The following is a 72,089-nucleotide window of genomic DNA, read 5'->3' on the forward strand; positions in this document are numbered from 1 at the left end:
CGCACACTTCAATAGCTCGGGTAATTTATACTCTCTTCAGGCTTCGGTGGATTTGTGACATCGTCGACACAACCATCCTAATAATGCAGTTTTATCGTCTCTACTTAGTGAATTTTCATTACCCTGTAATAAAGACTCTCATAATTCCTCGCTATGCGAGTCTTGTCAATTAGGCAAACATGTTTGTCTTCCGTTTAGTTCTTCAAATTCTTATAGCACCTACCTGTTTGAATTACTACATTGTGATATGGACATCACCAATTTCTAGTGTTTCTGGTTTCAAATATTATCTCGATATTCTCGATGATTTTACGCACTTTGTGAAAGTGCATGGAGCCTCCATGTGTGGTTTTGGTAATTAATGACAATCCCTATGGACTAATGTTTGCATTGAGTTATATTTGTAGGAGTTGTCCATAGGCAATTCTTGAACCATATGTTGGCTTCAAGGTTGCAATAAGAAGAAATTGATGAAGGATATCAAGTGTCAAGTATGTCTTGAAGATGAAGATGTAGTGAGCCCTCAAGTTACTTCAAGACATCAACATGATGAAGAATGAAGAAATGTAGTGCAAGTTCAAGATGAGCCAACTCGAAGAGTTCATAAGCTGAAGCTTGCCATGGAGAAATGATGTGCAAGTTCAAGATGAGCCATCTCGAAGAGATCCTTTGCTTGAGTCTTGCCATCCATATGGTGATCATGGATATGTGAAGATGCGCAGAAGAAGAAGCTCTCCCATGGTGGATTATGGGGGAGCAATCCACATGGTGGTCATGGTTATGCGAAGATGCGCCAGAAGAAGCTCTCCCATGGTGGTTTATGGGGGAGCAATCTACAAGACTTCGTCAAGCAAGCACAAGCAAGAAATCGTTCCATCTTGTTGAGGTCAAGATCGTCGTCATCAAGCTCAAGTGGAATGCGCTAGTATAAGGTTTGCTCTTGATAGGGTTTCTTTCTCACCGGTCTCATGAGTGTAGTTGGAGGCCTAGGTTTATGAGTTGAGTTGTCATTGTTACTATCAAGAGGGCTCTCGAGTGAGTAGCTCGATCGTATCGTTCGGAGAGAGCTCAAACCTTTGCATCCTTGCATCATCTTTCTTGGTTGTCATTTGGACCTTATCCATGTATGATGTTTTAGAGCTTGTGCTTATTCTCATGACAAGCTCTAGTTCATCAGCGAGTTTCGCGTAGATCACTTGTTGCGTTTTCAGTTTGGTTCATCATCTTTCTTGGTTGTCATTTGGATCTTATCCATGTGATGATTTAGAGCTTGTGCTTATTCTCATGACAAGCTCTAGTTCATCAGAATGGTTTTGCACGGGCAACTTGTTGCATTTTCGAGATTGGAGGTTTTACCGGTATGTCTTTTAGATAGGTCAAACCTTTCATCATTTTGTTTCTATCCTCCCTTGTTGGACTATGATGGTTTCCTGCATGATCTTGTAGAGCTTGTTCCTAGCTTCCAAACAAGCCCAAGATCATCAACATCGAAGTCCGGATGCTAAAGTTATGCCCGTTTTAGTTTTGGTGTTGCTGCGGTTGCCTGGGCCCGGGTACTTCGGAAATATCGGGCCGGTTGTCCGGGCCGGATATTTCGGAAATATCCGGCCTCGCCATCGACCTAAGGAGACTGGGAATTGCTTTGCTTTCGGTATAGGGGCCGGATTTTTGGCCGGATTTTTGACCGGGTTTGTCCACGAGGCCGGATTGTCCGGGGCGGATGTATCGGCCCCAACCTAGGCGGATTATCCGGCCCTCGATGTCTATGTCTGGCTCGATTTTCTTGGGGGGGTATAAATGCCCCCTTCTTCCTCCTTGGGCTGTTGCTTCTTCCCTCTCTCTCTCCTCCATTGTTGTTCTTGAGAAGCTTTACCCTATCTCTCTATCCCTCCATGATTCTTGCCCCATTTTTAGGGAGAAGAGAGAGAGATCTAGATCCACACTTTGACCAAGCCAAATCATCTCTTTGTGAGTGAATCTTTGGGATCCTAGATCTTTGGAGAATTTTGTGTTCTCCTCTTTGTTCTTCCTCTCTTATTCCCGGCAATAGCTTTTGTAGCTTTGTTGGAGGTTGAGAGAGAAGGACTTGAGCATCTTTGGCCAGTGTTCTTGCCATTGCATTTGGTGCATCGGTTTGAGTTCTCCACGGTGATTCGTGGAGGTGAAAGCATAAGAAGGTTGTTACTCTTGGGTTCTTGGAACCCTAGACGGATTCGAGGCCTTTGTGGCGATTTGTTGGGAGCCTCCAATTAAGTTGTGGATGTGTGCCCCAATCTTTGTGCTGAGGCCCGGTTTAACGCCTCGAAAGGAAATCCCCTTAGTTGGAGCCGAAGTGACCTAGGCCTTTGTGGCGGGTCCACTTGCGGGAGATCCTAGGTGAGCGCCTTCGTGGCGTTCGGTGTGTGGTGTGAGTACTGCCCATCTTGGGGTGAGGCCTTTGTGGCGTTGGTGTGCATCGAGCAACCACACCTCAGAAAGGTGAGCCTCTTGTGGGCGTTCGGGAGCACTAAGCAGCCGCACCTCTCCTATAGGAGATTAGCACTTCCGCAAGAGTGTGAACTCCGGGATAAATCATCGTCTCCCGCGTGCCTCGGTTATCTCTATGCCCGAGCTCTTTGTATGCACTTTTACCTTGTGATAGCCATCGTGCTTGAAGTTATATATATCTTGCTTATCACATACTTGCTTGTGACTGCTTAGCATAAGAGATTGTTGGTGCACATAGGCTGAACCATTGCTTAGAATAAGTTGTTGGGTGCACATGGGTGAGCTTGATAGTATATAGGCTTTGGAGCTTGGCAAAGTGGCAGCCTAGTTTTATTCCGCATTTGTTAAGCCCATCTCGTATAAAAGTTTTTAAATCGCCTATTCACCCCCCTCCCTAGGCGACGTCACGTGTCCTTTCGATTGGTATCGAGAGCAAGGTCTCATCATTCTTAGGCTTCTCCGCCTTGAGAGTAAAGATGTCGGTTAGGGGATTAGCGCCTAATAACTTGTTTTATGTTTGATGGCACAAATTATGATCTATGGAAAATTTATGTGCTTAATGTTTTGCGCGCGTATGTCCCCGGACATGGAGGCGATTTCTTGACATGGGTTTTTTCTCCTCCTAAGGATCCACAAAATTTATCTCTTGAGGAGGAGAAAAACTCTTGTCTCGATGCTCTTAGCTTCCTCATGTGTTTTCCATTGTTGTGAGCAATGTAGTTGCTTCTTCAATCATGCCTTTTGGGAGCGCTCATGAATTATGGACAAAGCTTCAAGATAAATATGATGTGTCCACTATCATTGAGGATGATTGTTTTGCTTCCACTTGGCACGTGATGAGTTCTCATCTTCATCCACTTCACCAAAGTGTTGTAAGACACAGGTAATGATATGGTGAGTGGTGATGAAAATTGCAATATTGATATTGAGCTTACTATTGATGATTCTTCATCTCTATCTCATTGCAATGCTTCATCTTTGGACTTAAACACATCTAGCACTAGAAATGATTTACATGCTTGTGTTGATAGTCCTTGCATATCATGTGTAAGTTGCTTGAAAAAATCTAATGATGATATGCTTGCATTGTCTTGTGACCATGATAAAAATGATTCTATTTCCTCTAGTTGTTGTGTGTCTAACAATGTAGAGGAAACCAAAGATTCTATTGGTCAAGACAAGATCTTGAAAGGAGCCTCAAGTAACTCCTCATCTTTATCTCACGGTCCTCATATATGCCTTATGGCCAAGGGTTCCACGGTACCTCCTACCATGGAACCTAATATGTCTCGTGGTGATAAGAATGAGGATGAATATGAAGAAGAGGATTGGGTTGTCTCTCTACGCGATAAAGGTGAGAGTGTATTCAAGGTTCTTTACAAAGATAAAATTGCTAGCTCTCACTTCTTTGAAATCTTGACTACCGCTATTGAGAGCCAAAAACTTATTTGGATGCATGAGAACACCATTGATAAAGGGTGCTCTTGAGCAGAGTATCTTAGATGATGTAGCATCCTTAAAGAATGACCTTGAAGAAGAACAAGAGACTAGTAGCCTCTCTTGAGGAGCAACTTGAAACCCTTGAGGTGTCTCAAAATGAAATATTTGCTAAACTCACTAAAGAAAGAGACCATGCTAAAGCTAAATTAAAATTGCTTCAAAATGAAAAGTCCAAAGTTGGTGTTGGTCATGATAAACTTGTTAAGGATCTAGATGATCTAGACAAGGCCCACAAGGCCCTGGAGGGCGAACACTCTATCCTCACCAAGTCATATGAGCAACTACAAGCTTCATATTTAAAAGAGCATGCTATGTTACCCTCTCTTCTTAATATGTCTTGTGATGATGCTTGTGCTACTAACTCTACTTCTTGTGAAGCATCTATCTTGAAGGAGAATGTTGAGCTAAGGGCTCAACTTGAGTTGCTAACTAGAAATTATGGGAAATTGGAAGAAAATCATGGAAAGCTTTCTAGCTCCCATGAGGATCTTCTAGCTTCTCATGATAGGCTAAAGATTAGCTCATGAGGCTATCATATCAAAGGAAACACCTTGTGAGCCTCATGTGGATACTAGCACTACTACCCAAAATGCTATATTGCCATGTGCTAGTCCTAGTGAATTCTATCCACTCATAGTATTGCTAAATCTTGTGATGCATTATCTTCCTTGCCTTGTTGCTCTAACAATGAAGGTTCTACTTCCTCTAAGTACTTGTGTTGTTACTAACCATGTAGAGGAAATCAAGAGCTCAAGGCTCAAGTCACTTATTTGAAGAATGACTTGGTAAAGAGTCATGAAGGAAATGCAAACTTGACACGATGTTAAGTGTGCAACAATCCCCCAATGACAAGAGTGGACTTGGATTCAAGTCCAACAACAACAACAAGAAGAAGTGCCAAGTACAAGTCAAAGACCGGCCAAGATTGTTTGCTTCAAGTGCAAAATTGAAGGGCACCATGTTAGATCTTGCCCTTTGAAGAAGAACAAAAGGGAAGCGGCCTCAAGCTCAAACTCATATTCAACCTCAAGTTGAAGAAGTTCCACTTCCCAAGAAGAATCAAGCCAATGCTCCCATTGTGGAGAAATCTAGTGAGAAGAAGGAGAAGAAAGAACTTGCTACATATACCGTGAGAAGGGCCACATCTCCTCCTTTTGCACTATTGGTACCTCATCCAACTCTATCTCCATTGATGATGTTTATTCTCTTCGTAAGGATGAGGGTGGCAATGTGTTTGCCAAATATGTTGGTGCTCAAAGTGAGTGTCAAGAAAAGAACCATTTGGGTTGCCAAGCCTATTGTGACTAACCTCTTAGGACCCAACTTAGTTGGGGACCAACAATCAAAACTTGATCAATAGGTGCTTGTTGGAGGGCATTGGAGACTTGGCTACATCATGAAGAATTAAGGGATCTTCATCATTTATATTATCTCAAGCCAAGTCTTGGTTATCTTGCTTCTATCATATGATCAATGTTCCTGCCTTGTCGTGTAACATGTGCTCAACTCATTTATATTGAAAGTTACTCGCCCCTTTGCAGCTGTGTTAGTTTTGTTCCTAACATGATGTTTGTATATGTTGTGCTTCCTACTTGCTTTTCTTGAGAAATCAAGTCTATGCATGTTGGGTTGCACACCATGTATTTGTGTTTGTGTTGGAGCCTCTTTGCATCTTGTTGTATCTTATATGGCTCTTATGAGCGATTAATGGACAATCCCATTTTGGGGGAGTGATATTCCTTTGGGAATTTCATGATCCTAAACAATGTGTGTACATGAGGAATATCACTTAGAATTGATATTGTGAGATTATCTAGTCAGCTATGTGGTATGTCATCTTCATGAGAAATTCAAATTCTAATGTCCATTAATATCTCTTCTTGGATCTTATTTGCCTCTTGTGAAAATAAATTCCTTATCACATTATGGGGGAGTATTAAGCTTTGTGTGTATATTACAAGCCTAGAAAATGTGAACATTTGAGGTTGTGTCACATAGAATTGATACCGTAAATTATCTCTCTCCTATGTGGCATGTTTGCTCAAACAAGTTCCAACTTGCTTAAATGGCTTCATTGCTAATATATTTGTGGATCTTATTTGTGAAAGTTTTTCTTGGCATGGTTTTCCCAACGTGTCCCTCAATACATTTTTGGAAAACCATGTGCTTCAAGTCATACTATTAATTGATTTGCATGTTGGTATGAATACTATTAATTGCTTTGCATGTTGGTATGAATACTATTAATTGCCTTGCATGTTGGTATGACTAAATGAAGCTATCAAGAAACTATCTTTGCATGATGGTTAACTCTTATCTTTTACCATATGCTTTGTTCGTTGTAAATATGATCTTATGTATACTTACAAACTACCACCGGGAAATATTTCCTAATACCTCTTGTCCTAGGACAATTGGTAATCAATTATGAGGTAGATATTTTATTGATCATATCTACATTGGCTCTTGTATTTATATTGCCTTATTTATTTCCATGAATTTGTTATGCTTTGACTCCCATGTGTCTTCCTTGCATCTTATGGATCTAATTTGTCTATTCAAACTTTCTTAGCATTTTTAGTAGATATAGGTAGCGTGATGATCCTAGTTTGGTGCATTTTGTATCCATATTCTAAATCCTAGATAATGCACTAATCTTGGGGAGCTCTCTAGATTTGTTATAATGCTTAAACTTCTCTTGATCTTTATCAAAAAATTGGTTTTGGGAGACATAAATTTTCTTTTTGGTACTTTGTGCCATCATAAAAAGTGTCGAGGGTTTGTTTTATTTGTTGGAACCTTGCTCTCTTGGGAGTTGGTTATCTCATTCCTTTGTGCTTAGGTTTAATTAGCTTCTTATAATGAGATAAGTCTTTGGAGTCAATCTTGTGTTGATTTGATTCTTTGATATAATTTGGACAACCATTGTCTCTTGGTTTATTTGGTGTTTTTGTCCAAATTGTATCTTCCCTTTGGTTCTTGAAAGTATTGTGCATGCATATTTAATATATGTATATCTTATGGCATGTGTCACTTTCTTTGATCCAATATATAGGAGTAAACTCCATCAAATCCTAATTTGGCTAAGATGTGCATGAAATTCAATTTCATATCTATATGCACATAGAATTGTGGGTTGTCCTATATGTTGTAGTGTGTCTAACTACTTCGGACCCAATTAGTTTGGGGACCATTTTGTACTTACCTTTGTGTTAGGTACAATGGATATGCATTGGATGCTTGTCTCACTCTTGGAAAGAAGTGGTGACTCAATGGTAACTTGAGGCAAGCTAGGATGGTCAACGAACACATATCTACTACATCGACACCAATGCTATCTTGGTAACAAGTATCTTCTCATGCATACTTTTCTTGTATTAACCTTATGGTTGCATCTTGGCATGAATCTCTTGTTTTGCAAATGTTGTGCTTCTTGCAATAGTCTTAATGAAACTTCTTTATTGTGAATGTGAGTAATTTGAGATGAGTGCATTTGTTGGGAAGTATTTTCAAATCATGCTCATGATTCATCCATCCCAACTATGCCTATCTAGCAATTTTATTGCATATCAATTCCTCAAGGCTCTCACATGTGCAATATAGATGAAAGTGCAAATTTAGTTACTTCTTTTGGTATCCTCGTTTGTGATACTTGTTGCCTTTCTCAAATGCATCCCAACTATCTTCTATCCCTTGTTGATATTTTTGATGTATTTTATTTGTTTGTGGTTGAAATTCATGAATGTACAATAAGATAAAGTTGAGCCTTTGGCCATGCTATTAAGAAAAAATTCTTATTGGTATATTGCATGACTTCGTCTTGGATATCATGCTATTTTTCTTGCGTATCTATTTTGTGTGTGCATGTTTCTTTGTGGATAAATATCTTTGTGATATTGCCCACTTAGAGAAACTTATACACATAAGAGATGATACATCTCCTTTTGATATCTTATTTATTTATTGCGTGTTGATTGGTCATGCTAAGCAATATATATCATTGAAGACTATGATGATGCTTTTTGCTCATCCTTGTAATAGTCTTATAATATGCTTTATCATGCCTTTCACATATCATATTGGTTGAGCCTTTTATTATGGTGCCTCTTACTTGTTGCTCAACTATTTGTTTGTTGCAAGTGTTTGGCTTACTTTTCTATCTATGATCTATTACAAATGTTTGTGTTTTAAATGAGGGAGTGAGGATTCCATATTATGCATATTGTATTCAAATGCAACATTTTACTTTATGCATGTACATTGGGGAGCTTCCATCATTTGATTTAGAACACTATCTTGTGGTGATCATTAGAGTTTGATTCACTTGGTATCTTTTGTTTTTGAATGATATTATGGGAGTGATGATTCCATGTTTGTGCACTTTATACTCCAATGCAAATTGTCTAGTTTTGTGCACAAACCTTGGGGAACTTCCTCATATTATTTAGAGCAGATCTTCTTGATCTTATCATAATATCTATCTTTCTTTTGGTATCCTCTTTGTGGTTCATTTGGTTGCTTGCTTCATTTGGTGAACTTCTAGACTTTGTTATCTTTTTGCAACTCTTTGATCCTATCTATAGTGTGGATTCCTTCGAATGTTCGTCATTGGATATGTGCATTTGATTCCACTCAAATTGCAGAAATGCACACGCTATGGAGGAACTCTCACTATATTGGCCTTCTAAATTTTTCACCCATTTCAGCAATTGGTGCCAATGGGGGAGAAGTTTGGAGGGTTTAAGGGAATTTGGTTATGTCTTTGATTTGTGCTTAAGCATGTCACACCCCAACTTTTTCAACCATATTTAGCTGTCCAAAGTGCAAAAATCAGGGGGAACAAAAACTTTTTCTAAAGACTAATTAAGATGGTTTGTCTTGTTCTGCTTGTTATTAAATTGCATTGCTTTGATCTGTAGTAGATGAATTGTCTTGTTGTGTTGAGTTGCAATTGTCTAGAGTTACCTCATAGAATAGCACCTCTAGTGTTAAAACAACTTAACGACTCACTAAATAAAACACATGTGTGGTCTGGAAACTTCTTTTCCTTTCTTTACCAATGCATAAAACCTATGCTTGGTGTTTTCCCCATAAACACCTCAACACACAATTTCTAGTCTCCAGGAAAATAGTGAAGCTATGGTCACTCTTGTATTACCTTAACCTCCTCTGTTTCAATTAATTAAACCTTTTTGACCTAAACCCCCAAAACCACTTTTTGTTTTGTCCTATGACTCAAAATCTTAATTCAAAGGATCTTGTCAAAAACCTCTCCTTTTAAAAGCTGGCTATGATCACCTTAGATCATAAAATCACAAAATGGTTTCTAAAAGTGATTTTTGTTTTAACTCAAAATATTTACCAAATGGCTTACCCTTACCTTATGTGACTTTAAAATCTTGTGAAAGCCATTATTTGTAGTTTTGGTTTCTTAAATTAAAAATGGAATGATCCATATTTCATTTCATCTTCTATGGATCATTCTACTTGCTCTAAGATTCCTTCCTCTTTCCAAGTATTTCGGAGTAACCCTATGTATCCGAGTTTTAAATCAAATCAAGGCCATAGACACCAAATTAAGGCTATTTGATCTACGATCAAATAATACATGGCATTGTCTTTGCCATTAAAATATCTCACATATCTATCAAACAAGATCACAACTCCATCTATGCTTGATTTGGGTAGTTAGTCAACTATCCAACAAGTGGATTTTTCTACCCAAAACCCTCCGACACTTCTTAACAAATCATTTTGGACAACCATCTCTAGCATCACCCCTTGACCTTGGTAGTCATGCATGCCACCCTTTTCTTGCTCTCTTGTGTGGATAAGAGAGGAAGCCAACTTTCCCTTGCATCACCAATCTAGAACCCTTTTTTTTTTCTTTCTCTCTAAGTCTCTTTGGTTTTTGTTAAATAATATCTCAACCCAACTACCTACAATCTTGAGAATAGGATCTATGTCCTATCCTCTCCCCTTTATCACCACCACCCCATCTCTTTTCCTCACTCCTTTATTTTATTTCTTTGAACCTTGGCATGAACACATCCTTGCCTTTGCATGTCACCTTCCCTCTCCACCTACCCCTGCACCCTCTATCATCTTTCACAAACCCTAGGGAGGGCACCACCCCCTCTCTTTATTTCTCTTTCCTTCTCTCTTTTCATGACCGGGCCGAAGTGCTCTGCACTTCCCTCCCTCTTGCGCCCCTCCAAACTTTTGGCCCAAGCCCAAGGACCCCCTGGATTCCTCCCTCTCCCTCCAACAGGCCCAGACACCATCGGCCTACCCCTACCGAAACCCAGCCAACGAAGGGGAAAAATGACGCAGCGATACTCGGGAGCCTCTCCCCGCTCGATCTCCCCTCCCTCTTCCGACGCGCCTGCCCTCTTCGGCTGACGCCAGCCCTTGCGTCACGCTCCAGCACCGCCCCGACGTCACCATGTTTGCCTCCATTGGACTACGGCACCGCGCTGCTCGCCCTCCAGATTGGCCCAAGCCACGCCCATGCACTACCCATCGCTCCCCTCCGGCCTATAAAAGCCTCACCCCCTCCCCCTCCTATCCCTCAAACCATTCTCACTCCATCCACCTCACTCACGGGCTCTCTCCCGAGAGCAACTCGCCAGCTTCCCCGGCTGCCGTTCGACGGAAGACCTCCGTCGCCCGTGGTCACCGCAAGGTGGCGGGAGATGAAAAAGCTCGCCCCGACCCTGTTTCCCTTCCCTCTTCCTTCCTCGACGCTCGCCATGCCCTGCTCGTTCTAACCATCCCCTCTGCGCCGCCCAGGTCAACCGGAGCACGCCGCCGGCCAGCCATGTCCGAAGCGCTGCTGCCGAGCATGGAGACTCGGAGGAGGCGGCCGCGGAGAGGGAAGGGAAGCCGCCGGACGTGTCCCTGGGCGGCCCCACCTCGCCGCCACCCCGCCCTGCCGTCGCCCAGACCCGCCCCGCCGCCGGCCGGCGGCCCCGGGCGCCCGCCCATCGTCTTGTTTCTTCCGCGCGTGCGTGGTCGGGGGGACGAGCCGAGCGTCCGTCGGTCGTGCGTGCATGGGCCACTTGGCCACGTAGCCCATGCGGTGGGCCCCGCACACGGGCCCTCTCCCCTTTTTTCTCTTTCTCTATTTTTTGTTATTTTCTTCACCGCCACACCGGAATTCCCTCCTGGGCCAGCCTCCACGTTTCAAATTTTCAGCGCGGCCCGAGCTTTCCCGCCCTTTATTAGTTTAAAAGTCTTTGTTTAAAATGTGTTAAAACCAGAGATCTTCAAATTTGAATAACTTGAGATCCACATACCCAAATCCAGTGAAACCAATTGCATTAGTTCACAAATTTCATTACCTTTCCAGTGCCACTGACCTTGTATTTTTAGGATTTTTGTACGATTTTTAGTGCATTAAACATGATCACTGGTTATTGTTTAGTATCTCTAATTTCTAAATTTGAACAAATTAACATTTTTGAGTGAATCCAATTGTGTTAGTCTTGTTTTGTTACTTGTCCATCTAGGAAAAATAATTTTCAGTCTCTGTTCATGAATTTTTGCCTCTGTTTATGAATGTAGGTGTGTCACATGCAATGATGTTTTGAAATCCCTTTGAGTTATTCAAAAGCTTTGGCTACCACTTTGTTTAAAAAATAGCCAACCTATGTTTTATTCTTGCCAAACAAAACCTTGAGATTAAACCAGGTTCTATTGTTTTGCTTAAGATTTCAAAATGGTGTGGCATATTGTTTGCTCCCTAGTATTGGGTAGTATTTTTGCAGGCAAATTAAAATAGGAAAATGATTGTGCTTTTCCAAAAAGGTTTGAAAATAAAAGATGGATGCTTTTGAGCCAAAACCAATGCACCTGTCTTTTTTTGTGGTGTTATCTACCAGGGTGTTTTTAGTTTAGGCCGTGGTGATAGCCAAGAGGGGCAATGGTTAAATTTTGATGTTCTCTTGCTTTTATTGAGTGGAATAAATGGGTTTTTCTTAAAATAAAATTCTAAAGTTGAATTATGATCCTTAGTATGTTAGCTCTTGGTAGAGTGCTGCTATTGATCGTTATGTTGAATGTTGTTTAGTTGGTGCAAATGTGTCGATTGTGTTCCTTTTATATTAGACGTATAGATGCGGAACAATTGTGGAGAAGAAGAAGAAGAAGTGGTCTCGGACGAGGATTTATTTATATTGACGGGATTCTTATATTGATGAAGTTGAAGAAGTCCGAGGGACAAATAAGCCAAGGCAAGCCATCTTTTGATCTCTGATATGATGTCTCTTTGGATGTCATCTTGTGCTATCAATAGCATCATGGTTCTATGTGTGATGATCTCCATGTTGTTGTCATCTATGCTTGGATGCAAGCATGGTACCTCTAGTAGTTTTATCTTGTCAAGGTCTTGGTAATTGGTTGGGTGTATGGTGTTATGGCCATTGCTACCCAACTTGTTTTCTATATTTTAGCTTGATCATGTTCCACCTCGGGACAAGAATCATGCTACACCACCTTCTAGTGTAGAAGTATCAATACCATGATCTTGGTGTATTCTCAAATTGTGATGAGTATGCCTAATTCCCTAAATGGTGTTGGTGTTGGTCAATTATCATCCCTATCTATTGATTGGGTTAGCACCACAAAATCTGAAAATATTTTCCCCTCTTTTGTTGTCAACATACATGCTTACCTTAAGCAAGTATGATTATTTTGATTCCACCATATCCTCTACTTATCGGGCATGATGACTACATCACGGCCATATGGTGTCTTAGATCCATCATGAAACTTTAGGTTGGGAACCCCTCAAGGTTTACCTTGTTGTAAAAGTTTTGAGAAAAACCTTGGGTAAGCCGACCTTACCTGAGTGTATAGGTTTATAAAAGAAAGGATCTTGGAAAAGATGGTTGGAAAGAGGAATGTGTGTGACTTGGGGTTCCGAGAAAAACGGCACATGGTTCTCTCAGTATTCGCCTGGAACAATTAACTAGCGCAACCACACTATCCAAAGTGGGCACGGGCTTAGTCCGTAGTTTGTTGAAATTGACTTGAGACACCTTCACAACTCTCTAGGAGGGTCACGATGACCTCGACACCGGGTTGCGGCTACGAAGGAGGCAATACACTGCATTAACTTGCGACCGGACGACATCGAGGGTCTTCGTCATGGCGCCGGAGATACGCTCAAAAGGAGGTATGGCTCGCCGGGGTGCGGGAAGGGGTAAGCCCGCAGTAGGAAGGACTCATGACAAGGGAGACGAGCGAAAGGCTATGACCGATTATCCGAGACTCGCATACTTTAGTATGACGAACCGGGGATGATCTCGGCGGATTTATCGGTTCTTGTGGGGAAAGTGTGCACACTCTGCAGAGTTAAATCTATTCGAATAGCCGCGTCCGCGGTCATGGACGGTTGGGATGGCCGTTGCCGAGCTGTGTCGAGTTTTGGTTTTGAAAAATGATTTCCAAAGGAAATGTGTGTTGGAAGTACCGGAAGGGTACGGGAAAGATATTGTGCCGACCATGTGGAGATGGTCGAGGAAAATGAAACAAAATCGGGTGACCCCTTCCCAGTGTTTCATGTAGAGGAACTCTTCTTTAACAAAGATATAGAGATGTCATAAGACTTCCCTGTATCCCCATCAATTGAGATAGCGGCTATCTCTTCTTCAACAAAGATGTAGAGATGTCATAGGACCATCTATAGTGTCCGCTTCACATTGTGATGCTGGGATGCTATATCCACAAGAGAAACTGATTCTCTTTCACATGCATGCTATATCCACCAGAGAAACTATTCTTCCTCTCTTGTCTTCTTTAGTTAGAATTGTTATCACCTTCTTGATGGTTTGCGAGTACAATTCAAATGTACTCACGGCTTTGTCCCTGGCTATTTACTTGGCCAGACTTGAAGGAGTTCGACAGATGAAGAAGGAGTTGGCGACGTCCATGCGAGCTAGGAACGTCTTCCCGGTCGCGTTGCTCGTAGGATTATGGCGAGATGGCTTGGGCTCTGCAGCTGCTGAAGTGATGATGCTACTGCGATGTTTAGATTAGTGCCTTCGAGGCTATTATGTAAAGTATGGGTCATGTGACCATGTTGTAATTTTCTTTTTCCGCTTTGTAATGGATGGTGTAATTTGATATCAGTTCGGTTATGTGTTCCGACGCAACGATCATGGGATCGTGGCCGTATACATAATGAGGAATTTCGGACGGCTAGTCGAGGTCCCCACGGAGCGCAGGATGCAGAGCCATCCACGAGCGCAGAGCCCTAGTTGGCATGGACGTTACTGAGGAGCAATTAGCTTGGACAAAATTATTTACAAAACAAATTCTTCGTTAGTCGGAAGCATAGCTTCTACTCTCTTGTTCTTCAAAACTTCTAAATTCTTATCTCTCCGCTTTATAGAAGTGTTTGAAAATTCTTACTCTATTGTCTCATCCACTTCAAACCTACATGTTAGGCATGATGTCCCAACTCAGGCCGGAGACTCGAACTCAAAGATACATCAATCCCACGGGAAGACTCATGAATCTCCAACGACGCCTATTGAAGATTGGAGGCCGACTTAGTGTGCACATAAAAGAATGATAATATCATGTCTTTGGTTGTCACCAAAGTATGTCAAAAGATATGACCTTGTTCCTCCGTGGACTTGCACTTTTTGCGGTAGTGCGAGGATCAAGTCCTCGGGATTTTTGACTAGTAATTTTTAGCCAGCCACCGAGAAGATGCCGACTTTGGGAGTACCTACACAGCTACCCCTTCGAAGACCCCACGTCCCCGGGATATTGAAAGCAAGAAGACTACACGGTTTTAGCCTCTACCTCAACCTCGACGACTCAACACCGGGCCGCATCACCACTCCTGCCTTCAGAATCCTTGCTAAAGACGATGTCCAACAAGTGAAGACTGCAAGCATATGTGACCAGCCCAAAACTATAGGATGGATAGGACAAACTCAATCGCTTTGATTGAGCTACCATGCATTAGGAATTTGCGGGTACTTAGAGTACCATGTCCGGTGTGATGATTGCTTGTGGTTCCCTAGTGTGTTGCCTTGAATGTTTTGATCTGTTTTGTTGTGTGTATGATTGTCTTGGTCTTTCGGTTTGAAAACACACCCTAGTGTGATAACTACTTAGAAAGCCTCCCAAGATGTTTCACCCTCTTCTACCTCGCTCGGTAAAACGCTAACTTCTAGTTAATTGGATAAGTTAAACGAAAGGATCTAACTCTAACCCGTTACGAGTTGATTTTCAACGCGTCGGGAAAACTAACAGACCCCTCATCTACGCTTAACTACTCTCCAAGATCAGCCGAAGCATCTCTACTACGTCAAGAAAGCGAGGAGCTCCAACCTTCAAGAATGACCGCACCTCTGCGAGAAGACATAATAACTTGGTCTAACCTTGGAATATAGATTGCGCTTAACCTCGAGGATATATTCTTGAAAACCACCCTCTAACACACCATCTAACAAGCTCGAGAGAACAATAGTCAACGCCAAGCTACATCGCATAGTTCATCACGGTCCTTACCAAATGAAGCTCCTTACGATACTTCAAGACTCAAGACTTTAGGCGTAGTCTACCCGCTAACTTCCTAGCTGGTAGAAGCAGCACTGACTCCAAGCTGAAGGTCGTCTTCGAGCGCCCTCTGTGCGGTTTCATATGGATACCAACCGGGCATTTCTTCAACTTACTAACTCGCCGGCGTCCCATATAGCTTAGTTAACCCCTGCGAGTGCCTCTTGGAAGTGGTGGTGCACGTACGCCTCGAAGATTCTTCAGCAGAACAAGGAAGATCAGTAGCTTCCTCGAAGCCCCGACGGATCGCAAGGGGTGAAGCTCTAAGTTTTCCCGAAACTCGGAGTGAAAGTCTTCCCACTAAAAGTTGGACTAACCCTAACATTTTAAAACTTTCTAACTTACCGTTGGAAATGTAGGATGCACTAACCCCTCTTGAAGCGCGTGGACTACCAGCGCCCTGCGAAGATGTTTTCAACTCAAGACAGGAGAACAATGACTTCTCCAAGGAGCGCCCGACAAAACCCGCGGCCAAATCTTAGAGTTTTCAAAGACCCCCGGTGAACAATTTTAAGGGTGGAAGACTTCGTCTTCCCCCAAAACTTAAAGCTAACTCTAAAAAGTTTTTAACCCTGCTAAGCACCGTTGGAGTACACTAAGTCTCCTAGAAATCATGAACCCCCTGCTAGGATCGTTAAGAAAATGCAGATCTAACACCTACATGGAGTAGTCAACCTCTTCATGAAGCTCGCCATCGGCAGGAATCCATCATGTCTTCCAGAAGATGAAGCAACGACCTTCTCGGCAACATCACATCTACAGAAGAATGGAGTCTAACTTTAGTTAAACTTTACAACCCCCTAGTCCTACGCTTAGTAATCTCGGGACGAGATTATTTTAAGGGTGGAAGAATCTGTCACACCCCAACTTTTTCAACCATATTTAGCTGTCCAAAGTGCAAAAATCAGGGGGAACAAAAACTTTTTCTAAAGACTAATTAAGATGGTTTGTCTTGTTCTGCTTGTTATTAAATTGCATTGCTTTGATCTGTAGTAGATGAATTGTCTTGTTGTGTTGGTTGCAATTGTCTAGAGTTACCTCATAGAATAGCACCTCTAGTGTTAAAACAACTTAACAGCTCACTAAATAAAACACATGTGTGGCCCTGGAAACTTCTTTTCCTTTCTTTACCAATGCATAAAATCTATGCTTGGTGTTTTCCCCATAAACACCTCAACACACAATTTCTAGTCTCCAGGAAAATAGTGAAGCTATGGTCACTCTTGTATTACCTTAACCTCCTCTGTTTCAATTAATTAAGCCTTTTTGACCTAAACCCCCAAAACCACTTTTTGTTTTGTCCTATGACTCAAAATCTTAATTCAAAGGATCTTGTCAAAAACCTCTCCTTTTAAAACTGGCTATGATCACCTTAGATCATAAAATCACAAAATGGTTTCTAAAAGTGATTTTTGTTTTAACCCAAAGTATTTACCAAATGGCTTACCCTTACCTTATGTGACTTTAAAATCTTGTGAAAGCCTTTAATTGTAGTTTTGGTTTCTTAAAATAAAATGAAATGATCCATATTTCATTTCATGGATCATTCTACTGCTCTAAGATTCCTTCCTCTTTCCAAGTATTTCAGGTAAACCTATGTATCTAGTTTTAAATCAAATCAAGGCCATAGACACCAAATTAAGGCTATTTGATCTACGATCAAATAATACATGGCATTGTCTTTGCCATTAAAATATCTCACATATCTATCAAACAAGATCACAACTCCATCTATGCTTGATTTGGGTAGTTAGTCAACTATCCAACAAGTGGATTTTCTACCCAAAACCCTCCAGACACTACTCAACAAATCATTTTGGACAACCATCTCTAGCATCACCCCTTGACCTTGGTAGTCATGCATGCCACCCTTTTCTTGCTCTCTTGTGTGGATAAGAGAGGAAGCCAACTTTCCCTTGCATCACCAATCTAGAACCCTTATTTTTTTCTTCTTTCTCTCTAAGTCTCTTTGGTTTTTGTTAAATAATATCTCAACCCAACTACCTACAATCTTGAGAATAGGATCTATGTCCTATCCTCTCCCCTTTATCACCACCACCCCATCTCTTTTCCTCACTCCTTTATTTTATTTCTTTGAACCTTGGCATGAACACATCCTTGCCTTTGCATGTCACCTTCCCTCTCCACCTACCCCTGCACCCTCTATCATCTTTCACAAACCCTAGGAGGGCACCACCCCCTCTCTTTATTTCTCTCTTTCCTTCTCTCTTTTCATGACCGGGGCCGAAGTGCTCTGCACTTCCCTCCCTCTTGCGCCCCTCCAAACTTTTGGCCCAAGCCCAAGGACCCCCTGGATTCCTCCCTCTCCCTCCAACAGGCCCAGCACCATCAGCCCACCCTGCCACCGAAACCTAGCCAACGAAGGGAAAAATGACGAGCAGCGATACGGGAGCCTCTCCCGCTCGATCTCCTCCCTCTTCCCGCGCGCCTGCCCTCTTCTGGCTGACGCCGGCCCTTGCGTCACGCTCCGAACACCGCCACCGACGTCACCATGTTTGCCTCCATTGGACTACGAGCACCGCGCCGCTCGCCTCCGATTGGCCCAAGCCACCGCCCATGCACTACCCATCGCTCCCCTCCGAGGCTATAAAGCCTCACCCCTCCCCTCCTATCCCTCAAACCATTCTCACTCCATCCACCTCACTCACGGGCTCTCTCCCGAGAGCACGCGCAGCCGTCTCGGCTGCCGTTCGACGGAAGACCTCGTCGCCCGTGGTCCACCGCAAGGTGGCGGGAGATGAAAAAGCTCGCCCGACCCTGTTTTCCCTTCCCTCTTCCTTCCTCGACGCTCGCCATGCCCTGCTCGTTCTAACCATCCCCTCTGCGCCGCCCAGGTCAACCGGAGCACGCCGTCGTCAACCATGTCCGAAGCTGCTGCGAGCATGGAGCCTCGGGAGGAGCTGCTGCAAGAGGAAGGGAAGCCGCCGGACGTGTCCCTGGGCGGCCCCACCTCGCCGCCACCCCGCCCGCCGTCGCCCAGACCCCGCCCACGGCCGCCGCCGGTAAGCCCCTGGAGCGCCCGCCCGTCGTCTTCTGTTTCTTCCGAGCGTGCGTGGTCGAGGGGACGACGACGTCCCGATCGTGTGTGCATGGGCCACTTGGCCACGTAGCCCATGCAGCTGGGCCCCGCCTGGGCCCTCTCCCCTTTTTTCTCTTCTCTATTTTTTTTATTATTTCTTCACCGCCACCTGGAATTCCCTCCTGGGCCGGCCCACGTTTCAAATTTTCGCGCGGCCCAGAGTTTCCCGCCCCTTTTATTAGTTTAAAAGTGCTGTTAAAATGTGTTAAAACCAGAGATCTTCAAATTTGAATAACTTGAGATCCACAGACCCAAATCCAGTGAAACCAATTGCATTAGTTCACAAATTTCATTACCTTTCCAGTGCCACTGACCTTGTATTTTTAGGATTTTTTGTACGATTTTTAATGTATTAAACATGATCACTGGTTATTGTTTAGTATCTCTAATTTCTAAATTTGAAAAATTAACCTTTTTGAGTGAATCCAATTGTGTTAGTCTTGTTTTGTTACTGTCCATCTAGGAAAAATAATTTCAGTCTCTGTTCATGAATTTTTGCCTCTGTTTATGAATGTAGGTGTGTCACATGCAATGATGTATTTAAAATCCCTTTTAATTATTCAAAAGCTTTGCTACCACTTTGTTTAAAAAAAATAGCCAACCTATGTTTTATTCTTGCCAAACAAAACCTTCCGAGATTAAACCAGGTTCTATTGTTTTGCTTAAGATTTCAAAATGGTGTGGCATATTGTTTGCTCCCTAGTATTGGGTAGTATTTTTGCAAGCAAAATAAAATAGGAAAAATGATTTGTGCCTTTCCAAAAATGTTTGGAAATAAAAGATGGATGCTTTTGAGCCAAAACTGGATCACTTGTCTCCTTGGTGGTATTATATACCGGGGGATAGTTAATTTATGCCATGGTGATACCCAAAGAGGCAATTGCTCATTTGGTGAGCTCTCATGCCTTTATTAGGTGAATAAATTGAGTTTTCTAAATTAAAACTCTTAAGTTGTTTTGTAGTATCTATAAGTCCTTAGTATGTTAGCCCTTGGTTGAGTTGTTAGTTTCTGATTGTTGCATGTTTGTTTAGTTGGTTCAATATGGTGATTGTGTTCCCTTTTATTTTCCGACGTTAGATGCGAACAATTTGCTGAGAAGAAGAAGAAGTGGAATCGGACGAGGATTTTATTTATATTGACGGGATTCTTATATTGATGAAGTTGAAGAAGTCCAGGGACAAATAAGCCAGGCAAGCCATCTTTTGATCTCGATATGATGTCTCTTTGGATGTCATCTTGTGCTATCAATAGCATCATGGTTCTATGTGTGATGATCTCCATGTTGTTGTCATCTATGCTTGGATGCAAGCATGGTACCTCTAGTAGTTTTATCTTGTCAAGGTCTTGGTAATTGGTTGGGTGTATGGTGTTATGGCCATTGCTACCCAACTTGTTTTCTATATTTTAGCTTGATCATGTTCCACCCTAGGACAAGAATCATGCTACACCACCTTCTAGTGTAGAAGTATCAATACCATGATCTTGGTGTATTCTCAAGTTGTGATGAGTATGCCTAATTCCCTAAATGGTGTTGGTGTTGGTCAATTATCATCCCTATCTATTGATTGGGTTAGCACCACAAAATCTGAAAATATTTTCCCCTCTTTTGTTGTCAACATACATGCTTACCTTAAGCAAGTATGATTATTTTGATTCCACCATACCCACTACTTATTGGCATGATGACTACATCACGGCCATATGGTGTCTTAGATCCATCATGAAACTTTAGGTTGGGAACCCCTCAAGGTTTACCTTGTTGTAAAAGTTTTGAGAAAACCTTGGGTAAGCCGACCTTACCCGAGTGTATGGTTTATAAAAGAAAGGATCTTGGAAAAGATGGTGGGAAAGAGGAATGTGTGTGACTTGGGGTTCTGAGAAAAACGACACATGGTTCTCTGTATTCGCCCGGAACAATTAACTAGCGCAACCACACTATCCAAAGTGGGCACGGGCTTAGTCTGTAGTTTGTTGAAATTGACTTGAGACACCTTCACAACTCTCTAGGAGGGTCACGATGACCTCCGACACCGGGTTGCGCTGCGAAGGAGGCAATACACTCGCATTAACTTGCAGCCCGGACGATCATCGAGGGTCTTCTATCATGGCGCCGGAGATACGCTCAAAAGGAGGTATCGTCGCCGGGTGTGCGGAAGGGGTAAGCCCAGCGAGGAAGGACTCATGACAAGGGAGACAGGCGAAAGGCTATGACTGATTATCCGAGACTCGCATACTTTAGTATGACGAACCGGGGATGATCTCGGCGGATTTATCGGTTCTTGTGGGGAAAGTGCGCACACTCTGCAGAGTTAAATCTATTCGAATAGCCGCGTCCGCGGTCATGGACGGTTGGGATGGCCGTTGCCGAGCTGTGTTGAGTTTTGGTTTTGAAAATGATTTCCAAAGGAAATGTGTGTTGAAAGTACCGGAAGGGTACGGGAAAGATGTTGTGCCGACCATGTGGAGATGGTCGAGGAAAATGTAACAAAAGTGGGTGACCCTTCCTAGTGTTTCATGTAGAGGAACTCTTCTTCAATAAAGATATAGAGATGTCATAGTGTATCCTTGGAAGTATCCTCTTCAATAAAGATGTAGAGATGTCATAGGACCACCATAGTGTCCGCATCACTTGAGATGCCGGTATGCTATATCCACAAGAGAAACTGATTCTCTTTCACATGCTGTATCCACCAGAGAAACTATTCTTCCTCTCTTGTCTTCTTTAGTTAGAATTGTTATCACCTTCTTGATGGTTTGCGAGTACAATTCAAATGTACTCACGGCTTTGTCCCTGGCTATTTACTTGGCCAGACTTGAAGGAGTTTGACAGATGAAGAAGGAGTTGGCGACGTCTATGCGGAGCTAGGAACGTCTTCCAGTCGGCTGCTCGTAGGGTTATGGCAAGATGACTCTGGGTACTGCACTTTCTTGAAGTGATGATGCTACTCGATGTTTAGTTAGGCCTTCGAGGCTATTATGTAAGTATGGGTCATGTGACCATGTTGTAATTTCTTTTTCCGCTTTGTAATGGATGGTGTAATTTGATATCAGTTCGGTTATGTGTTCACGACGCACTGATCATGGGATCGTGAACTGTATACATAACAGGGAATTTCGGACAGCTAGTCCGGGGTCCCCACAAAGCATGTGCCTTTATTGCATTGCATCTTGTTGCTTTGCATAGTTGAATATTTAGAGGAAACTCCACTAGGCTTTGAATGCCAATATATGCAATGAAAGTCAAGATCATTCACACATGCATATATTATGGGGGAGTTTGCTCTATATATTCAACTTATTTGTTACTTAAATTCCTTATATAAACCCTCTCAAAGAGATTGTCATCAATTACCAAAATGGGGGAGATTGAAAGTGCATGGAGCCTCCATGTGTGGTTTTGGTAATTAATGACAATCCCTATGGACTAATGTTTGCATTGAGTTATATTTGTAGGAGTTGTCCATAGGCAATTCTTGAACCATATGTTGGCTTCAAGGTTGCAATAAGAAGAAATTGATGAAGGATATCAAGTGTCAAGTATGTCTTGAAGATGAAGATGTAGTGAGCCCTCAAGTTACTTCAAGACATCAACATGATGAAGAATGAAGAAATGTAGTGCAAGTTCAAGATGAGCCAACTCGAAGAGTTCATAAGCTTGAAGCTTGCCATGGAGAAATGATGTGCAAGTTCAAGATGAGCCATCTCGAAGAGATCCTTTGCTTGAGTCTTGCCATCCATATGGTGATCATGGATATGTGAAGATGCGCCGAAGAAGAAGCTCTCCCATGGTGGATTATGGGGGAGCAATCCACATGGTGGTCATGGTTATGCGAAGATGCGCCGAAGAAGAAGCTCTCCCATGGTGGTTTATGGGGGAGCAATCTACAAGACTTCGTCAAGCAAGCACAAGCAAGAAAGGCGTTCCATCTTGTTGAGGTCAAGATCGTCGTCATCAAGCTCAAGTGGAATGCGCAAGTATAAGGTTTGCTCTTGATAGGGTTTCTTTCTCACCGGTCTCATAGTGTAGTTGGAGACCGGTTTATAGTTTAGTTGCCGTACTATCAAGAGGGCTCTCGAGTGAGTAACTCGATCGTATCGTTCGGAGAGAGCTCAAACCTTTGCATCCTTGCATCATCTTTCTTGGTTGTCATTTGGACCTTATCCATGTGATGTTTTAGAGCTTGTGCTTATTCTCATGACAAGCTCTAGTTCATCGAAAACGGATTTCGCATAGATCACTTGTTGCGTTTTCGAGTTTGGTTCATCATCTTTCTTGGTTGTCATTTGGATCTTATCCATGTGATGATTTAGAGCTTGTGCTTATTCTCATGACAAGCTCTAGTTCATCAAGAATGGTTTTTGCACGGGCAACTTGTTGCATTTTCGAGATTGGAGGTTTTACCTGTATGTCTTTTTTAGATAGGTCAAACCTTTCATCATTTGTTTCTATCCTCCCTTGTTGGACTATGATGGTTTCCTGCATGATCTTGTAGAGCTTGTTCCTAGCTTCAAAACAAGCCCAAGATCATCAAAATCGGAGTCCGGATGCTAAAGTTATGCCCGTTTTAGTTTTGGTGTTTCTGCAGTTTACTTGGGCCGGATATTTCGGAAATATCCGGGCCGGATTATCCGGGCCGGATATTTCGGAAATATCCGGCCCCTGAAATCGGCTAAGGACCAGGGAATTGCTGCTCGGTATAGGGGCCGGACTTTTGGCCGGATTTTGACCAGGTTTTGTCCACGAGGCCGGATTATCCGGGGGCGGATTATCCGGCCCCAACTTAGGCCGGATTATCCGGCCCTCGAAAGCTCCGCAACGGCTCGATTTTCTTGGGGGGTATAAATACCCCCTTCTTCCTCCTTGGGCTGTTGCTTCTTCCACTCTCTCTCTCCTCCATTGTTGTTCTTGAGAAGCTTGCCCTATCTCTCTATCCCTCCATGATTCTTGCCCCATTTTGAGGGAAAAGAGAGAGGAGATCTAGATCCACACTTTGACCAAACCAAATCATCTCTTTGTGAGTGAATCTTTGGGATCTAGATCTTGGAGAATTTTGTGTTCTCCTCTTTGTTCTTCCTCTCTTATTCCCCCAATAGCTTTTGTAGCTTTGTTGGAATTTGAGAGAGAAGGACTTGAGCATCTTTGTGGTGTTCTTGCCATTGCATTTGGTGCATCGGTTTGAGTTCTCCACGGTGATTCGTGGAGGTGAAAGCAAGAAGGTTGTTACTCTTGGGTTCTTGGAACCCTAGACGGATTCTAGGCCTTTGTGGCGATTTGTTGGGAGCCTCCAATTAAGTTGTGGATGTGTGCCCCAATCTTTGTGTAAGGCCCGGTTTCCGCCTCGAAGGAAATCCCTTAGTGGAACCGTGACCTAGGCCTTTGTGGCGAGGGTCACCGGAGATCTAGGTGAGGCGCCTTCGTGGCGTTCGGTGTGTGGTGTGAGTACCGCATCTTGGGGTGAGGCCTTTGTGGCGTTGGTGTGCATCGAGCAACCACACCTCAAGGTGAGCCTCTTGTGGCGTTCGGGAGCACTAAGCAACCGCACCTCTCCACCGGAGATTAGCACTCGCAAGAGTGTGAACTCCGGGATAAATCATCGTCTCCCGCGTGCCTCGGTTATCTCTATACCCGAGCTCTTTACTTATGCACTTTACCTTGTGATAGCCATCGTGCTTGAAGTTATATATATCTTGCTATCACATACTTGCTTGTATTGCTTAGCATAAGTTGTTGGTGCACATAGGTGAACCATTGCTTAGAATAAGTTGTTGGTGCACATATATAGGTGAACAATAGTATAGGCTTTGGGCTTGACAAAGTAAACGCTAGTTTTATTCCGCATTTGTTAAGCCCATCTCGTAAAAGTTTTAAATCGCCTATTCACCCCCCCCCTCTAGGCGACATCCGTGTCCTTTCACTTTGTTTGGACCTTTCCTTTACGCAACAAATCTAATGTCCACGCATTTTTTCTAAATTTTCAACGCTATGTTTCTGTACACTTCTTTCTTCCCATCCCCTCAAAACGGAAAAGGCAACGTTCACTTCATAGTTTAAATGACATAGTCCGAACACCTTTACTTCACGCCTCGATGCCACCAAAATTTTGGGCCGAAACTCTTCATACAACCACTTTTTTACTTAATATTTGTCCCTCCACAGCAAACCAAACAAACACTCCATATTTTTCACTTTTTCTTTGCCATCCCAACTATGCGGACATACATGTTTTCGGTTGTCTTTGTTTTCCCAATATGTATACTACCTCCCCTAATAAACCATCTCCTCGCTCAATACGCTGCGTTCTTCTTGGATTTTAGTTACTGGTCATGTTACATTCGCTGAAAATATTTTTCCTTTTGCACTACGAACCAACAACACCACCCCGACACCTACCACCACCTCTAGCCAAAATAAATTTCCTTTTTATTTTTCTGATCCTGCCACGGCAACCGAATAGGCTGCAAACCCTGCTGCTGCAGCCCCCTCTGCCGCCTCCCCTGCGGCGGCAGCCGAAAACCACCAACCTCTGCCACGACAGCCCAACCCTCCCCAACCTCTGCTGTGTCTCCTGCCGCGACAGCCAACCGCTGCCCCAGCCCTGCCGCTGCCATGCAGGATGAATACAGTGCTCTTCTTGAAAACAACACTTGGCAGTTGGTTCCTCACCCTTCAAACACTAACATTGTTTCTGGAAAACGTGTCTTTCGTAAAAAAAAAATCTGATGGTACTCTCTCTCTCGTTACAAAGCTCGTTGGGTCTGTCGTGGTTATTCTCAACAACACGGCATTGCTTACGATGAAACCTTCTCTGATGTAGTTAAATCAAGTACCATTCGCACTATTCTTAGCATTGTTGTTTCCTCCTACTGGCCTATTCACCAATTAGATGCTAAAATTGCTTTTCTTCATGGTCCTCTTGACGAAACTGTTTACCATTAACAACCTCTAGGCTTTGAAGATAAGAATCATCCTGACCACGTTTGCCTTCTTCAGAAATCTCTTTATGGTTTAAAAGAAGCTTTCCAAGCTTGGTTTCAACAATTTTCTTCCTTTATTCAAACTATTAGTTTTACCCCTTCTCTTTTTGATACATCTCTCTTTACTTACACCCATAATAATGATATTTCTTATTTGCTTCTTTATGTTTATGATATTGTTCTTACTGCTTCCTCTCAACCTTTCTTAGATCACATTCTCTCTTCTTCGTTCTGAGTTTTCTATGACTGATCTTGGTCGTCTTCATCATTTTTTTGGGTATTGCAGTTCTTCGTGACTCTTCTAGACTTTTTCTTTCCCAACGGCAATATACTCTTGATCTTCTTTCTCGATCTGGTATGCAGGATTGCTAGCCTTCTCGCACTTCTGTTGATACTTCTTTTAAATGCTTTGTTGATGGTGAACCTTTTTCTGATGCTAATCTCTATCGTAGTCTTACTGGTGCTCTTCAATACCTCACTCTTACTCGTCCTCAAATTTCCTTTGATGTCCAACAAGCATGTCTCTACATGCATGATCCGCGTATTCCGATTATAATCATGTCAAACACATTCTTCGCTATCTTAAATGCACTCTTGACCATGGTGACATAGGCATCTCCAATGGGCCTGTCGAAGATGGTACCCGGGGTTTACTGAAGGCCCACAACCCGAAGGATAAGAATATTCGGAAGCCCAAGATACTATTAAGGAAAGCTAGAGTTGTAATAGGAGTCATTGTTTGTAATCTTGCGGGATGGGTTAGAAACCCTCCCGTTACTCGTGAAACTTGTGTATCACGAATCCCTCGGCTCCACCTCCTATATAAGGGGGAGTCGAGGGGCAAAAAAAGGATCGAATCATTGTTTCACAAACCCTAGTTTCGATATCGTCGAGTACTTTTCGGCTGTAGCCTCGGGGGCTACTCCCATCAGGAACGCTGTTCGCGTGCCTGATGAAATTATAAAAAGAAAAAGAGAGAAGAGAAAGAGACAAAAGTAAGAAGTGAGTATATTTCGAGTTATAGAAATAACTCTACATATACTCCCATCGGGAAGGCAATGTAAGTCATCCGTTGACTCAATAAAATGTGCTATTCCAACAGCCGAATAAGCACTCGACAATATATTCTCAGAACGCCAAAGTTGCGAATAATTTCTGAATGCCGCAAAACTTTGCGAAGGTAAGACCCCGAGATCCGTTCGGTGTGGCGTGGCGCTCGTCTCGACGTCGGTTTGCTACTTTTTCCGTATCACACGAGATACGAAGAAAAATCCTAACGAGACGCGTTAGGTACCCGATAAATATGACTCGGGACTCGACGGAATGGTAAGACCTTAAGCGGCACACAGCCGAAGTTTACACCAAGCATCCCGAGATCATGTCCGGGGACGTGATCTTGAAGTAGGTTTTGCGGATTGCCACTAGAGCAGTTAACTAGTACCTGATCCGTCGGATGAACTAGCCCCAACTACCCATTATCCCTGTACAATATAGAAATTACGTATGCAAAGATATGTGGTAAAGTTCAGAGTTATCGAATAAATATAAGCGTGGAGATTTTCCCCGACTCTGCGATGATTCAAGCAAAATCTCGGGGGCTACCGACATAGGCATCCCCAATGGGCCTGCCGAAGATGGTACCCGGAGGTTTATCAAGGCCCACAACCCGAAGGATAAGAAGATTCGGAAGCCCAAGATACTATTAAGGAAAACTAGAGTTGTAATAGGAGTCATTGTTTGTAATCTTGCGGGATGGGTTAGAAACCCTCCCGGACTCTGTAAACTTATGTATCACGAATCCCTCGGCTCCACCTCCTATATAAGGGGGAGTCGAGGGGCAAAGAAAGGATCGAATCATTGTTTCACAAACCTTAGTTTCGATATCGTCGAGTACTTTTCGGCTGAAACCTTCGAGATCTACTTGCCCTCTACATCTAACGAAACCCTAGTCTACTACTCGTAGGCATTGACAAGTTAATCCCTTGTCACATGGTCCTCACATCAATCACTCCTCCCCCACCTCTTTGACATCATACTCTGATGCAGACTAGGCTGATTATCCAGATACTCGTATGTCCACATTCGGATTTTATGTTTTCCTTGGTAACAACTTGATTTCTTAGTCCTCTAAAAGACAGGTTACGGTCTCCCGCTCGTCTGTTGAGGCTGAATACCATGATGTTTCACATGTTGTTGCTAAGACGGTTTGGCTTCGTCAGTTACTGTCAGAACTTCATCGTGCCATTGAGCAGGCTACTGTTTTTTTATTGTGACAACATCTCGACTATTTACATGTCTGGGAATCCGGTTCAACATCGGCGCACCAAGCATATCGAGATTGATATCCACTTTGTTCGCGAGAAGGTCGCCTTGGGGAATGTTCGGGTTCTTCATATTCCATTGACAGCTCAGTGTGTAGATATTTTCACCAAGGGGCTTGCTACTCAACCATTTACAGATATTCGATTCAGTGTCAACGTTGTTGAACCCCACGATTGATACTAATGGGGATTGTTAGAGTATATCTTTGGTTATAGTTTTGTGTAGTTTAAATTGTAATCCAAGTCCATCTCTATTAGGCTTCTTGGAGTCCAAGTTTTGTATCCTATATAAATAGCCCATTGAGGTCACAATCAATACAGTTAATATTCTGCAACTCTACACTGAGGACGATAGCTCATGCCATACTTCTTTAACAAAAGGGCATGTAAGGAATAGATGGTTCGCAAATTCAGCTGCCTGATCACATAGGTTACATCGATCTTGATGAGGCCAACCTCTTTTCTCTAGCCTAACAACAGTCCATAATCGATTCTGGAGCAGTAGCCAAAGGAAAAAAAAATTCCTTCAATATCGATGTCCCAAGCAGCAGCCATCAGAGGCTAAGGGATTCAACCACTAGAAACATGCAGAGTACGCAGAGGCAGCAGAGCAGGCTCTATCGGAGGTTTGCTTCCAGGATATTGAATCCTCATCGGACGAGAGAGTCACCGATTGCAAGGAGTTCCAGAGGGACGATAGAAAACTATTGATAAGCTCAGGTGAATTGATACGATGCAAGCCTTTCATCCACATACCATTGGCAAGACCATCTATCACCGTAAGGTTGTTCCTCCAGGCAAGCTTGAAGAGGGAGGGGAATTTGTACTGCAATGTCTCGCCATCATGCCATGGATCTTTCCAAAAGAGCGCCTTGGCACCATTTCCCAGCTTTAAATCAGTGCAAGCATGTAAGAGAAGCATGTCTTCAGAGCTCACAGGGAGCGGGAAGCCATGCCAAGGCTGATCAACATCAGTCCATTTCAAACCAGAACCATCAGAGCCATAAAGCCTTGCTAAACAAATTTAGATCCTTGATTCCTAGCCCGCCAAGGGACTTTTGTGCACATAGCTTCCAGTTCACCAAGCATTTGGCCCCAGCATCATTTTCTTCTCCACACCAAACGAAACTTCTTAGGATTTTATCAATCTTCTTAACAATCCACTTACGAGGATAAAAACAGTGAGGAAATACGTCATGGAGGAGGTGAGAGCAGAATTTACAAGAGCAAGTTTTACTTTCATGGACGAGAGCTTTGACTTGCTAGCAACCTTGTAAATGTATTTCTGGCACTCAACTTTTCTTGGTTTTCTGCAGCTAAGAGGCAGCCCTAGATATGTGCAAGGAAAGGGTGCCGATGGTGCAGCCAGAGTCATGAACCAGCTGAGCATGATCCAGCTGCTCAGAGCGAATGGGGAAGATGGTGTATGGATTCTTAAGGCTGTTATTAGGCAAGTATATAATTGATCATACAAATGGAAGTTACGGAATCAATATATAATAAGACGTGAGTTTTGATCCAAGTCAAATTTTTTGGGTTTGACAAGTTCAAAAAATATCAAAATATATGAATAGACCCGACCATCATGAAATATCATTTTGAAGTGTATTTATTATTTTAAACTTATATAGGGTTGGACTTCATAGCATAGCATGCTAACAAAAAAAATCACAACACATCCAGAATCCATAGTGAGAATTTTCGATTGGACTACTTCTGGGCGACCTTGTTGCCGCGTCTCTTCTCTAGAAGGGACCAACTTGCCAAGACATGCTTGAAACCTTGGCTCTCCACGACGGCGTCGGTTACTTCCGTCGACGACGATATGAACTCCAAGCAGGCGTTCTTGAGGTGCTCGCAGTGGTGCTGATTCGCCAGCACGTACGTCGTGGTGACGGTCTCCACGTCGATGCTTTTGCAGAGCCTGTCTTCGCACATGAGTTTCAGCCTGTTCATCCCGTAGCGATCAGCGGCGACCAACAGATGCTGCATCGCGGCGGAGCTGTGATCTTCTTCGCCGCCGTCGCCGCACGGGGGCAGCGAGCCCGTGTAGATAAAGTGAAGGAGCAACTCGAAGATGCCGGGCTCCACGTCCACGACCTCTACACTCCGCGTATCCTTCTCCATCATCGGGCCAAAGAGCATCGCTTGGAAGACGGGCGACCGTGCGGCGAGGATGGTCCTGTGCGCGTCGAACGCCCAGCCTCCCACGCGGAATGTGACGTCCACCTCTGTCCTGTCCCTGAGCGCGCGGGCGAGGTGCCCGGGAAGCTCCACAGGCGGAACCACAACGAGGTCTTTCCTGAGCTCCGTGCGCGGCGGTTTGATCACGGTGAGGACGCACCTGATCGTCAGGTAGCCGCCGCCATCGTCGAGGAGAGATGAGGAAGATGGTTCCAGCAGCCTAGATTTCTCGACGAACTTGGGGAATCCCCAATCGGGATGTACCCTAGAAAACTCATGCTCTTGACGGCCCTTGTCCGTTACTTGCACTTTGCCCTGTTTCTCCAGCATGGTAAAGGTGAACTTTGCCCGGACGTGATTCGCCTGGCCGAGGTAGCACAGGTAGACCGACGCGTTGCCAGCGTGGTGCTCCGTGGCTCCGTCCGGGTAGAACCGGATGCACCAGTCGTGGCCGCCGGCGCTGAAGTTGCTCGAGCTCACATACTTTCCGACGCCCATGCCTTCGAGCAGCGGGTAGCTGGCCACCTCGAAGTTGTGCGTCGCCGTGACGCTCCCCGTGATGCATCTCGAAGTGGTCTCCGGCAGTACCATGCTCTCGCCGTGATCGTTATCTGCGGAGGTCCAGTCGTGAGCCATGTCAATGATGACTCTCCTTCGCAAGTCAAGGGGTTATCTTACCATAACATGGTCGGCCTTTATTTTATCCCTGAATCGTTGGTGTAATTAACCTTCCATGCCCCAAGCCGTAGCCTTCCGTAATTGCGTAGCCTCGCTGTTCCCTTCGGCGATAGAGTTCTAATTTGCTAGGATTGCTTGGTCGCTTCCTGTAATACTCCTCATAGGAAAAGCCATAATCGCTGAAACATAATACAGGCTGCATTTTATTGGGTTTACTATGAAACTGCAGCTCCATGTGGAGGGTGAGCAGTGACCCGTGTACAACACCCGGATTTACTTGAAGTACAGTTCAACGAGCTTCTTCAAGGTCTGCGTCACGCTTGTGAATGGGTCGAATGCAACTGAGGACTTCAGCTTCAGGTCCGGGAACTGATTCGTCAGTGCCTCGTTCATCCCGGGCATTGACATCATCTGTGCAAGCTGTTCCGATGAGACTTCGCAATCCTGCGGTGTGTCCTTGATTTTGCTCGGATCATAGCCGAAGTTAGCAGCGTAGGACTTGTATTTCTCGATGAACTCTGGTCCAGGGTTAGGCGTTCTTGAGTATATCTGATTCAGTGGCAGAAATCTGAGTTAATTCTCATGATATTTTAGAACAGTAGTGCATCAGATAGTAAGATAATTTTACCAACATAAAGTATATTCTACATACTACCTAGTGTTCAGCTCTGTTAATAAACTCCTTTCGTTCAGTTAAAACATAACTCAACTATTCAAACAATTTGTTTGCAGATTATAACCATGCATGTGGAAGACGGCTAGCTATGAGGACTGTAGTCATTCCATACCTGAATAAAGCTTGCATCCTTAGCTCCAGACACAACAGCGTAATTGTCATAATCAGTTGCAATGACATCATAGGGCAACTTGGGTATGAACGGAAGTGTGGGAAAGCGGAGAAAGCATTTGCTGCGGATCATCTCCTCCCTCTCGAGGTCTGTCTCGGCACTAGCCATGTCCTCTTCAGACAGGCATTGCACCCTCCCCCGGATACCGGTGATGTATCCATCTGGTGAACCATGGACACAGAATGTCTCCACTTGGATTGCGCGCGACTTCTCATCAAATGTATACACTCCCTGCAGACAAGCAACTTTATGAAGTAATCCACCTTACGGTGGCAAAATCACATGACGCGAAAAAACATGTGGTTATCTTGCTTAGTAGGTATTCAGTTCGATGCAAAGATGCCAAATACAGTATGTTTTTCAGACATAATACAGACTATTCTGTCTTTCTAAACAACAAGAAAAAAAAAATCAGATTATTCAGTATGATGCTGCTCCCATTACAATACCTGAGTACAGTGGCAGTCTTCTTGTCCCTGCCCAGCGAACCCACGTTTCAGCGACGCTACCTCAAACCACCTACCCGAGTATCGAGCCGGGTCAAAGTTCTTGGCAGTCATGCCCTTCATCATCATCATCCCAGAGCCACCATCATCCGAAGGGCCGTCGAACTTCAGAGGAACGACACCCTTGTCCATGGCCGCCACCACTGCAACCTGGCACAGGCTCGGCTGGGCAAAGGTGTCTGCAGGAATAGCCTGGTCAACAAGGAGAGTGCATCTCTGAATATGGTAGCATAGGCAGCTTTGCTCTCGGAATTTTCTTTCCGGATCAGTGTACGTCCATCTGATGATGATAAGTTGATGTACATTGGTACCTGACTAGGTGGAGCGACGAGCACAAGAGAAGCAGCGAGGCATGACAGCAAGTGCTTGGATATCCCGTTGTTCCTCGGTGCCGCGTTCTCTTCCAGGGAGCATCTCAAATTCATGCGCGCGGCAGTGCCACATTTCCTCCTGCCAAGAAGAAGCATCGGAAAGGAAACATACAGGTTAATTAAGAACCGAAATCCTAGAGTCCGAGACCAATACGCAACATTTGCTGAATGTGGAGCTTGTGTCATTTACAGAACGTTGGCAACACCAACCCAACATCCCCAAACCCGGCCGAACCAGGACATGTTGCAGCAACTGCAATCGCACCCGGATCTAGCGCAGGGGATCAACAATTTTACGAAGAGAAATCAAGCATAATTAGTACGAATCCGCATTGCTGCTACCCATGGTCTGTACAGTAGTACCTGGAAGGTCGTGTGACAGGGGACGGGGAGAATGGGGAACCGAGCAGCGGCAGGGCCATGGCTCCGGGTGTCGTCGGCATCGGCTCCCCGGCAGTGTGGACGAGTGGAGACGTCTAGTTGGGATTCCCTCCCCGGTGGATCCCCCATGACCGTGACCATGATGTGGGTGGCTGTGGCGGCTTCCTCACAGGAGACGGTGACAAGCAGAGTCGCATCCGGTGCCACCCAATAGGCGCCCGCCACGTCCATAGCTGGCCCAGTTGGCCCATCAAGTGTTTTTTTCTCCAAGAAACCCAGTGGCCCATGAAGCTAGCTGGACTTCATCCATGGCTTCGGCGTGGCCTAGTTTCGTTCGGGATCTTCACTGGGCTTTAGGGAAAGCAAAGCCCTAGAAGTACACTTTGCCATGTCGTCTCTAATCTCACGAGGTCAGCCATGGCGTCGGCGGAGGAGACCCCGCCGCCGGCGACGGAAGCTACGGCTTCCTTCCGCCTCATCTCGTCTCGCTCTACGACGAGGCACCTTGTCCGATCCGATCCGTTGGGTAAGCGCATCCTCCTCCGACCCTTTTAATTTCTGGGTCTCGTTTGGTTTACCGACTCAATGGCGGTGGCCTGGAGGCGAGGAGGCTGCTCTAGCCTTCAGGTTCCTTAGGCTTTGCCAGTGTCAGCCTGCGGTTCCTCTGCCAGAATCCCAATATTGCGAGTGCGTCTGCTAGTTAACTGCCCTTCTCATCATTCTTATGGTAACAACACCGGAATGCCAACAACGCATGGTGTTTTAGAGTTTAGACTCCCGGTAGCATTTCCTACTGTTATTATTACACGGCACCATTCTGTCAAATCTCATAAGAATTGGGTCCAGTTACTGCTATAAGCTGCTGATTCACGGCACCTACTTTCACACACTCATTACGAGATACCAAGTCACCAGTGCGAATGCAACTTCTTCTAGGGACTAAAACATTTCCCTGTCATTTGTGCTCCCTGGAACAGTAAGGAGAAAATGCACCAAAAGGGATAAGCAACTGGAATTTGCATTCAGCTTCTGCTCGTTAATTGTGTGTTTATTACTTCTGTGGACCAAAACATTTCCGTGACATTTGTGCTCCGTGGAACAATAAAGGAGAAAAATGCACCAAAAGGGATAAGCAACCGAATTTGCATTCAGCTTCTGCTCGTTAATTGCGTGTTTATTACTTCTGCTCGCTCGTTGTGTTTTATGCATTTCTTGCGACGTTTCATCCATCAATCTCATAAGTTCACCTATCTTCTCAAAACACAAACTAACTAGCTTTTACATTCACATTTAAGAACCACGGCGGTTTTACAGTCTGTAAACAAACTTAGGCCTATCTGCTCTAAAAAATAACTTGGGCATTTTAGCCTTTCTGGAGAAAAGAATGTAGAGAATCCTCAACTTTTGCTTTAAAAAAAGTAGAGGAAACAAAAAAGCAAAGAGACCTGTGGTGTTATAGTAAGGTCATCAGCAAAGCTGGAAAGGGCCAGAAAAGGAACAAATGCTGCGCTATCCAGTGTACTGCACGTAAAGGTGATGGGTCTGAGCAATAATTCGCATCTTCTCAAGCACTCGGATAGAAACATGAGTATCACTCACTGTTGGCCTATTAGTTCAGCATCAGCTCACTGTTGCACCTTGCCTATCAGTTTATTTCCTCTTTGTGCACAAAAGGGCATATGCTACACCTACAAAAAGGGAGAAAGAATAGGTATGCATTGCTTCACCTCTGAAAGATAGAATATGTGTGCCATGAGATGCCTTGCCTCCCTCTCAACCATTGCTAGTTCCTGACTTTTCCTGCCTTGGAGTGTTTGCACCAAAATAGCATCACCAAAGCATCAGCTCACTGCTTGCATAAGAAAATGTATCAGCTCACTGTGCGGATATGGATAACCCCATTCCCGCTGGTCAAGGTCAATTTCAAGCAACCAACTAAGAGCATCTCCAGCCGTTGGGGCTCCCCAGGCCGAAATCCGGCGCTATTTAGCGCCGGATGGATGTATTTTTTGGCCTGGGGAGGCCCATTTTCCCAGCGGCGAGCCCAGGATGGATGAAAGTTTTTGACAAAATACGGCGAATTCGGACAAAACTAGGCGAAACTCATTCAAACATAAGCGAAATTTAGTGATATTTAACATATATAGGTGAGTTCGTACATATATAGGCCGAATTCGTACATATATTTGAATTCGGCGACAGGGAAACTTAATCTTAAACTAATAGCGGCCTTCTACATGCCGAAATGGCGGTAGAAGGCCGTGTAGTCGCCGCCGTCGTCGTCGTCGCTGGAGTTCCCGTCGTCCTCGGGCGGCGGCGCCTCGTACCATCGGCTAGAACCCTGGCCAGGGTCCCGGCGTTCCTTGTGAGACCAGTGCGGCGGCTTGGACGGCGAGTTGCCGCGCGGCGTTCCTTGCCGAGACCGGTGCGGCGGCTTGGACGGCGAGTTGCCGCGCGGCGGCAAGGTCCAGCAGCCGACGCTGCTGCTCCGCCTGGACCACTCTAGCGCGGCGTCGATGGGGAGGGTATTGTCGGCGGGCACCAGGTCGATGGGGAGGGTGTTGTCGGCGGGCACCAGGTCCTTCAGCGACCTGGCGATTGCCTCCTCCACCGCGGCGTCCTCCGCGCTCTTGGCCTCCTCCTCGGCGAGCTGGTTGGCGGCGGCGGTGGCGGCGATGGCGGCGGCCTCCTTTTTCACGGACTTCCTCTTCCGCCCGCGGGATGGAGAAGACGGCTGGTCGCGGATGACGAGGGCGCCGCTGCTGCGCTCTCGTGTCGGCGGTGGCGACGACGCCTCCTGCTTGACGTGGTTGTTGCCGGCGGAGGTGCCGATCCGCCGGACCTGGACACGGACCTCGACCCTGACGAGGAGGGGTACGGCGCCATCCTCCTCGGCATCCAGGAACTACCGTGTCGGCGTGACACGGTAGCCGCCTCCGGCGGCGGCATCCCCAGAACTGGGGAGTTCCCACCATCGATGTGCGCGAGCACATTTGCGAGGGTGCGGCCAGGCGCGCTCCACCACCGGCGGCAGCCGGCGGCGTTGTTCCTAGCCGGAGGAGGAGGAGGGCCGTCATAGGCCGATAGTTCACGCTCATACCTGCGCCGGAAGAAGTCCGTCCGGGCGTCGTAGTTGTCGGCGTTGCTCCGCGCGCTGCTCGTCACTGAGAGTGACGAGCACAGCGTCGATCTCCGCCTCCGTAGGCGGAGCGTGTTGTCGGCGGCGGCGGATCGAGGACGCCGCCCGCGGCCGAGCCGCCATCCTCCCGACGCGCTGTAGTCCGGCGGCGCCGGTAGCCCGCCATGTGGAGGAGCCGCCCCTCCCATTGGTGGAGGGAGCGGCGGCCGAAGCCGTTGTTGGAAGCGTCGTCGTTGTTCGCCATTGTGATCGCCGAGCTCGAGGTTGGGGAAGATTGAGGGAGACGGCGGCGTGGTGAATGCGGCCAGGCGCGGTAGTTCGGCGATAAATAGAGGTCGACGCGCGTGAAACCGAGGCGACAACATTAACTCGCCACGTGGAAGCTACGCGGCCGGCGAAGACTGACCGGCGGCAGGCTTTTACAGCGCGCGGAAGACGATGCGATAAGGACGACGATTGGCCTCTCTCGCCGACAAGTTGGGACCACCAGCCGCGCGGGAAGTTTTCTCGGCGTTTCCCGCGCTTTCGTTTCGTCTGGAGTTTCCGAGCGCTCCCCGGGGGGCCGGGGATGGCCTGGGCTCCCCGGATGGATAAAAGCCCAAATCCGGACGAAAACGGGGTCCGGGGGCGCAACTAGGCCGTTTTCGTCCATCCGGATGAAAAAAAAGGCGTCCTGGGGGCTTCGTCGGGGAGACGGCTGGGGATGCTCTATGGCACAGCGTCAGAACTCCGCAAGTAGCAGCAAGTTTGACATAGTAATTATAAGTCCTTTTTCTTAACACTGGATGTTTATGTTCTAAGACCGGATTTGTTTCCACTATGCTTTATGTCTGTTAAGTACTATAAGTTGGCGTTCCCAACATACCTTGTTCATGGCCTTTCTTGGGGCTTTATTATTTATTTGTAAAGCCGGGTGAATACCTTCTTTCAAATGAATAAATAAATAAACAGAGACCGGTCAATATCAGTGGCATATGTTGCAGCCTGCAAGTGCATCTAATATTCAGAAATTCTTACTGCATACTGGTCTCTATTAAAAGTCACATGTGAGGTCTTAACCTATTTCACTAATGGTTATTTAACAAACGTCTGTATGTAATATCACATGATATTATTTAAAAATACTATTTGACTTTTATACAAAACTAATATGATTTTTCAGATGAAACAAATATGTTAGTATGAAGGTATGATATATTACCATGCGTGGCTTTTGAGATTCATCTATAATGAGGTGTCCAAAACGTCTCTTTCTTAGCAGTTAGACTCGTTACAAACACTACCCTTGACCATGTGCTATAATAACAAAAATGGATTTCTGCAGTAACTATCATTTTCGTACAGTTACTTGTTTTATAATTTTCGCACAGGTCACAAACAGCCATACTTAATAACGAAAAATGCATAAGTAAGTTTCTATCCAATTATCCAATACCTATGTGTGTGAATTTGTGCTTAATTAATTTGTCAGAAAACAAAGTTCAGATGTATCCAGATGTAAAAATGTGCACTAAGGTTTATGTAGTAGTGATGCCCGAGATTTGAAGCCAACTCTTTGCTTGCTCTCCCAGTTTGGCATCTATAAATGTGAAGCTGCTTACATCTTTAAATATCGCCTCCCAGTTATCTCTAATCCTCCACACCCTCCCCCCTCTAACATCAACCCGCTCGGGCATTTCTCATTTGCATTTTATTGAGTCTTCACAACCTTTCTTCTAACTGCTCTGGTAGCAACACTTTGCAGTGCAAAGTGGCTCGACCTCCTGCCCTCCTCTGGTAATTATTCATGAGAGTTTTATCACTGAATGCTGCCTCTTAACTGCTTGTTTCGTTTACCATTCAGTAGCAAAGTGATTGCTTCCATCCTTAATACTACTCATGTTATGTGAAACTGTGCGTACATATTTCTCTACAAGCGACACTTCTTTGTTTGTTTGACTGCCTACAGAACCAGCGCGAAAGCCTGGCACCAATATCGATAGACCAGTCTGATAGATGGAGACGGTCGGCATCCCCGCGGCGAGCTGGGTGGTGGGCAAGGCACTGCGCCCAGCTTGTCCGGTGGTTTCTTTGGAAGCATGGGGTGCCAGCTCCATGCTAGGCTCGAACATGTGAGTCCTGAAGATGCAGCTGCTATATGCCCAGGCGATGCTGAATAACGTCCGGGGCAGGGAGATCCACAACCCTGCTCTGACGGAGCTGCTAGACAAGCTGCGGCAGCTCGCATATGGGGCTGAGGATGTGCTAGATGAGCTCGACTACTTCCGCATCCAGGATGAGCTTGATGGCACCTACCATGCTGCCGACGCGCATGATGCAGGCTATGTCCAAGACCTCATCCTCAACGCTCGCCATACGGCCAGATCTTTCGTGAATAAGGTCAAGCTACCAGCATTCTCAAGTGCTGCCACACAAGATGGTTTCAGGCAAGGATGCTTTTCTCGCATTTGCTCGTGCGGCAGTTGTGAGATCTGCTCCTTACCACCGTCACCCGCAAGCCAGGTTGGCCAGGAGGTTGCCAAAGGATGCGTGCCAAAGATTGCCTCCGGCGCTTGTAACGGTGCCCGTACTGCTGGTAAATGCTTTCCATGCTATTCTTTTCCATCCGTTCACGATGATGATCCTAACACTAGCAAAACTGGACAACGATTTCTCGTTGGTGGCCGGCGGTCCTTCGAGGCACTAGAGAGGAATCATGATGCACAATCACCAAGGTTAAAATTTGATAGAGTTGAAATGTCTACAAAATTAAGGGACATCGTAGAACAGTTGAAGCCCATATGTGCTATGGTTTCCACCATTCTTAATCTTGAGCTACTTGCCTCCAGCCGTACCCCTAGTAAGAAAACTGCTACGAACAGAGCCCAAACCACCCCAGAAATCGTAGAGCCTAAGTTATATGGGAGGGATAGCCAAAAAAATATTGTTGTAAATGAAATTGTTAATGGTGATTGTTTTGCACTTACCGTGCTTCCTGTTGTTGGCCCGGGTGGTATTGGCAAGACAACATTCATACAACACATATATGATCAGATGAAGAGCCATTTCGAGATTCCCATCTGGGTATGTGTCTCTCTCGATTTTAGTGCAAGTAGGTTGGCAAAGGAAATTGTGAAAAGGATCCCCAGAGTTGAAAATGAAAGCAGTAATTGCAGTGATGAAGAGCTTATCAAGCAAAGAATCAAAGGGAAGAGGGTTTTACTTGTTTTAGATGATGTGTGGACACATCATGAGAACGACTGGACAAAACTATTAGCTCCATTTAAAAAAGAGGGGGCAAAAGGTAACATGGTTATAGTCACAACTCGAATACCCGAGGTAGCAAACAAGGTTAAGACAACTAAGTGCTCACTAGAATTGGAGCGACTATCTCGTAAAGATATTATGGCTTTCTTTGAAGAATGTGTATTTGGTGACCAGAAACCATGGGTTGACCATCCAGGATTAGCTGACGTTGGGAACAAAATAGTGGACAAGCTGAAGGGTTCTCCTCTTGCAGCGAAAGCTGTGGGTAGATTACTAAGAAACAAACTTACAGGTGAACCACTGGATAAGCATTTTGGAAAGTAAAGAATGGGAATCACAAACGGACGACAATGATATCATGCCAGCTCTAAAGCTTAGCTATGACTACCTTCCTTTCCATCTACAAAGATGTTTTTCGTTTTGCTGCTTTAGTTTCACGAAGACTACGAATTTGGTATGGAAGAGTTGGTTCACTTGTGGATTGGACTAGATATTTTACATTCATATGATCCAAAGGAAAAAAGAATTGTAGATGTTGGACTTTGCTTTTTAAATGAATTGGTTAATTATGGATTTTTTAAAACAAATAAAAAAGAGGACGGAAGCCCTTATTATGTTATCCATGACCTACTACACAATTTAGCAGTCAAGGTTTCATCGTATGAGTGTATTAGCATAAATAGCTCTAACGTGAAGCACATAAAAATACACCACACGGTACGTTACTTGACTATCACTGTGGATAATACAGACATTGAGAATAAACTGTCTTTTGAAGATTATAATGAGAATTTGAGTGCACTAGGGAAGAGATTGAAGGTTGAGAACTTACACACGTTAATGTTGTTTGGAGATTACCATGGAAGCTTTGCCAAAACTTTTGGTGCTTTGTTTAGGGAGGCTAATGCCATTCGCGTCATTTTCTTGTCCGGGATGTCATATGATATGGATGATATATTCCACAACTTTGCAAAACTTGTCCATCTTCGCTACTTAAGGATCCAACCATTGTCTCTCTCGATCTTGTCCTTACCAAGTGTGTTATTCAGATTGTATCATTTAGAAGTCCTTGATCTAAGCAACGCGTATGATTGTGTTATTTCAACTAGACATATGGAAAACCTTGTAAAAATGCGTCACTTTCTTGTGCAAGAAAACGAGTTTAACATTCATTCTAATATTTTTGGGGTGGGAAAACTAAAATTCATTCAGGAATTAAGGGAGTTTAGGGTGAGAAAGGAGAGTGAGGGTTTTGAACCGAGTCAGCTTGGGCAATTGACAGAGCTTGGGGGATCACTTTGCATTTATAATCTTGAAAAGGTGGAAACAAAAGAAGAAGCAAATGAATTAAAACTGATACATAAAAAACACTTACTAGAACTCATGTTAGAATGGGATCTCGAGCGTTCTAACAAGAATACTTTACAAGAAGAAAATATTCTTGAAAGCCTTGTACCCCATAGCAGTCTTCAAGAGATACACATTAAAGGGCATGGGGGAACTAATTGCCCATCGTGGCTATGTGATAATCTCTCAGTTAAATGTTTGGAATCTCTTTGTCTTGATGGTGTATCTTGGAAGAATCTTCCGCCTCTAGGGGAGATGTGGATGGTTAATGAGCGGGGTGAAGAGTATCAAAGTTGTAGTATCTCACCTCCAAGCTTTCATAATTTGAAAAGCTTGCAATTAAGCAACATATCTAGTTTGTCAAAATGGGTTGGAAATGGTGCTAGTCCCTTTTTCTCCCACTTGGAAGTGATCATCGTTAGAGATTGTTCTGAACTTATGGAGTTACCGTTTTCACATCCTGCTTCCTATCAAGCACAAAAAGAGGAGAAAATGGATTGGTTTCCTAGACTACGGGAGCTTGTTATTGTAGACTGCCCAAAACTAGCGTCGTTGCCTCCTATCCCTTGGAGGATCGATGCTCAGTGCTCTGCTAAGATAGAAGGAGCGGGGTCGGGCTTTGAGCAGATCATTTACGAAAGAATAGACTGGACGGAAAGTACGGGTGGAAGTCGATGTAAGACCTGATCACGATGATGTGTTGTGGAATGCGTTGAATTTCTCTAATCTAGCAGATGTGGAATATTTGTGTATGACAAGATGTCCTCTCATGCGCGGTTGAATCACATGCGAGTGCTAACTTTCTACGAAAAGGATCGTGATACTACGTTGTCCAGAGTAGCATCTTACCGTGGGTTCAAGGTGTGGGCCATGGCATATACCGGTTTCCAGCTGAAGACTTCACTATTAGTTATTGTGATACTAGTGGGGAAGAATTGACGCTGCTACTCTCATTCTTTCCGGAGCTCTCGAACTTGAGAATATGTGCTTGTAAGAATATAACTGGGTTAGGTGTGGCGGAGAATGCAAAAACTGCTACGGAAGAGCAGCAACATACAAGAGGCGATAACAAGGAAATAATAACAGCTGAGTGGCAGCATCACAAGGACTGCTGCTCTTTCCTCCTAAGATACTGACGCTTGCAAATTGAGAAATGTTTCTTCAGTCCACCAAACGACGACCACGCAGGCGGAGGTGGGCTCCAACGTCTGCACTCCCTGCGCGCCTTGTTTATCAGAAATTGTCCCGAGTTCTTCTCCTCCATTTCGTCCTCCTCTTTTCCCCCTTTTCCAACCTGCCTGCAACAGCTCACACTACAGGACGTTAAGCACATGGAGACGCTGCACGCCATCTCAAACCTCACCTCTCTCACCCAATTAGACATGAGATCACTTGGGGAGTCAAGAGCCGAGGGCTTGTGGCCTCTCCTCGCCCACGGCCGCCTCACAAAACTGGACCTCCGTGCTGCCTCCGGTTTCTTCGCCGATCCCGACCCCTCACGGCCGCATGACATAGACGTGTTTTCCCGTTCCTCCAAGCTCTTGGATCTGACCACGGAAAGCAAGACAGGAGTCCTTGCCGCGTCGATCTGCAGCCTCCTCTCTTCCACCCTCACCAGATTGGATCTCAGGTTCGACGACGAGGTGGAGCGCTTGACAAAGGATCAAGAGGAGGCACTTCAGCTCCTCACCTCTCTCCAAGAGCTCGAATTTTTCTGGGGAGACAAGCTGCAGCGGCTCCCTGCAGGGCTACACAAGCTTATCAACCTCCAGAAATTACGCATCTGTTCGTGCTCGGCCATCCAGTCCCTGCCCAGCCTTCCAAGCTCTCTGCGGGAAATAAAGATCTACCGCTGTGATTCCCTCAAGTCGCTGCCCAACAGCCTCCCGAGTTCTCTGGAAGTATTGGAGATCTCCTGGTGTCGCGCCATCAAGTCACTGCCCAAGGATGGCCTTCCAAGTTCAATGCTAAAATTAGATGTTCATGACCGCAACAGTGAGGAGCTAAAAAGGGCGTGCCGCAAGCTAATAGGAACCATTCCGGTTGTCATAACCTGACCAATCCAAGGTATGTAACAAGCGAACACTTTCCCTCAATCTCTGTACTCATCCCCAGTTACTTCCCTTGCCTTTTCGATTCCTAACTTTGTAAGCATCAAAATCGTTCTTTTTGTTTTGCTTGGTGCATCGCACTCACTGTTGCTTGCTTCATCTAAATAACTCACTTGTTTTGATCTACCGTGCAGGATTCTCCTTGGATTTGTATATTCATGTAGCCTGCTAGAATGCTCTCTATGGAAATATGGAATCAGGGTTTCTGGGTGCCAGCTGCAAGCGTGACAGTCCCAATTTGTATCTCCAGCCTGCACATAAAACTGGTTAGTATACTCATATAATCAACAAATCAGTACTGCCTCACACCCCTCACACTTTAGAAGAAGAAAAAAATCAGTTTTGATTACCTGGGGCAAATTTCCCTTCGTGTGTCCTTCAATTTTTTGAGACGATTTCTTGTGTTGTTATGGACTGCTCTGTACTAGAGTTCAGTTTCAACAAATAAAATCTTGTTTGAATCCATCCACGAACCTCTGTTTCTTCCTATCCCAGAAACCACAAATACCATCAATATTTCCCCAGTTTATGTTGTTGTTCCAAAAGTCTAAACTGTGAGTGCTCATAATACTGTGCAGGCTGGGCCATGGAGTCATAAATTCGCCCATCTTTGTAGAATTCTCGGCATTCAGGCACTGCTCTAGCATTATAGTCTTGATATGGTACGCATGTGTAACATCACAGTTTCCGAATTCCATGCATCAAGTCAAAACTTTCTCATTAGATTTGTATATTCATGTAGCCTCCTAGAATGCTCTCCGTGGAATCAAGGTTTCAGGTGCCAGCTGCAAGCGTGACAGTCTCAGTTTGTATCTCCAGCCTGCACATAAAACTGGTTAGTATACTCATATTATCAACAAATCAGTACTGCCTCACTTCCCTCACACTTTAGAAGAAGAAAAAAATCAGTTTCGATTACCTGGGGAAAATTTCCCTTCGTGTGTCCTTCAATTTTTTTAGACGATTTCTTGTGTTGTTATGAACTGCTCTGTACTAGAGTTCAGTTTGAATAAGGGTGTGTTCGGTTCCGGAATCAGGTGGAATGGAACGGAACGGTTCCGCACCTAGCACCCATTCTTGTGTTCGGTTGGGTAGAAGGAATGGAACCAAGTTGTCCTCGGAATGGAATATACTTCAAAGATGCGGAACGAACCCATTCCACCGATTCGGCAGAATCTGGAGGAACGAGGCGTTAATCATCAGTTCACAGCGGCGGCCAGCTCACGCGCGCGGCGGCGAGGCACGCCCGACGGCGGCCAGCGCACGTGCGGCGGCGAGGAACGCCCGACGGCGGCCAGGCACGCGCGCGACAGCGATGAGGCACGTCCGACGGCTGCCAGCGCACGCGGCGGCGGCAGAGCACACGCGAGCGGCGGGGGCTTTGCTATTTGATAATTTTGGTTTGCACATAAAAATTATGTTTAGGTCTGTGTTAATTTTGATTTGGACAAAAAAATCATGTTTAGGCCATGATTATGGCTATTCCGTTCCGTCCCAGTTCCTCCAACCGAACACAATATGGAACCATTCCGTTCCTCGTTCCTTTTCGAACTGAACACAGGGTCGGAACCGTCCCGTGACCTCGGGACGGAACCATTCCGTTCCATTCTTTCGCGTTCTGGAACCGAACACACCCTAAATAAGATCTTGTTTGAATCCATCCATAAACCTCTGTTTCTTCCTATACCACACACCACAAATGCCATCAATATTTCCCCAGTTTTTTTTAGATCAACAGGGTCTCCCCCCAGCTCCATTTCATTGAAAAGAAGCCCAGTCTTTTACAGAAGATAACTAAAACAACATAACCGAAACGAAAAGATCAGGCTTTTGCTGGGGAGACTGGTTGCCATCCCAACCAACTCCGAAATACCAGCGAGGCCTTGGGCTAGTTCAAACTGGGAATAGTGTGCACACACTACAAAACATACGATAACTAAATCCATTACATCCAAACAGATAAGAAGGAGCCTACTAGCGCAGCTCCCAATCTTCTCAGCTTTTCCTTCGGCATCCTCTTGAGACTACACCACCTTTCTCAGTTTCATCGATCAGATGACCACATGAATCTTGTGGGAGTCGCCAGGATTGTCCAGGAGGTAGGCTAGCGACGCCCTGCCATCAAAGCTTGAGTTCCAGGAAGAGACCCAGTCGAAGGAGGGACATTTCACCCCACTGGGAGGCGAGAGGAGCTCTTAAACGCGGCTAGCGAGCGGGTCCATGAATCGACCGTTTCCTCCGGACTCTAGCTCTTTGAAAGGTTTCAACCAGTCCCGAAGGAGGAAGAGAACCCTTCGCCACACCTGTTTCACATTAATCCAAGTGGCTTTGTTAAACACCCGGACTATTTCTATTAAGCCATAAACTCCACAGAACAGCTGAAGAAGCTACATTAAAGTGCATGAATTTTTTGTTACAGAGCCATTTTGAAGCAATTGATTCAAAGTTAGTAACATGCACTTCAAAGATCTCTTCAAATAAGTTTCAAATAGATCTAGCCACTATACATTCAAACATAAGATGGTGGACTGATTCAAATTCAGAACACATCTCACAGGTCATGGGTTTGGGAATACCTCTAGCTCTCAGATTATCCCTAGTCATAATCTTATTCTGGGAGAACAACCAAAGAAAAATTTGAATCCTAGGAGGGATTTTCAGCTTCCAAACAGCAGGTAGATAAAGTGGAGTGACACCTCTAAAATTGATGATAGCATACAGAGAACTAGATGAGTAAATCCCAGAAGAGGTGTATTGCCAGATCAACTGATCTTCCTCTTGAGAGAAGATAATAGTCTTAGCAATCTCTAACAGTTCAAACCACTGAACCATCATGTCATCAGTGAAGGTTCTCCTAAAAGTACCTCTAATCTCCTGGCCATCCCAGATCTCAGAGATGGTTCTATTCTGTTGGTTAGAAAAAAATAAAGATCCCAGAATTGGGTAGCCAAAGGGGAATTGCCAAACCAAATGTCTTCCCAGAACTTAATGGATTTGCCATTCCCTACATGCCATTTATATCCAAATTTCACTGCTTTAGCAGCCCACATAACACCTTTCCAGAAAGTGGAAGGCTGAATGTCATGACATGATAGGATGTTTGGGTTTCTAGTGTTATATTTAGTATCTAGGACTCTTCTCCACAAAACCCCTTCACCCTGAATATATCTCTTAATCCAAGACCCAATCAAACAAATGTTTAAATCTTGGAGATTTGGAATACCTAAACCTCCAAAGTCCTTTTTCATGCATATGGAAGGCCAATTAGCTAGATGAATTTTATGATTACCTTCTTCATCATTCCACATAAAGTTGGCCATCTGTGAATCAATCGGATGCGAGAGCCCACTTGGGGAACTTAAAGAAGGAAAGAAGATAAATAGGGATACTAGCTAAACAAGACTGTATGAGAATCCTCTTGGCCGCGAGAGGATAGAAGTTTCCCCCTCCGGCCAGGTAATTCTTTTAAGAATATTTTCAATGATAGGTTGCAGATCCTCACGTCTCAATCTATCATAATGTAAAGGTATACCTAGATACTTAACAGGAAAACCTCCCATGACACATTGGAAAATATCTAGGAAAGGTTGAGTTTCATTATTATCCATATTAATAGGAATAAGTTCACTTTTATGAAAGTTAATTCTCATGCCAGAAATTTGCTCAAAGCAAGTAAGAATCCATCTCAAATTTAAAGCAACTCTCTGATCATTTTTAAGGAACAAAAGAGTATCATCAGCATATTGGAGACTAACAATTCCTCCAGATAAGAAATTGGGGTAGAGCCCACTAATCAAACCACCTTCTGTCCCTTTAACTAACATCCTAGAGAAAACATCTACAATGCAATTGAATAAGAGAGGGGCAATGGGGTCCCCCTGTCTTAAACCTTTGCCAGTCAAGAAAAAATTCCCTTCAATGTCATTAACTTTTACTCCAACGGATCCTCCTGAGTAATTTGTTTAATAAATCTAATGAAGGTGGGGTTGAAGCCTCTGAGCTCCAAAACTTCATATAGGAAATCTAGGTTAACCTTGTCATATGCCTTCTCATAGTCAAGTTTTAAAACTAAACCTTTATCCTTATTCTTATGCACTTCATGAATAACTTCATGTGCAGTAACAACACTTTCTAAAATAAATCTTCCTCTAATGAAGGCTGACTGATGATAAGAAATAAGTCTATCAATGATCTTAGCCAATCTATTAGTCAGGACCTTGGTAAAGATCTTAAAAGAGCAATTTAGAAGGCTAATAGGTCTAAACTTCTTCATGGATCTAGCCTCATTTTCTTTAGGTATAAGAGTGATCATGGCAAAATTTAATCTATATAGATCTAAGTTATCATCAAACCAAGCATTAAACATATTGATCAAATCAAATTTGATCACATCCCAAAACTTCTGATAGAACATAAAGAGAATACCATCAGGACCAGGTGCCCCATCTGCATAGGATCCAAAAACTGCAGTTTTGACCTCCTCCTCAGTAAAGGCACTCCCTAACATTAAATTCTCCTCCGGAGTAATCTTTTCTCCCTCAGAGAAGAAAGTATCTTGAAGCCTGATGGCTGGTCTATTTTCTTTTTTAAATAGGTCCTTATAAAAGTCTGTAGCTACTCTGAGCATTTCAGTAGACTCAGTAACAGGGCCATCAGGACCATCTAAGACATGAATGTGTTTTTTCCTCCTTCTCTGATTGGCCACAGCATGAAAATATGCTGTATTTCTATCTCCCTCTAAAATATTCCTATCCCTAGATCTCTGCCTAGCTTTAGTCTCCTCAAGGATCCAAAAAGAATTTAACTCTCTAAGAATGAAATCCCATCTCTCCCTCTCAATCTGAGAAAGGACGCGGAGTTTCGGATTTAATGTCAAGAACATCATATTCTTTCATAAGTTCTTTCTTTTGTTTTCTAACTGCAGACCTCATAATTACTGCTCCACCCTTTAGCTAATCTCCTAAACGACCTAAGTTTTTGTTGCCAGACATCAACTACATTATTATTATCCACCTCTACGTTCCAAGCTCTATTTACCAACACAGTAAATTCAGGAATAGCTAACCACCATTTCTCAAGCTTAAACCCTCCTTTTTTTGGAATCCTGCTCTCACCAGAATCCCAAACAAGAGGGGTATGATCACTACCTGATCTAGATAAAACTTTAGCACTAGCTAGTGGGAAGCAACTATCAAAGGAAGTAGAACGAGAAAATCTCGTCAAGTTTACACATAACGGGATTTTCTTGATTATTCCCCCAAGTATAGCTCCTACCGAGAGACCCCTATCTCCATAAGGGCCCACATTTCTATCCGGGCATTAAACTTATCAGCCCATTTGAAATCTATATTACCATTATTTTTATCTTCAACAAATCTAACTAGGTTAAAATCACCTCCTATCAACACGAGGTCCTTCCCAATTAAGACGAGTTCATGAAGTTCGGAAATAAACTCCTGTTTCCTCTCCTCATAGGCGAGAACCATAGACAGTAGTAATTCTACAAATAAAATCATTCCTCCTATTTTTAACTACGAGCACTCATCGAGAAAGTTTTAATTTCCCGAGGCTAAGACCTCTAAGAGATCGAGCATTAATGCCTACTAAGATACCACCAGCAGAGCCTATTGCGGGTAGTAAATTCCGGACAAAATTTCTATTTCCTAGCAGATTTTTCGAAAGGAGTGACTAAATTCTCCTTTTTTAGTTTCCTGGAAGCCAATGTAATCTAAATTCAGAGGCACTAAGTTATCATTAATAAAAAGCTGCCTACCAGGGGTGGAAATGCCCCTACTATTCCAAAAAGCTCATATCATGGGTAAAACTTCTTGGGGTGCTTGCCCCGAGATTTTCTAATAACATCTATCCATTCTTCAGCAAGTTCCTCTTGTTGGTCCTTATCAGACAAGGAAGCAGCTCTAGGGGAGGAACAAGCTGAATGCATGCTATCGATTCTACTTCTAAATTGATACCAACTACCTTGGCGAACCTTATCTAATTCATCAACATGTAAAACATTAAAAGGATTGTTAGACATTATACCTCTCATCCTTGGAATCTCCGGAGTTGTTAATCTTCTTCATCTCCTATGCTTTCTCCATGATGTTCTTGGATCTGTCAATCCTACATTGCTCTGCCTAACGGAGTTGCACGAGTCCCCACTTGGATCTTCTCTTTCTCTGGCTGCTTTTCGGTCACTTGATCGGCGAGATATGAAGGGAAGTCTGTACCTCTGGCATGATATCATCGGGTAGCTCCACTTCACGATCATCATCTTCGGGAGCGATCTCTTCAAAGCTGGTTGGTCAAGTTACCTTTGAGCATTTTCTCACTGTACCAGAACTTCTTCACTTCTTCACTTGCAGATATGGAAACTGGAGTCTTGTCCCACACAAAGGCACCCTCTTGATCAACTAGCCCTCTCTGGATGAGCTTCTGGTAGACATCAGCAGCACTTGATTCTGGAGGAGCACAATTCTCTCCAAGGGGAGCTTCCATCACTTGATCTTTTACGAGAATATTGTTCATTGGTAGAGGCTTGATGAATATTTCCAAGAGAGAAAGATTGTGGTCTTGCAGTAGCACTAGACCCACTCCCATTGTCTTGTCCACTTTGGTTGCTACCCTCAGCATCTCTCTTGCTCTGATCTTCAAGCTCTTCTCCAAGCAGGTCATCATTCTCTTCATTCATGGGAATAACACTTTCTAGAGTGAAACCAAGGTGGAAAAGGTTCCCATGGTATCCAAACGAGTCTTCCGGGAGGTAGTTTGGAGGGATCCTGCGAGTGAACCTTTACCACGACTTCTTGAGCATTGTTCCTAAACACACTGAGCCAATCCACTTCTAATAACGGGCCACAAACAGAAACAACTTGATCAAGACTAGTCCACTCACACCACTTTGTTTGAAGACCGATCACCTTGATCCAAGTTTCTTTGAGCACTTCCACAGGTTCTGGGTCATCATTCCAAGCTTCCACCTTGACCCAAATACCTTTCTTCTTAAGGCCAAATCTAGGGTAGCCAATAACCTCTTCTACCTTGAGATGGGGTGGGAACTTCACCAGGTACACATCTGACTGCCCAAGCTCTCTGATTTGCCATGGCCAGTTAGTCTTGTATATCTGAGCAAACTCAGCATATAGCTCATCCTTAGAAACTTCACCACCTTCAATTATCACAATGCCACAATTTCTGGTGGACCCAACTGGATTAATCACTGTCTCAGGCATCTCAATATGATAGAAACCCAAACCTGGAGCTATATGCTGTTATTCCAAAAGTCTAAACTGGCCATGGCAGTTTATGTTGTTATTCCAAAAGTCTAAACTGTGTGTGCTTATAATACTGTGCAGGCTGGGCCATGGAGTCATAAATTCTTCCATCTTTGTAGAATTCTCGGCATTCAGGAACTGCTCTAACATTATAGTCTTGATATGGTACGCATGTGTAACATCACAGTTTCCGAATTCCATGCATCAAGTCAAAACTTTCTCATTGGATTTGTATATTCATGTAGCCTCCTAGAATGCTCTCCGTGGAATCAAGGTTTCTGGGTGCCAGCTGCAAGCGTGACAGTCTCAGTTTGTATCTCCAGCCTGCACATAAAACTGGTTAGTATACTCATATTATCAACAAATCAGTACTGCCTCACTTCCCTCACACTTTAGAAGAAGAAAAAAATCAGTTTCGATTACCTGGGGAAAATTTCCCTTCGTGTGTCCTTCAATTTTTTTAGACGATTTCTTGTGTTGTTATGAACTGCTCTGTACTAGAGTTCAGTTTGAATAAATAAGATCTTGTTTGAATCCATCCATAAACCTCTGTTTCTTCCTATACCACACACCACAAGTGCCATCAATATTTCCCCAGTTTATGTTGTTATTCCAAAAGTCTAAACTGTGTGTGCTTATAATACTGTGCAGGCTGGGCCATGGAGTCATAAATTCTTCCATCTTTGTGGAATTCTTGGCATTCAGGAACTGCTCTAACATTATAGTCTTGATATGGTACGCATATGTAACATCACAGTTTCCTAATTCCATGCATCAAGTCAAAACTTTCTCGTTTGGTTACTGGATAATCTGATGTATGAACAAGATTTATTTATTTACTATGCAGGGCTCCATCTTTGAGTTAAACATTGTTGCAGCCTTGTATATTTTGCTCCATCCATGTACAGCGGGCACATGAGTGTCATATGTGGTATATTCATCCTACAAGATAAATCAATAATTCTGGTAAGCATATGTAGGTGGAACTGTACTCATGTTGTACCATACCAAATTACCAATCCCCTACATGATTTTCTAATTAATGCTTAGATGTTCAGGAAAACACATTAAAATATAACGTATTAAGAAATATCAAGAAAAATGACATGATACTCAGCTAATACTATTTCGTAGTTTCTCTGTCTTCCTCCTCAGTGGACTTGATTTATGACACACTTAAACACTTTGTCTATCTTCTGCAAGTATTCTTATGTTCATTTTTTTTTTTCTAGATAAGTTTCAATACTGGATAATCTGATATCTGACCAAGGTTTATTTATTCACTATGCAGGGCTCCATCTTGGAGTTTAACATTGTTTTAGCCTTGTAGATATCACTCCATCCATGTACAGTAGGCACATGAGGGTCATATGTGGTATCTTCTTCCTATAGATAAATCCATTCTGGTAAGTATGTGTAAATATAACTGTATCATGTTGTACCATACCAAATTACCAATACCTAGATGTTCCAGCAAACAATTATAATATACTGTATTAAAAATAGCACGAAACTAACATGATTCTCAGCTAATACTATTTCGTAACTTCTCTGTCTTCCTCCATGGATGTGATTTATGACAAACCTAACATTTTTTCTATCTTCTGCAGGTATTCTTATGCTCGTTCTGGTTGTTTCTAGATATGTTCATTTGCATTTTGGTCGTCACCCATAGAGACTTGGTGGTAAACTTGGCGTGTTCGCCCTGTGCGGGTCAGATCACCAAGGTCCAAGGCGTAATGTTGGAAGAAATGGGACTCGGTGATTTGCTACTGAATTTAGGTTTGTATTTTTCTACAGTTCGGTTCTATATTGAATCAATACAAGGTGTTCTTGCATTCTTCATAATTGTGGCTTAACAGAATTTAATGAATTATAGGAACTTGAACGAATACTCAATACTCATGATATTAGTGCTTGCGTGGAGCCAATTCAGATCTCGGGCTGTCATTAGTTGGTATGCACAATGTTCTTCCTTTGACACGTTTAGAAGTATAAAAGATAAAAGATTTGTTGTATAATTATTTTAAGTTCCAAACTTTCAGACACAACTATGATCCTGGGGTTTTTGGTATATGGCTTGTGGTACAACTATGGGAAACAGCTCTACAATAGGGACATATCTGTGAAGGTACATTTGTTCGAAGGTTAGTTAAACCCACTGAAATGCATGATCGCTTTAGCTATGCTAGATTGTATTCAATGTGCAAGTGTCAAACTCTTGTTGCCTCATGAGACCTTGGTTAGAGAACTTTTTGCTTTCTTGATAAGTTGGTAGTCTAGCTTTTGAGCACACTTACATTCTCTGTATTCATTGCCAATGAAATAATATACGAGAGTGATGAGTTCATACATATAGTCGTAAAGATAAAGCTCTTATTGATCCGGGAATATTTTTCTTTCCCACCAAAGCCAAATAAGAGAAGATTTCATGAGCCTTGATTATTGCAATCTGAATATTTAGTGCGTATTGTTAAGTTTGATGTTCCTCTAGTCTGAAGTTTTTAAAAGCCAGTCATTTCTTTTGCATAACCAATTTTTTCTAGCCTCTCCGACACTTGGCAATGCTTACCTTGATCGGGAGATTGCATACTCTACCAGGGTACATATCAAAATCCAAAAATTAAACCGTTTCTTCCATGTGTTCACACCATACCTACCTATATAGCGCATATCCTGCTATCCCTAGTAGTTGATTGTGCACACTCACCAAAGTTCGAGAAGACACAAAAGCCCTTTGTGGTCATCTTCATCAACCTTGTGAATTTGTCAGCATTGATGCCTCTCACACAAAAAAGAAAAAGAATAAAAAGAAAAAAAAAAGTAAAAGAAAGAAAAGGGGGCACCATATAGAAGATTGAAATGTTCATCCTCAAACAGGAGGAAATTTTCAGCAGCGCTTCAATGTTCATGTGCAGAATGGCTAATCGAACTTCTACCTGTGCAATAAAGATAATGAGAACATCTATTGCCTCCTGAGATCACCTTTCGTTGCATAGGCCTCTCAATAAATTATTATGATGCTTGAGTCCATTCTCTCCCACATACCCTGGACATTATTATTCCAATGACTGGCATTTGAAAAACTTTTTTGTACTGGAATTGAACTCTTATTTAGCTTTACAATCTAGATATCAGATAAGCTTTGAATTACCCTACCAAGCTCCAGATAAGCTTTCCACAAATATAAAGTAGCTATAGGAAATACTTTGGCCATTGGCCAGTGAAGGCTGCCATTATGTAATGAGTGTAGTACCGGATCATGACAAGATAATTTCACTAGACACCTGCCCTTGGAAGGTTGATAAGGGAATAAAAGTGTTGGCTACTCTTGTTTTCTTTTGCTCTTGATGTTGAAGTCAGAGACAACCTAGTGACCTGGCGTTCTAAAACTTTGATAACTATATTGTTGATGCTGTTCACTTTCGTAACTCCATTCTCTCGTGGCAATGAATATAAGGTTTTGTTTAAACTTGTGCTCAATTGTTAGCTTGCTACTTTGATAAGTTTGCAGGAAGTGTCTCAACCTGAAGTTTTATGAGGGTCTTAATAATTGTTTGCACATGAACGCTTGTTTGCAATCTATCTATGCTAAGCTTTCAGGTATTTTACAAACACGTGGGCAAGTTGAATCAGGAACCTATACCCTGTGAAAGATCTGGTCTGCCATTTACTGGAATTTGAGACATCTTTCTCAAGGGAAGAATCTGCCATGGAGAAGCTTGAGTTGAACCGTACCTTGTATTTCCCTTTGTAGCCACTTACTTCTAACAATGTGATAGTGAAGCGATAATGGGTTGTTACCACACATTATTTTCCTTCTAACTTCTATAGTAGGTTTCCTATGTATGAATGGTGCTGAAATAGGCCAAAAAATTTCATCTGTTCTTATCAATATAATGCACTGCATTGCAGTATGTTCATAACCTGCTTGGATGTCAGTGTGGTTACCTGTGTTACGTTAGAAATACTGTGCCTGCAATGGTTCAATGTAAAATTTGGCCTTTCTAGTGGTATTATGATATCGAGGTGGCAGTGCTGATCCTCAAATCATGTCGTCGGTGTGTTGTCATGTTTATTATGCGCCCTGCTTTTTTACATTGAGAAAAATCATCTTATTTATGGATACAGCGCAAGAAAAGAATACACGTGATTTTTTAAATGTAATAACAAGTTATGACCAGTACATCTCGAAGAGAGCATCAGTTTGTAGGCCTCCTCTGAATATAAAAGTTGAGGACTACTGCCAGAATTGTGTATGCTGCATCTGTCACCATCAGATGACTAATGCGAGAATTGTGTACACACTCCGTCTCACGAAACTTGTTTGAAAATGTTAAAATTTACCGTCTCACGAAACTTGTTTGGAATATGTTAAAATTTAAATGTATCAGATGTTATTTAGTATCTAATGCATCCAAATCACTCGCATATTCGACGGTTACGCCGCTAGGAGGATTTGCTTGTACTTGATCAATTGCCGCTGCCCAACGGCTACATGCCGGTTTGATCGCGTCTGAACGACCTTGGAACGGCAATATCAACCTCCTCTAACATCTCCATATACGAGGTGTTGCCGTTCCTACCAATAATCGGGCTTAATTTCTGCGCACAAATTAAACCGAATTGGACTTCAAATTTTCATTTTACCTTGTCGACCCGTCGTCGAGCACGTGGTGGGCGTCGTTCGCGTTGGCACCTGCCGGTGGCGACGGGGATGGGAGAGGGGCCGGGCCTCCATGACTCATCGTGGTCTTCGACTTCGTCCTCTTTGGTGCCAAAGACTTCGGTTTGGCGCGGGATGTCTTCGGCGCCGTCGTCGGCTTGGCTGCGGCGGCCCCTTTGGCTCGACCGGGGACCGCCGGGACAACACCGGTGGCCGCAACACCTGCTTGCGGGACCATGCGCGTTCCCGCGCGCCGCCTCTTGAGGAAGCTCGTGGAATCGACCAGGTTCACGACGTCGGCAGGGGTAGCCGGGGTGGTGGGGGTGGCGGGAGCTCCGTCGGTCACGGGAGAGGGTGGCGGGGGGTGCGAGCTAGCTCCGGCGCCCGACGGTGTCGATTCGAGACTCACGCTGCCGAGATCGGGTGACGGTGGCGCAGAGAACGATGAGGGCACGCAGATCGGCGGCGGTGGCGGTTGGGAGGAGGTGAAATTTCCATCACACGCAAACTAGGGGTTGCGTTCAGGTCGTGTTCGGTTTGCTCGTTGGACCCCTACAAATATAGGCCGAGTTGGGTTTTCGGTCTCAACTTGATTTTTTTTTTTTTCGGTTTTGGCTCATTTACGATGACTGATTTGCGCTGCCTTTCGAACCGAACCCGTAAACTAGCGGGTGTTAGAGCAACTCTAACAGAGCCCGTAAATGTTGTCGGAACTGATTTTTTCCGACGGATTTACGGGTTTGGGCCAAAAGCGGCGTAGAACAACGCCTCAATCGGAGGCCTAGCCCGTAAAACTTTCTCGGGGCCCAAGAAAGTGAGCCCGCGGCTCCTATTTATACATGCCGCGGAGAAGAGTAGGGTTCCAAAACCCTACTCCCCTCCGCCGCATCCGCTTCCTCCGCCGTCTACGTGCTTCCACTGCCAGTGAGAAATCCTGTTGTTGCCACCGCATCCGCTCTTCCGCGAGCTCCACCGCGACCACATGGCTAGCGCCGGCAGCAACGGGAGGGGAGGTGGGTCGCTTGGCAGCAACAACTCGCCGCCGCGCCCCCCGTCTTTCGCTCGGAGGCCGAGCGGCGGAAATGGAACCGCTCGGAGGGCGCGCGGAAACGGAGCGCGCGCCGGTGGACAAACAGGGGGCCCCGCTACGCCAATAGCGGAGAGAGCTCTTCCTCTGGCGCGTTGGGCCGGGCCCTTGTGCCGCCTGTCGCCGACAGCAGCGACGAGGAGGAGGAGGAGGCGGCGCTGGCGCGCACCGTCCTCAACTCGGCAGACAACGTCCTCAAAGACGAGGAAGAGGCGACGGCGATCCAACATGTCGCTGTCATTTCGGAGGCCGAGGCGTGCGCATGCTTCCGCCACGAGGAAGCGGACGCCGTCCATCAGGTGCACGATTACGAGGCGGCGCAGAAGGAGGCCGCCGCTCGCCGCGTGAAGCAGGAGGTCGGCGACCTCGACTCCGAGTAGGTCGCCGACGGAGGCGTCCTCCGCCGCGCGTAAAGGCCCCGGTAGGGCCGAAAATTAGTTAAGTTAGGTCACGCAACGGAGGCCAATCTATATGTAAATGTATTTTGCGACGGCAATGTGAAATTTTAGTTTTATGAACTTTTGCGATGATCAATTCTACCGCCATATTTGAATTTTGTTTTTTTTTCGAATACGGCTACTATTCTGCGCCACCTCCAAATCAGCTCGAAAAAATGTTTTTCTGCAAACTGAACTTGCGTTTTTTTAGTTCGTCCGGCTCGGTTAGAGCATCTCCACCGGCAGCCCCCAAATAGGCACCGGCAGGGGCGCCGACACTTCCATTTGGGGGACGTCGGCACTGCATCCTCTATTTGGGGATGCTGCTCCCACACTTGCGCCCCCAAAACGGCGGCCCCGATAGATTTAGAAATTTAAAATGATATTTAAAAACTGAAATTCATACAAAGTTCATACAAAGATAGCTCGAATTTAAACATAACTAAAACTAAAACTTAATCCTATCTACTGGCCGTCGGTTGGGCCGCTCGACGGTCCTACCTCGTCGTCGTTCTTCGCCATTGGCGCCTGCGATCGTGCCTGCTTATCCTCCCTTGCTTCGCGCATCTGGTGGTGGAGCATGGCGGCCGTCGTCGCAGGGGCTTGCCGGCGGCGCTGTCCCCGCGCTTCCAGCCTTTCCCGAGAAGCGGCGAGCTCGGCGCGCCTCGCCACCTGGCGGGCGAAGGCCTCGTAGTGCCGATGGGCGTTGAGTTATGCGAGCCTCTGTCGCTCCGCCTCCATGAGGCGGCGTCCCGCCTCCTCCGTGGCCGCTCGCTGGCGCGAGATCTCGAGGGCGTGCTGGAGGTTGGCGTCGTTGACGAACTCGCGCTCCTCCTCCTTCAACCGCTTGTATCGATGCGCGTTCAGCGACGCGAGGATCGCCGCCTGCTCCGGGTGGGCGGGGGCCTGCGGCGGCTGCCTCGACTGCGCTGTCTCCTCCGCCGCCTCTTCTTCCGCGGCTGCGACGTAGACCTCATTCCACACCGCGAACCGTGGGTCTGCGTCCTCGTCGGTGTTGTAGTCGGTGTCAGCCTGCGGCTCCGGTTGCGGCTGCGGTGGTGGCGGAGGCAGCGCGCGGCCGTTGAGGCCAAGCATGCAGTACGTGGTCTTCAGACGGCGAGGCATTTCGATGTGGAGAGGAGAGAATGGAGCGGCGGTGGTGGAGAGGAGAGAATGGAGCGACGGTGGTCGAGAGGAGAGAATGGAGCGGCGGTGGTGGACGGTGTACGAACTATATAGCTGTTGTGGGGATGAACCCCGGTATGCCAAACGCATGCCAAACCGGATGGTTTGAGCCATCAAGATAGCGGTTTAATATTATTACGGACTGTGGAACTGAGCTTTTGGCTAAGTGAATCTATCCCGGTATCCCAGGAGGGGTATACCGGAATGGGCTAAGAAGGTACCGGATTACCGGTACAATCTACACTGTAGCACGTCGGCAAGACTGGTCAAAGATGCTCTCCAGAGCTAGAAGACAAAGATGAGCGAAGCACTCCAACTTTAATCGAAGCCATGACGCCAAAGGCGGAGGATGACGTAAAAGGTGCCGGAGGATGTCACAGCTCCTGATTAAAGGCGTACCGGCATCACCGGTAGCTAAAGTAGCTTTGTAAAGTAGTTTGTCTAGTCAAAGATCCCATTAGGGTTTCTTAGGGTTTCTTCCACAGCAAGCCACCCTCTCCCCTATATAAGGAGAGGGGGCACAGCCCTCGCGGGCACGTCCAATGTGTTACGCTGTATCCAGAAACCTGTAACCTCTTATGATCAAGGAATAGAAAGATCTGAGGAGGAAATAGCTCTTGTGTTCATCTTCTTCTACCTGTGGCCAAGGCCAAGTTCTTGAGGAATCCATACGGAAACCTCTTCATCCATACCAAAACCCTCACCCGAATCCTCTAGCGCACATCCGGCCCCAAATTAAGCCATCCCATGGCATCTGTCTATTCACCACGACGACAATAGCAGTGGCAACTACCCACATTTACGCCGACTGGACGCCGCGTGGCAAGTCGCTACTCTCGTGGCCGCCTCGGTTTCCGCGCGGGAGGCCATTAAACGCCGACGACCAACCTTCCCGCATCGCGGCCGATGCGAACCATCGCGTCCTCTCGCTGACAAGGCGTCCCCACCCGCGAAAACCGTCGTTCCGCGAGGCGCCAGCGCGCCCGATTCGCGCCTTTGGCGAAGGGGCCGGCACGGGGGTGCCGGCTATTCTATTTGGATCGAAAAATGGCAGGTGCCGTTTGGGGCGCGCTGGTGCTAGCCCAAAAACAACGCCGACTTCCAAATCGCTATCGGGGCCGCTATCGAGGCCGCCGGTGGAGTTGCTCTTAGAGATGCTTTTAGGGCTCGTTTGGCTGTTGGGACCGAAATTCCCCGGGAAAATATTCCCGGCCGGGAATAGACTGAAATAGGAGCAAAACTCCGGGATTCTATTCCCGATCTCTGGACTAGAGGAAAAATCTTCCTGGGAAAAGGCCAGAAACCCGCCGGGATTCGAGTAACCAAACAAGCCCTTAGGGGCTCTTGCAAAACGCGGGCCTATGCTATTTGGGCCTTTATTTGGGTTTAATCGTATGGGTCAAAAAGCCATGACGCTATGACGCCCAAGATGAGCGAAGCACTCCAGCTTTAATAGAAGACAAAGATGAGCGAAGCACTCCAGCTTTAATCGAAGCCATGACGCTCAAGGCGGAGGATGACGTAAAAGGTGCCGGAGGATGTCACAGCTCCTGATTAAAGGCGTACCGGAATCACCGGTAGCTAAAGTAGCTTTGTAAAGTAGTTTGTCTAGTCAAAGATCCCATTAGGGTTTTTTCCCCTGTAACCCACCCTCTCCCCTATATAAGGAGAGGGGGCACAGCCCTTCGCGGGCACGTCCAATGTGTTACGCTGTATCCAGAAACCTGTAACCTCTTATGATCAAGGAATAGAAAGATCTGAGGAGGAAATAGCTCTTGTGTTCATCTTCTTCTACCTGTGGCCAAGGCCAAGTTCTTGAGGAATCCATCCGGAAACCTCTTCATCCATACCAAAACCCTCACCCGAATCCTCTAGCGCACATCCGGCCCCAACTTAAGCCATCCCATGGCATCTGTCTGTTGACCACGACGACAATAGCAGTGGCAACTACCCACATTTACGCCGACTGGACGCCGCGTGGCAAGTCGCTACTCTCGTGGCCGCCTCGGTTTCCGCGCGGGAGGCCATTAAACGCCGATGACCAACCTTCCCGCGTCGCGGCCGATGCGAACCATCGCGTCCTCTCGCTGACAAGGCGTCCCCACCCGCGAAAACCGTCGTTCCGCGAGGCGCCAGCGCGCCCGATTCGCGCCTTTGGCGAAGGGGCCGGCACGGGGGTGCCGGCTATTCTATTGGGCTCGAAAAATGGCCGGTGCCGTTTGGGGCGCGCTGGTGCTAGCCCAAAAACAACGCCGGCTTCCAAATCGCTATCGGGGCCGCTATCGAGGCCGCCGGTGGAGTTGCTCTTAGAGATGCTTTTAGGGCTCGTTTGGCTGTTGGGACCGAAATTCCCCGGGGAAAATATTCCCGGCCGGGGAATAGACTGAAATAGGAGCAAAACTCCGGGATTCTATTCCCGATCTCCGGACTAGGGGAAAAATCTCCCTGGGAAAAGGCCGGGAACCCGCCGGGATTCGAGTAACCAAACGAGCCCTTAGGGGCTCTTGCAAAACGCGGGCCTATGCTATTTGGGCCTTTATTTGGGTTTAATCGTATGGGTCAAAAAGCCATGACGATATGACGCCCAAGATGAGCGAAGCACTCCAGCTTTAATAGAAGACAAAGATGAGCGAAGCACTCCAGCTTTAATCGAAGCCATGACGCCCAAGGCGGAGGATGACGTAAAAGGTGCCGGAGGATGTCACAGCTCCTGATTAAAGGCGTACCGGCATCACCGGTAGCTAAAGTAGCTTTGTAAAGTAGTTTGTCTAGTCAAAGATCCCATTAGGGTTTCTTCCCCTGTAACCCACCCTCTCCCCTATATAAGGAGAGGGGGCACAGCCCTTCGCGGGCACGTCCAATGTGTTACGCTGTATCCAGAAACCTGTAACCTCTTATGATCAAGGAATAGAAAGATCTGAGGAGGAAATAGCTCTTGTGTTCATCTTCTTCTACCTGTGGCCAAGGCCAAGTTCTTGAGGAATCCATCCGGAAACCTCTTCATCCATACCAAAACCCTCACCCGAATCCTCTAGCGCACATCCGGCCCCAACTTAAGTCATCCCATGGCATCTGTCTGTTCACCACGACGACAATAGCAGTGGCAACTCCCCACATTTACGCCGACTGGACGCCGCGTGGCAAGTCGCTACTCTCGTGGCTGCCTCGGTTTCCGCGCGGGAGGCCATTAAACGCCGATGACCAACCTTCCCGCGTCGCGGCCGATGCGAACCGTCGCGTCCTCTCGCTGACAAGGCGTCCCCACCCGCGAAAACCGTCGTTCCGCGAGGCGCCAGCGCGCCCGATTCGCGCCTTTGGCGAAGGGGCCGGCACGGGGGTGCCGGCTATTCTATTGGGCTCGAAAAATGGCCGGTGCCGTTTGGGGCGCGCTGGTGCTAGCCCAAAAACAACGCCGGCTTCCAAATCGCTATCGGGGCCGCTATCGAGGCCGCCGGTGGAGTTGCTCTTAGAGATGCTTTTAGGGCTCGTTTGGCTGTTGGGACCGAAATTCCCCGGGAAAATATTCCCGGCCGGGAATAGACTGAAATAGGAGCAAAACTCCGGGATTCTATTCCCGATCTCCGGACTAGGGGAAAAATCTCCCTGGGAAAAGGCCGGGAACCCGCCGGGATTCGAGTAACCAAACGAGCCCTTAGGGGCTCTTGCAAAACGCGGGCCTATGCTATTTGGGCCTTTATTTGGGTTTAATCGTATGGGTCAAAAAGCCATGATGCTATGACGCCCAAGATGAGCGAAGCACTCCAGCTTTAATAGAAGACAAATTGAGCGAAGCACTCCAGCTTTAATCGAAGCCATGACGCCCAAGGCGGAGGATGACGTAAAAGGTGCCGGAGGATGTCACAGCTCCTGATTAAAGGCGTACCGGCATCACCGGTAGCTAAAGTAGCTTTGTAAAGTAGTTTGTCTAGTCAAAGATCCCATTAGGGTTTCTTAGGGTTTCTTTCCTTGTAAGCCACCCTCTCCCATATATAAGGAGAGGGGGCACAACCCTTCGCGGGCACGTCCAATGTGTTACGCTGTATCCAGAAACCTGTAACCTCTTATGATCAAGGAATAGACAGATCTGAGGAGGAAATAGCTTTTGTGTTCATCTTCTTCTACCTCTGGCCAAGGCCAAGTTCCTGAGGAATCCATCCAGAAACCTCTTCATCCATACCAAAACCCTCACCCGAATCCTCTAGCGCACATCCGGCCCCAACTTAAGCCATCCCATGGCATCCGCTGCATTCACCACGACGACAGTTGGCGCCCACCATGGGGCCAGCAGCTGCGCTTGCTGGAGTTCATATTCGGGCGGGCCTCCTCACCGTCGGCGGCGAGCGTGTCGTCACCGAGCTTGTCGAACGCGTCCTCGACATGGACTTCATCAACGACAACGATGGCTGCTTCGCCAATGGAGGTAAGTTCCCCAAGAACGGCCGCGTCATCTAGTTCGGGAGCCTTCGCGTCTACTACGGCACCGTCCCCGAGCGCCAGTGCCTCTCGCCGGTGCTGGTGGCTCCGGACCCGCCAAGGTCTGCGCTTCGCAGCGGCCGTGCCGCCGGCAGCGTCGAGGTGCTGGTCGTTGGTGCGGGCGACGCCGGCAAAGGACCTGCGGCGGAAGGTGCGGGACCGACGAAGTCCACGCGCACGGCCAAGCCGCCGACCGAGCGCGACCAGGTGGTTGTGGGTGCATCAGCGGCGCCGCTGGAGACTCCTCTCCAAGCGACCATGAGCGTGCTGGCTACGCCCATCGCGTAGAACATCGACCCGGCAGCGGCTCAGGAGGAGCTGGAGGCGCAACGGCAGAAGCTGCTCGCGAACGGCGCCGACATCATCCGGGCGCAGCGCAAGCTGAACCTAACCCTACGTGAGTATAATGCTGCCCATGGCTTTGCTTCTATGAGCGCTCAGGCTGCCAGGATACCGGAAAACCGGCTTAGAGCTCGCAACCTAGATCATGATTTGCGTAAGGAAGTTCATGCCGGAAAGAGTACCTCTGTGTCTTTGTGCATGGTAGAGAAACCTAAATACAGCAGTCCGGATAAAACCATAAGAGTTGCGAAGGCTGCAGTAGAGCTGTGTGAATCGCTTTCCGGAGATGCTTTAGCAAAGCAGCAAGAGCATGTTAGAGAGTTGCTTGATACGATTGAGCAGCAAAATGCTGAGGAGCTTGCTAAGATAAACAAGGCTGCGGCTTCAAAATCCGCGCGTTCAACAAAGAATGTCGGAAGCAAGTCCCATGGGCAGGCATCGTCCCCCCATCCGGACAAAAGAAAAGAAAAAGAAGTGAATGCGCAGCAGATGACTGTGCATGACCCGGTACTTGCCGGAAAACAACAAGCCGGGCGACACGAGGCCGGTAGGAAAAGCCAAGGGGCAGCTCGCGGCTATGCCTGAAAGGGCTATGCCGGAAATGACTATGCCGCTAGGGAAGAAAGCGGGTAAAACTATCGTGCGCAAAGAGGAGCGTATGTGGAGGAGGAAATGCCTCCGCCAAGGTACCGGCAGGCAAGGGCCACGGTACCGGAACGTTACGATGAAGCTGATTCAGGAGTTGAGAGAGTTGCAGCCTACCGGAACCCTTTAGGGACACGGTTAGGAGAAAGATGCCTACCAGACCAGGATGCGAGGCACAAGCTGGATAGGATGTATTTATCCCGAAATGGTCGAGGCGGAAGGTCCTCCGGGTCCCAAATGCTTTGGACCACGGATCATGAAAGAGGAACCACCGGTTCGCAACTTCACGTTGCCCCGTGACACGAAAACATATGATGGAACGACTAAGCCGGAAGATTGGCTTGCGGATTACGTGACTGCAGTTTATGTTCTTTGGTGGCGGAGGAACTGTCACTGGTGGGGGAAACCGGCGCTGGGCCATGAGAATTGTACCATCTTTCCTGGTGGGGCCGGCACGTATCTCGCTAAACAACTTGCTGGCAGGAAGCATAAATGGCTGGTTGGACTTCGAGGAAGCTTTTGTGAGCAACTTCAGCAGTACCTACTGGAGACCGAATAGGCCTCAGCAGCTCGCCTTGTGCGTGCAGCGTCAGCATGAAACAGACCGGGATTATCTAACCCGGTGGAACTCCATAAGAAACTCTTGTGAAGGAGTAATCGAGGCACAAGCCATTGCCTGGTTTTGCAATGGGTGCAGAAGAGGTTCGCCGCTGTGGCAAAAGCTACAGAGGAACATGCCAACAACTTTGGCAGAAATGATACGAGTGGCGGATAACTATGTGTTGGGAGATCCAATGCAACCGGCAGTACAAGCTGAGCTGGAACAAACAAACCAGCCTCAGCAGCGCCAAGAGCAATACCGGGATAACAAGCACAACAAAAGAAGGGAAGATTTTCCGGATAGAAGGTATGGGCAGCAAGTGGCCGCGGTGCAGGATAATTCCGGCGTCAGCGGAAGCCAGAGACAAAAAACCGGATCGCAGCCATGGGCGGGTCCTAAAAAACAATGGGTTGAAAAGAAGCCGTGGGGCGAGAAAAAGAATTGGCAAGGACATGCACGATACACCATGGAATCGGCAATGGAACAACCATGCCGGTGGCACACTCCGAACCCGGCGAAGCCGGCAAACCATCTAACAAAAGATTGCTCCTGGACCAAGTACTTGATGCTGAAAGGTGCGGTAAAAGATGCGCAAGCACAAGGCTGTACCACGATACTACCACCGCCGCAAGATATGTTGCACCAACACCCACTACCACCACCACCACCGCTTACCGGAGCGAATGCTCTACCAGTACAGCCGCAGCCAAACCGGCAGCAATACCAGCAAGTCCATCAGGTGGGAGAAAGCAATGGCCAACCACCTCCACCGGCACCTTTGGGCCGGAACGTTTACCAGGATCCGGACGTGTGCTGTGTTGTGTTCGTCACTGAGCTGACAGACAGGCAAAGCCTACATCGCCGTTCCATGGAAGTGAATGCTGTGATGCCGGCGGTACCAAAATACATGTTGTGGTCAGATCAGGAAATCTCTTGGTCGTTCAAGGATCACCCCAAGATAATGCCAAATCTGGGTGGTTATGCTCTTGTTGTGGACCCAATCATGCATGGGCCAACGACTCGAGTCAAGTTCAGCAAGGTGCTGATAGACAATGGGAGCAGCATAAACATAATGTACCGGCACACTATGCGTACGCTGGGGATAACAGAAAACATGTTACAACCAACTCACACAACGTTCCATGGAATCGTTCCGGGGCTGTCCTGTTCGCCCATGGGAAAAGTCCGGGTGGATGTGTACTTCGGAGGGCGTGATAATTGCCGGGTGGAAAACGTACTGTTTGAGGTGGTGGATTTGGACAGTCCTTATCATGCACTGCTGGGGAGGCCGGCATTGGCGGCATTCATGGCCTCCACTCATACGGCATATCTCAAGATGAAGATGCCGGCACCTCGTGGATCCTTAACTGTGGTGGGAAACTACAAAGTCTCACTGGAAACTGCTTCCACCGGATCAAATCTGGCAGAATCGCTGGTGATCGCAGAGGAAAAAAGAAGGATGCAAACGGCAGTTGCGCTGGCTCAGTCCTCACAGTTGAGCTTAGCGGCAATGAGTGGCAATTTGGGCACACCGGCCTTCAAACCAACCAAGGAGACAAAAGACATCGTGCTGGACCCGGCTTACCCTGAGCCTACCGTTCGTATCGGTGCCGGCTTGAGTGAGGCATAGGAAAGCGCGCTCGTCAACTTCCTCCATGAGAATCGGAATATCTTTGCCTGGTCTACAGATGACTTGGTAGGTGTTCCGAGGGAGTTGGCTGAGCACTCTTTAAATGTCCGGAAGGATGCGAAGCCGGTAAGACAGCCTTTACGCCAGTTCGCTGAAGACAGGAGGAAAATTATTGGTGAATAAGTGACAAAATTGTTGGTTGCCGGTTTCATCGTAGAAGTACTGCATACTGAGTGGCTAGCCAATCCGGTGCTCGTCGAGAAGAAAAAAGAGGAGAACCTTGAGGCAAAAGATCCAAAGGTGTGGCGCATGTGCATCGACTACACCAACCTGAACAAAGCTTGCCCGAAAGATCCTTTCCCCTTACCTCGGATCGATCAAGTGATTGATTCTACTGCTGGATGTGAACTGTTGTCGTTCCTGGATGCCTATTCCGGTTTCCACCAGATTCCCCTGAAAAAGGAAGATAAAATAAAAACTGCGTTCATTACCCCGCACGGGGCTTATTGCTATGTCACTATGCCTTTCGGTTTGCGCAACGCTGGTGCAACGTACCAGCGCTGTATGCAAAAGTGTTTGTTTGATCAGATCGGAAAAAATGTGCAAGTCTATGTGGACGATGTCGTAATAAAAACTAAGGTAAAAGAAACCTTGATTGATGACCTGTGGCAAACATTTGACAACCTGAGAAGGTTCCGGATGAAACTCAATCCGGCAAAATGCACCTTCGGTGTCCCTGCCGGCAAACTTCTTGGCTTTCTCGTATCAAGCCGGGGAATAGAGGTTAATCCGGTAAAAATCCGGGCCATCGAAAGAATGACTATACCGCACGATCTTAAGGACGTGCAAAAATTCACCGGAAGCTTGGCATCGCTAAGCCGGTTTATAAGCAGGTTGGGAGAAAAGGCTCTGCCTCTCTATGCTTTGATGAAAAAATCCGATACCTTCGTTTGGACCCCTCAGGCAGACGCAGCGTTCAAAGAGATAAAAATGATGCTGGCAACCGCGCCGGTACTGGCTTCACCTCTAGAAAGGGAGCCCATGTTGTTGTACATAGCAGCGACAAACCGGGTTGTGAGCGTTGTTGTTGTGGTGGAAAGAGAAGAGGAAGGAAAAACCGTGCAGAGACCGGTATACTACCTGAGCGAGGTGCTCTCCCTCTCAAAACAAAATTACCCTCACTTCCAGAAGATGACATATGGCGTGTTCATGGCCGCCACAAAGCTCAAGCACTACTTTGAAGAGCACCCGATGAAGGTGGTGAGTGAGGCACCCATTTCGGATATCATGTGCAACAAGGATGCTAGCGGCAGGATTGCCAAATGGGCAATTCAGATATCGCCATACGTACCGGTATACGAAAGAAGAGAAGCCATAAAATCGCAAGCTTTAGCTTTCTTGGTTGATTGGGCGGAAATGCAATACGAACCGTCAGAACAAAAGATAGAATACTGGAAGATGCACTTTGACGGATCGAAGCTCAAAGAGGGTCTAGGTGCAGGTGTAGTTCTTACCTCACCTAAGGGAGATCATCTCCGGTATGTTCTGCAAGTGCATTTCAGGGCATCAAACAATGTCGCTGAATACGAGGCTCTGATCCATGGGCTCAAGGTTGCAAAAGAAATCGGTGCACACCGGATCATTTGCTATGGTGATTCAGATCTTGTGGTGCAGCAGTGTTCCGGAGATTGGGATGCAAAAGATGCCAACATGGCTTCATACCGGTTTCACGTGCAAAAGATTGCCGGATTCTTTGAAGGATGTGAGTTTCACCATGTGCCACGGGCGTAAAATGAAGCCGCGGATACGCTCTCCAAGTTAGGCTCCTCCCGGCAGGAAATTCCTCCCGGAGTGGCTTTGGCTCATCTAAGGATGCCATCGATCAAACCGAGTCCGGAGTCGGAATCAATTTTTGTGCCGGAGTCACACATTGTGCCAATGGACATTGACGAATGAAACCCGGGGACTGCTCCGGTAAACTCGGGGACTACAGGATCTAAGCCGGAAGAGGCTATCTTTGGTGGATTACATGGAGATAGACGTACCAATATTTCGGTGCGGAAGCACCAACTTGGGTTGAACCTATTAAGGAATTCCTAATCAACGGCACCTTGCCGGTTGACGAAAATGAGTCAAAAAGAATCCAGAGGAGATCCAAGGCTTACACCATCATCAATGGAGAGGTGTACAAGAGAAGTGTAACCGGTGTCCTCCAAAGATGTGTGGAACCGGAAGAGGGAAAATAAATGCTGATGGAAATTCACCAAGGAGAGTGCGGGCACCATGCCTCATCAAGAGCTCTGGTAGCAAAGGTGTTCCGGCACGGGTTCTACTGGCCCACGGCACTGGAAAATGCTGAGGATTTGGTGCGAAAATGCAACGGGTGCCAGCGGTACGCCAAGCAAAACCATACCCCAGCATCCGGTTTAAAAACTATACCACTAACTTGGATGTTCGCTGTTTGGTGCCTTGACATGGTTGGCCCATTCAAAACTGCAAGGAGCAGCATGACTCACATCCTAGTAATGGTGGATAAGTTCACTAAGTGGCTTGAGGTGAAACCTATCGCAAAATGTGATGGGCATACGGCTGTGAAATTCTTGAAAGATGTTATCTTGCGGTATGGCTACCCGCATAGCATTATCATACGACAATGGAACAAACTTTGCTCAAGGAGAGTTCAAAAGATTTTGTGAGGATAACAACATCCAGCTGGACTTGTGCTCAGTCGCACACCCGCAAGGCAATGGCCAAGTGGAAAGAACCAATGCTTTGGTGCTTTCCGGTATCAAACCAAGACTCATTGAGGCGGTTGAAAATACACCGGGGTGTTGGCTCCATGAGCTACCATCAGTGCTGTGGAGCATAAGAACGACTCCAAACCGGTCTACCGGATACACTCCTTTCTTCATGGTTTACGGGGCAGAAGCCGTGATACCAACTGACATCATACATGATTCACCAAGGGTTCAACTCTATACCGAAGAAGAGGTAAAAGAAGCCCGAGAAAATGATGTGGACTTGCTAGAAGAAGCAAGGGAGTTGGCTTTGGCAAGAATAGCCATATACCAGCAGAACCTCAGACGCTATCATAGTCAGAAGGTTAAACCAAGAGTGTTCCGGGAAGGAGACCTGGTGCTACGCCTAGTGCAACGCACTGAAGGGCGCCACAAACTCTCACCTCCATGGGAAGGACCTTTCATTGTGAGCAAGGATCTGCACAATGATGCCTACTACTTGATCGATGCACAGGAATCAAGGAAGGGAAAGGCGGATGATACGTCTCCAACGTACCTATAATTTCTGATGTTCCATGCTTGTTTTATGACAATACTTACATGTTTTGCTTGCACTTTATAATGTTTTTATGCGTTTTCCGGAACTAACCTATTAAAAAGATGCCACAGTGCCAGTTCTCGTTTTCTCGTTGTTTTTGGTTCCGTGAAAGGCTGTTCGGGCAATATTCTCGAAATTGGACGAAATCAACGCCAAAGATCTTATTTTTCCCGGAAGGCTCCAGAACACCGAAGGGGAGTCGGAGGAGGGCCAGAGGGCCACCACACCATAAGGCGGCGCGGCCAGGCCTAGGCCCGCGCCAGCCTATGGTGAGGAGCCCCCAGGCGCCCCCTTGCGCCGCCTCTTCGCCTATTTAACCCCTTTCGACCTAAAAACGCGATACCTTTTGACGAAACTCCAGAAAGACTCCAGGGGCGCCGCCGCCATCGCGAAACTCCAATTCGGGGGACAGAAGTCTCTGTTCCGACACCCTGCCGGGATTGGGAAGTGCCCCCGGAAGCCATCTCCATCGACGCCATCGACTCCATTATGCTCCGTGAGTAGTTCCCCCATGGACTACGGGTTCTAGCAGTAGCTAGTTGGTACTCTCTATCCCATGCACTTCAATACAATGGTCTCATGAGCTGCCTTACATGATTGAGATCCATCTGATGTAATCGGTGTTGTGTTTGTTGGGATCCGATGGATGATACATTATGATTAGTCTATCTATAAAGTTTGTGAAGTTATTGTTGCTGCAATCTTGTTATGCTTAATGCTTGTCACTGGGGCCCAAGTGGCATGATCTTAGATTTAAGCTCTATACTTATTGCTTAGATTGTATCTACAAGTTGTATGCACATGTCGCTGTCCGGAACCAAAGGCCCCGAAGTGACAGAAATCGGGACAACCGGAGGGGATGGTGGTGATGTGAGGATCACATGCTTTCACGGAGTGTTAATGCTTTGCTCCGGTACTCTATTAAAAGGAGTACCTTAATATCCAGTAGATTCCCTAGGGGCCCGGCTGCCACCGGCTGGTAGGACAAAAGATGTTGTGCAAGTTTCTCATTGCGAGCACGTACGACTATAATTGGAAAACATGCCTACATGATTAATGATCTTGATGTTCTAACTTAATGCTTTGAATCCTATCAATTGCCCAACTGTAATTTGTTCACCCAACACTTGTTACTTGTTATTGGAGAGTTACCACTAGTGTAGATTGCTGGGAACCCCGGTCCATCTGTCATCATCATATACTCGTTCTACATGACATTGGAAGTAGTATCAACTATTTTCTGGTGCCATTGCTCTCATATTACTATTACTGTTGTTGTGTTACTTTTACTATTGCTCCCATATTACTGCTGCTTTCACATCACCCCTGTTATTAGTGCTTTTCCAGGTGCAGCTGAATTGACAACTCAGTTGTTAAGGCTTATAAGTATTCTTTACCTCCCCTTGTGTCGAATCAATAAATTTGGGTTTTACTTCCCTCGAAGACTCGCTGCGATCCCCTATACTTGTGGGTTATCAAGACTCGTTTTCACGGCGCCGCTGCCGGGGAGGCATAGCTCTACTCATAAGTTCACCTGGGGAGTACACTCTACCTCTCTCTCTATTTTATTTTATTTTGTTTTGCTTAGTTTACGTTTGTTTAGTTTATTTGTGCTTAGTTTATTTCTGTCTAGTATTATTTTGCTTAGTTTATTTTTGCCTAGTTTCTTTTTGTCTTGTTTTATTTTCCTCATATACCTGAAAATCCATAAAAATTTGAAAAATCGAAAAATTAAAAAACTGCTATTATGGGAGAACCTACAACCTATTTGGAGCTTATTGAATTATATAATAATTATAGAGAATCAAGAGCGGGAAAAGTGATGAGTGCTGTGATAGAAAAATTGAATACAATTGCTAAAATCTTGCTTAAACGCCATGATATAAACTGTTGCTCTCAACAGGACACTAAACATCTTAAATTTCAATGTGGCTTTAGTGAGGAATTTTTAATTAAGAACTATAATCGGAATAGCTATATTCATTTTGGGTTTGAAGAGGTAGAACAATTTGTCATATTTATGGGAGCCTCTGAGATAGAATCCTTCATGGTTAAAAATTATGAAACTTGTGTTGTTTGTAAGGACCTTAAAGATTATGTCTCATCTATCCTTAATTTTTGCAATGAAAGTTACACTGGTAATCCTTATATCATTGATTATAAAGAGAGACTCATTAATGCACAAGAATGCACTCACAATTTGCAGGGACATGTGGAAGAAGAAATTGATGAACCTGAAAGCTCATTGGATGAAAAAGAGGAGGAAATTGATGAACCCGAAAGCTCATTGGATGAAAAAGAAGAGGAGAGTGATGAACAAAAGGAGGAAGAATGGATTAGCTACCCATGCCAACCTTCTAATGAGAGTAACTCTTTATCTCTTACACTATTTGATTGTCCTCCATGCTTACCGAAAGAGGTTGAATGTTATGTTCCCGTGGATTCTCTTGAAATATTCCCTATGAGTAAAACTTGTGAGAATAATTATGCTACTGTTATTTATGATAATCCATGCTACTTTGATAAATCTTATGATAATGCTTTGTTTGTGCTTGATGTCGAAATGCATGGTACTAAAGAATTTTGCGTAGCAAATGTTTATGATAAAGCTCTTGATGATGGTCCTATGTTACTTGATAATATTAATTGTACTACTAATGAAAATGGGATTGGAGAGGTCTTGACATTATCTATGAGTCCCATATCTCTTGAGATTGATCAACCATCTTGTTATATTATTGATAAAAGTGTGTTTGAAAGTTTTAATCGCACTATTTTTGAGCTTGATAAAAATTATGTGTTTATGGATCATGAAAAGCATGCTATATGTGATAGTTATATTATTGAGTTTGTTCATGAAGCTACTGAAAATTATTATGAGAGAGGAAAATATAGTTGTAGAAATTTTCATGGTGCTAAAACACCTCTCTATATGCTTAAAATTTTGAAGTTACTCTTGTTTTATCTTCTTATGCTTATCACTTTGTTCTTCATGAATTTATTTGTGTACAAGATTCCTATGCATAGGAAGTGGGTTAGACTTAAATGTGTTTTGAATTTGCTTTTTGATGCTCTCTTTTGCTTCAACTCTTATTTCTTGCGAGTGCATCATTAAAACTCACTGAGCCCATCTTAATGGCTATAAAGAAAGAACTTCTTGGGAGATAACCCATGTGTTTATTTTGCTACTGTTTTGTTGTGTCTTGGAAGTTGTTACTACTGTAGCAACCTCTCCTTATCTTTATTTTATTGCAATGTTGTGCCAAGTGAAGCCTCTAATCGAAGGTTGATACTAGATTTGGATTTCTGCGCAGAAACAGATTTCTATCTGTCACGAATCTGGGCTGTTTTCTCTGTAGGTAACTCAGAAAATTATGCCAATTTACGTGCGTGTTCCTCATGATATGTACGCAACTTTCATTAGTTTTGAGTTTTCTGATTTGAGCAACGGAAGTACCTCTTTAAAATTCGTCTTTACTGGCTGTTCTGTTTTGGCAGATTTTGTCTCTGTTTTTTGCATTGTCTCTTGCGGACTTTAAGCAAGGCTTTCTAGACGTGGAGAGCTGTAGCTAATGTTTTATTGAGTTCTTGCAATGTGTCACTACAGGACCAATGTGAATTCAAGTTTTTTGAGTACTAAC

The 72,089-nt window shown here is 45.5% G+C and overlaps 2 protein-coding genes, 1 long non-coding RNA gene and 1 pseudogene across 3 annotated transcripts; 3 read left to right on the top strand and 1 right to left on the bottom strand.

Moving 5' to 3' along the window:
* Nucleotides 1-29,671: 29,671 nt before the first annotated feature.
* Nucleotides 29,672-33,009, bottom strand: LOC124670844 (chloroplastic lipocalin-like). The gene is made up of 6 exons (XM_047207315.1): nucleotides 32,912-33,009; nucleotides 32,489-32,627; nucleotides 32,121-32,369; nucleotides 31,612-31,902; nucleotides 31,101-31,372; nucleotides 29,672-30,614 (listed from the first exon to the last, which is right to left on the bottom strand). Exons 1-6 carry the CDS (start codon nucleotides 32,989-32,991, stop codon nucleotides 29,672-29,674), a joined length of 1,974 nt encoding a protein of 657 aa, XP_047063271.1. The 5' UTR covers nucleotides 32,992-33,009.
* A 4,692-nt stretch (nucleotides 33,010-37,701) lies between these two features.
* LOC124669608 lies at nucleotides 37,702-39,400 on the top strand (annotated as a pseudogene).
* Nucleotides 39,401-41,581: 2,181 nt separating this feature from the next.
* On the top strand, nucleotides 41,582-42,718 carry LOC124670846. Its single transcript, XM_047207316.1, has one exon. It carries the CDS (start codon nucleotides 41,993-41,995, stop codon nucleotides 42,716-42,718), a length of 726 nt encoding a protein of 241 aa, XP_047063272.1. The 5' UTR covers nucleotides 41,582-41,992.
* Nucleotides 42,719-50,250: 7,532 nt separating this feature from the next.
* LOC124669613 lies at nucleotides 50,251-52,434 on the top strand. The gene is made up of 7 exons (XR_006992258.1): nucleotides 50,251-50,385; nucleotides 50,698-50,781; nucleotides 50,894-51,012; nucleotides 51,338-51,452; nucleotides 51,657-51,828; nucleotides 51,926-52,003; nucleotides 52,092-52,434. It is a non-coding gene; the product is annotated as an uncharacterized LOC124669613 (long non-coding RNA).
* Nucleotides 52,435-72,089: the final 19,655 nt, after the last annotated feature.

This window comes from Lolium rigidum, chromosome 7, assembly GCF_022539505.1.
Source record: "Lolium rigidum isolate FL_2022 chromosome 7, APGP_CSIRO_Lrig_0.1, whole genome shotgun sequence".
Taxonomy (NCBI): Eukaryota; Viridiplantae; Streptophyta; class Magnoliopsida; order Poales; family Poaceae; genus Lolium; species Lolium rigidum.

Bases quoted from the DNA above. Each gene is read 5' to 3' on its own strand.
- LOC124670846 (XM_047207316.1), top strand. From the start codon at position 41,993: ATGGAGACGCTGCACGCCATCTCAAACCTCACCTCTCTCACCCAATTA.
- LOC124670844 (XM_047207315.1), bottom strand. From the start codon at position 32,991: ATGCCGACGACACCCGGAGCCATGGCCCTGCCGCTGCTCGGTTCCCCA. The intron at 31,903-32,120 runs GTATTGTAATGG...GCTTGTCTGCAG, and splicing joins AAGACTGCCACTGTACTCAG to GGAGTGTATACATTTGATGA. The intron at 30,615-31,100 runs GTAAATCCGGGT...TGTGAGCTCGAG, and splicing joins CTCGTTGAACTGTACTTCAA to CAACTTCAGCGCCGGCGGCC.